This window comes from Halichoerus grypus, chromosome 7 (assembly GCF_964656455.1).
Source record: "Halichoerus grypus chromosome 7, mHalGry1.hap1.1, whole genome shotgun sequence".
NCBI lineage: Eukaryota > Metazoa > Chordata > Mammalia > Carnivora > Phocidae > Halichoerus > Halichoerus grypus.
The window spans coordinates 66,863,211-66,919,021 of NC_135718.1; the positions used below are offsets into that span (position 1 = coordinate 66,863,211).

Genomic DNA, 55,811 nt, shown 5'->3' on the forward strand with positions numbered 1-55,811 from the left:
GTTGGTAACTTTCAAATTAAAAGATGAAGGTGAGGAATTATCACATCACTAAGAAATGTATCTCCAACTCTAGTTTCCACACTGCATACTGTTCCGTGGAACATTGGCAGCATATTCTTGGATAAACAGAAGTCTGTTTGCCTTTAGAAATAAGTTCAAAGAGTTCAGTTCAGTATTGGAGAATTGGATGTTACCTTCAGGGTTATGTTCTAGCTTAGAGCTAGCTTGAGCTTATGCTTAATTTATAAGGGCGTTCGGGGAATTTTTGCTCCTGGAAACATCCGCCCACTCCCACTTCCAGACTTACTTAGCATCATAGTGCAATAAAGAACCCTGGCTTGGAGCCATCCTTGACTGTGAAAGTAGGGTGAGGAAGGCAACCTTGTCAGGTGAGAGTCCAGGGAAGTTATGGAGAGCACCCAGAACACGGCATGACCCCAAGGCACTATCGTCCATAGGTTCCCTTACATTGCACAGTTTGATGCCTTGTGAAGTCACACTTTTGTCTCGGAGGTTTTCATACTGCATTTTTTTCCTGTTACACATTATAGATGAAAAGGAGAGGTGTCTCGTTTAGTGTGGTTTTAGAGAAAAGTCCCAGCATGGATACACACTTGCCCTGAGAACTGGGACAAACTATGTAATACACCTGAACCTTTGTTTCCTCGTCTACAAAATGGGATAACACCTACCTCATGAGTCTGTGGTAAGGACTAGGTTGTACAATATTACACGTAAGCACTTACGCTATACCTAGTATTTATTAAGTACACAATAAATTACACTAGTATTAGATGATACTTTAAAATGGTTTTATTACAGCCTTTCCACAATTACATGGTAGAATTTAGAAGATCAGCTTTTAAATTTCCTATAAATCAACAAGTTTAAAATTAAGTTCATTACACTAAATTAAATCCATATTAAATCGAGACCTGCTGAGTTTTATTTCCGTCATTTGCTCATTCAACAACTATTTAATTATTGAGGATTTGGTACGCCAAATAGTATATTAGGCATGAGGATAGAGCAGAGAGTAAGACAGATACAACCCCTTCTCTTATAGACCTTATCATCTAGAGGGGGAGCAGACCCTATACTAATAAATCATGTATGTGTTAGGTGGTGGTAAATGCTCTGAGGGGGCACCCAAAGTAGGGAATGTATGAAATGCTGGGGAGGGAGGAGAGGGGTGGAGAAGGGTGACTATTTTATATCTGAAAGGTATAAAACATAAGCAGAGAACATAAACACCGTGAGGGCACAAACCACGTAGACATCTAGGACAAGAGCATTCCAGCAGAAGAAAGAGCATGCACAAAGGCCCTGAGGCCAACATCTTGATGTGTTCAAAACACAACAAGAAGGCTTATGTGATCAGAGCCAAAAGAATGGGGGGCAGGGATGGAAGGAAAGAAGTCAGAGGGGCGGCAGACCATAGAAGATCTCTCAAGCCAGGGTGAGTAAATGAGATGAAGTGTTTGGAGCAGAGTGACATGATGGAACTGATATTCCACCCCCCCCCCCCCCCCCGCCCACCTATCTGCCCCCAACCCTGGCTGCTTTAAAGGGCTATTGTTCTTTTGGGGTTTGTTTTTGTGTACTTACATTTAATAGGGTCACTCTGGCCACTGTGTTGAGAAGAGACTGTCAGGAGACAAGGACAGAAGCAGGAAGGCCAGTTAGGGGCATAATGCAGAGAGAGGTGAGGCAGGCTTGGACCAAAAGGGAGCAGCACGGGGTGAAGTGGCTATGTTCTGGATGTTTCAAAGGCAGAGAACTTGAAGATGGACCAAATGTCGGCCTGAGGGGCAGCGAGGAATCGAGGAGGACTCCAAGATTTTGTCCTGCACAAGCTGCCACTCACTGAGATAGATGACTGCAGAAGGCATGGGTTCAGTTGAGGAATTTAGATGTTTGCTTTTTATTTTTAGTATTAAGAAGCCTAATAGGTGTTCAAATGAAGGTATGAAATAAACAACTGTACATAGAAGTGTAGGCAGGAGAGAGCTTTAGGAAGCATTAACTTTAGGTGGTATTTAAAGCCTCACAACTGGATGAGATCCACTGAGGAGTAAGTGAATGTGGATAAAGAGACCCACAGACTGAGCTCTGGGGTTGGAGAAAGGAGGAGGAGGTAGAACTTCCTGAGCTGGGGAGATGGACCGGGGAGTCCTCTGGGCACAGTAAGGAGAGGAGGGAGCTGTGCACACAGAGAGCACCAGAGAGTCACGAAGGGTCCCCTTCGAGCCCTCACCTGCTCCTCAGTGTAGGAATGTGTGCAAAGAATCCCCTCTAATTTTTACATCAATCCCCAGCACACACACAAGGTCCAGAAGAATCCCTAATCCTTATCTGTTATATATACAATTAAACAAAGAAAACTTCTCAATGTCTGGCATCCAATCAAAAATTACCTTGCATGTAAAATAGGAAAATACCACTCACAACAAGGAGAAAAGCCAGTCAATGGAAACTGCCTCAGAAATTCCTCAGATGATAAAATTAGTAGAAAATGACATTAAAACCATTATTACAACATATTCTCTCTGTTCAAGAAGCTAGAGGAGAGAACGAGAATAAGTGCTGAACGTGATATATGTATATGCAAACTGAACTTCTAGAAATGAAGTTACAATGTCTGAAAGGAAAATATAATGGATGGGATTAAGAGATTAAATATTGCAGAAAAGATTAGTGAATTTAAAGATATGACAATAGAAATTATCTAAAATGACACACAGGAAGAAAAAAGATTGGCAAATATTAACAGAGCATCAGTTAGCTGTGGGGCAAATTCAAGTGGCCTGGTATATGTGTGTTGGAGTCACCAAAGAAGAGAGGGAGGGGCAGAAAATATATTTGAAGAAATAATGGCTGAAAAAACAATCCAAATCTGATAAACACTATAAATTCACAGACCAAAGAAGTTTAATGGAACATGAGGACAAGAACCATGAAGAAAACCACACCAAGGCACATCATAGCACATCATAACTGAAATCCACAAACCAGTAATAAAGATAAAATCTTTTAAAAAGGCAGATATTAAAAAAAAAAAAACACCGTGTACAAAGGAATGAAGAATGGCCATCAGAACGTATAAGCCAGAAAACATTGTTAGAAGAAGAAAAAAACTGCTCACTTAGAAATCTAAACTTAAGAAAAATACCATTTAAAAACAGAAATGAAATAAAGACTTCTTTAGATATATGAGAGCAGAAAGAATTCATCCCCAGCAGACCTGCCCTTCAAGATCTGCTAAGGGAATTATTTCTGGCAAAAAGGAAATGATACCACATGGAATTTGAATCTATGTAAGGGATGGAGGCATCCTAGACATGGTAAGTATGTGGGTAAATATAAAATACTTGTTTAAATCTATTTAAAAGAGAATTTTCTGGAAAATATGGTGTATATATATATAGAGAGAGAGGAATATGGTATATATGTAGGGGAATATTATTCATCCTTGAAAAGGAAGGAAATTCTGAGAGGCTACAACACAGATGAACCCTAAGAACATTATGCTAAGGGAAATTAGCCAGTCCCAAAAGAACAGATACTGTATGAGTCCATTCATATTGAGGTGCCTAGAGTTTCAAAATCACAGGCAAAGAAAATAGGATGGTGGTTGCAAGAGCTTGGAGGAGAGGGGAAGAGGGATTTGGTGTTTAATGGAGACAGTTGCAGGTTGCAAGATGAAAAGAGTTCTGAAGATGGGTGGTCACACAACAAAGTGAATGTATTCAATGTCACTGAAATGCACACACAAAGATGGTTGAGATGGTAAATTTCATGTTATGCATATTTTACCACAATTTTATAAAGAGAACTGGCTGTTTAAAACAAAAATAACAACAGAGTATGTGAGGTGTACCACACATGTAGAAGTAGGACTTCCACAGCACGGTTAATGGGGAGGATGGAGGTAAAATGTTGTGAGGTTCTTATACTTTACATAAAATGGCATGGCACATACAGGTGGACCACGTGACAAGTTAAAAACCTATACCGTAAACCCTAAAACAACCACTAAAATAACCTTACAAGAAGTTATTCCTAACCAGCAACAAAGAAGATAAAATGGAATCATAGAAAATATCTCTATCCACTGAAAAGGCCAAAAGTAATGAGATCCCAGTAGCAGCAAGCAGAGGTATACACCTATGCCAAAAACTATCATGTGTATACTTCAAATATGTGCAACTATGTCAATTACACTTCAATGAAGCCGTTTAAAATCAAAGCAGAATAAGCTGTCTGGACAGGTACAAAGTTCTATGGTAGTCATCCCATCTTTCCAAATACAACCTCTTCTCTTTTCCTTCTGGGACATAACAATATTGCACTCTCTGTTCTCTTTGAAATCAGGTGTGGGCACATGACTTGCTTTGGCCCATAAAACATAAACAGAAGTGATTCTACCCACCCCTGATGGGATCATTCTGAGCTAATGCACCATTAGTGTTGGTTTCTTCTCCTGCCCGAGTGATGGTGGGAGTGTGTGTTTCCATGAGATTTGGGTCAGCCTGGGTCTGTGAGTGCTCACATGGAGCCAGCATGAGTGGGGCAGGTGGTCTGAGTGAGAGATGAACTTCTTGTGTTAGTCACAGGCATGTTGGGAGATCTTTGTTATTGCAGCTAATTTAGCCCCTCCTGACCAAATATTCCCTAACAACAGATGTGTCCAATTACAGAGGTGGTAGTTTTAAATGGCCCTGGAAAGCAAATGGTCCAGTGGCCTCTGAGGTCTCTTCCAACCGAAGAGTACATGTCACAGGTGTCACCAGCTTGGGTGTTTAACTGACATCACCTTTTCCAGCCTCTACCTACCTGGGAAGAAGTTGGCTCCTTCAAAGTAACACCCAGATATTTCTGAGTCCTTGAGGACTCAGACACAGTTGGCTTAATGTTCTTCAACTCTAGCCACCTAGCAAAGTCACCATGCCTCACAGACCGTGACCAGTGCTCTCCACCAAGTCTAGTTCAGCTGAGGATGCCACGTTCTTTCATGCCCAATGCCACTGCTTTCTGGAACGTCAAGTTTGTGCTGGATTCTCATTCCGAGGACCCACTGTTCTGGGTCCAACCCTATGCCTAGGAGTCTAAAAGGCCCCTCAGTCATTGTCCATCTGTGTCCAGCTGTGTCCCACCCCATGTGGTCCTCTGCCAGTCCTGGGGAACAGGAACCCTTGTGAGGCTGGCAGCCCCCTGAGGTTCCTAATTTGTCACTAAATGTGAAGCACTGCGGGAGAGCAAGAAGGGAAGTATCAGCAACTTGCAGGACCCACCAACCTAAGGAGGCGTGGGTAGGAGGAGTGGATCTATTTTGGAAGAAATCCTTCTCCCTTCATTTCCTGTAGACAAATCTCCAATGTGCTTAGGCTTATGGAAACCTACTTTTACTCTATCACACACCTCCCCTAAAGAGAAAGGAGCCAATAACTGGAGAAAACACTAATTTTGCAATAAGTTTTCCTTTCACACAATCAACAGCACCTCAGAATCAAAGTGGTCTCTGAAGTTTTTAGGATAAATTTATTTTCTCTCAAAGATCCAAAGTAACTAGGATGCAAAGGATCTTTCACATTATTATTCAAAAAATTTAGCTCCTTCAAATCTCAGCTCAAGTATTTCCTTTTCCAATTGTGATATCTGGCTTTTTATTTGCAAACTAAATGATTTCTTTGGGTAGTTTTTCCAAAACAAAGAGTTTTCCCCAAAGGTCTAGCTAAGTCTTCATGGTCTTAAGAATAGAAAACTGTTCTCAGTTTTGAAATAGCAGCTTAATTTTTATTTCTATCACTCTGTCCAGGTTTCAGAGACCTTGAGGTCCAGTTTCTGTCAATAACCCAAGCAATCACAGTAATGCAGTGACTCCTTTCTTACCCACAGAAGCTTCTGGCAGGAAGAAAACTTAGATCCAAAGAATGGGATCCCTGTCTTTCTTCTGAAATCATTTGAATCAGATTAGCCTGCTATACTCAGTAGTGTAAATTAAAACTAACATGCAGAAAACCAAATAAGAAAGCAACAAAGTATCTCAGCCGTTGAACAAGAAGCATATACAAAATAATTCTAGGAAATTATAGTTCTCACAATATTTCAGCATGGGGCCTTCTCTCTCATTTAGAAGCAAGGATATATTTATTTGCTATTAGGATCAGAAAGAATAAAATGTAAAGCCAAATGGCCACTGGGGAAGGGGGGAAGGCCTCAGTGAAGTCTGATGTCAATTTATGCGGAGGATGGAGCCAAATGGACTAGGAAAAAAAAAATGTATTTATTAGCATTTCCCCACAGTCCAAGTTACTTAGGAGCTTAGCCAAGGCATATGTTTAGTATTCTGCTATATCTTTTGAATAAAGTTGGGTCTTACGAGATACGATGTGGCCCTGATCATGCTCAGACGGAGCAAACTCCCAACCAAAATTCTCTTCCTAATAAATGTTTATCTGCATTTCCAGCAGAAGGGGCTTCTGAATTCAGTTTTGTGCCTTAAATCAAAATACCCAGCCAACAACTCCTAACCGTAGTTGAGGATCAAGAGATGCTTCCTGCCTATAAGCTAGATTCCCCTACAGTGGGCTGCAGAGGGGCCAATGTCTACGGTCTTATGGGGATTCTCCAGCACCAGCGCACCTTAAGCTTCTGAGAGTTTTCTCCAGACACCAGCCCTAGTCCTACAGGAGAGGGCCTGGCAGGTTTGAGTGAAAGCTCAGTTGCACCGCAGGTAAGCCAGCCTCCTCGCCCACAGGGCTGATCTCTAGCTGGACACCTGGGGCTACTGCCTCCTAGTTACACATTAACCACGTTCCCAGATTGATCATAAAGCTAGTCTTTATGGAAGGAAGTCTTTTCCTGCCTGAAAGCTGTTCAGGACGACGACGAAGTCTTTACTGAGGAGGGCCAACCGGGCAGGACCACCTCTATCCAAGAGCTAGACCCCGGTGCCCCCAACGCTCGGTCACCCCCAAGCCTGCAGATAGCAGGCCCCTCCCCACCCCTGCAAGCCGACCTTAGCCAGCCGCACCCCTCCGTCCGCGCCCCGTCCTCCCCGTGCGCCGAGTCCCTCCCCCGCCTCCCCGCGCCCGGCGCCCCCCGCCCCCGGCCCGGCCTTCCCGCGCCTAGCACCCGCCGCGGGCTGCCTGCGCACGCGCGACCACGGCGGGGGCCGGGCCTCGCGCCCCCTTTCCTCCTCCTCCTCCTCCTCCTCCCCGTCCTCGTCCGGGCCCGGCAGGGGGCGGAGGCCGTGCGCCTGCGCGGAGCCGGCAGTCCGGCAGGGCCGCAGCCGCGGGGTGGCCGGCGGTTGCCGTGGGGACCGCGGGCCCCTCCCTCCTCTGGTCTGCTGCCCCACGCCGTTCCCACCGAGACGCGGAGGACGACCCCGACCCGACCCTCCCCCCGGCCCGGCCCGAACTGCAGCCGGTGACCGGGCGAGAGGCGGTGCCGCTCCCAAGATGTCGCAGACGGCCATGTCCGAAACCTACGGTACGAGGCCGGCCGGGGCGAGGCGGCCGGCGGGGCGCGGGGGCCGCGGGGGCCGGGGGGCCGGGGGGCCGGGGGCGCGGGGGCCGGGCTGTGTGCAGCATTTACGTGACCTGCTTTTTCAAGTTTCCTCCGCGCTCGCATCCTTGGGGTTTTCCCTTTCTTAGTCCAGTTTCAATAGCTCAGGGTTTGGGAAGCCAGTTTAAGACTTTCCTCTGCGATATTGTCCCCAGCGAGGGATGTGAAGGACTTAGGGCGACGCCTGCATTTCACTGTGTTCCTCGAATATTCCAGCTTGACCTTTCCTGGTTTGGAATTCCTTTCTTTGCCCTGGGATTGCAATGAGAAGTAATCGATAGACTAATCCATGCCTTCCTTCGGAGACCTCTCGCCTCATTTATTTCTCTGTTTCTCAGTCTCTCGGGCTTTTAGTCCTTTTTGGGTTGCATTACGACTATTTATCAATGTGCCTTTTTAAAACCATAAACACCCTGGAAGCAGAGCCCTATCTGTTTAATCTTTGCTTCCCCCAAAACAGCCACCCCTGGAGGGGTCTCCACAAATAATTTTTGAGTAATCGAAAGCCTTCCCAATTCATATACTGTGTTTTTGTTTTGTTTTGTTTTAGCCCTGCGTGGTAAAAATAAATAATATCCTGCACGTCTCCTTTGCATCAGGCTTGAGGAGATGTTTACCAGTCTCTAATCACTTGTTCAGATGTGTGCATTCTCAGATTAAGACTTTGGGAGTTTTACAATCCCAGGGACAGGTTCAAGTTCAAAAGTATGTACCTGAACTCAGATCACTTGTGCTGGCCTGCTTGCTGCTCGGTCAACAAATAGGCGTGGAATGGCATGATGGAGCCGGCAGGATACTAGGAGGCGCTGTCCACACTGCAGGCAACACAACAGGCGTGGTTCAGGTCTCGGAGCATGCAGTCTAGTGGGGGATACGGAGTTAATGCCGTCACGACACTAACGAATGAGTAGCTTAAAACTCCGGGCAGGAGTTCTGAAGGAGTGTGCTCTAGGAAAGGATGTTAGAAGGAAACCTGACCCAGACTGGGGAGCCGAGGAAGTAGTAACCAGCCAGCATGGAGGAACAGCAGATGCCCAGGGCCACACAGCGTCGGAGAGAAATGGAGCTCCAAAAATGGGAGCCTAAACAGTGGGACAAGGGGGAGGGGGAGGCAGAGAGGGCCTTTGGAAGGTTTCCACCTTTCTTCTAAGAGGGCTGAGGTCACAGTGCATTGGCTTCACCTTCAGCCCCTCCTCTGACTTGTGCTTGCCCTGTTCTTGGTGCCACTTGGGGCCTTACATCTATTCCTAGAAGGCTTAGGAAATCCTCCAGGAAGTCGATAGCGTTTTTTGTGTTGTCAGAGCCGCACATGGTCCTGTGCATCCATGTGATCTGGTTCTCCCTGTAGAGAACCACAGTCAGAGATTTTGGAAAGAAAATCCATTTTCTAGCAATTTTGGGCTGTACTTTATTTTCTTTATTTTCAAGCTCCTTACCCCACACTTTTTTTTCTTTAACCTGGATAAGGAGCATTAGGGAGGGGTGGAAAGTCTAAATAAGAAAACCCAAGTGGGGATTATGAATTAGTAAGAAAGGACTGGAAGAGTTTGGGAGATAAAGCTTTTTCATTTGTCTTATATGAAATAACCTTGACAAAAGACCACATATCTCTACTTCACTTTAGACACAGTTAATTCAACTTTTGAGCACCACAGATTAACTGATTAAATAATGATCAAAGGCTTTAACCAACAGTATTCTTATGTCATGATACCTCCCAAATATGTTTTTACTTTTTTACTTGCAATTTCATCTTTTCCTCTAATAGAGGTAATTAGAGGAAACTAAGGGAATAGAAAATTAGTTTTAGAAACAGCAAATATGGCAGTTGAAATTTCGAACCTAAAATAAAAATCAACCAAAAGTCCTAAGCTGTCACCTTCATTTATCATTGACCATATTTGCACAGCACTGTTCCCCCCAAAAGTAAAACAATCATTTGCGTCTTAGATAGCTGACAAAGGAATGTGTCCCTAACCTTTAAATTCCTGTGTGCTCAACAGTCATTTTCTCTTCCAGAAAAGGAGGCTCTGTAGCTCGACAGGGATAGGATGAAAAATAAAGAGCCAGTGCTTACAAAGTACCATTAATGAGCTATATCTACCTGTTTTTTAGCATATTAAGGCAATATTTCACCTCCCATAGACTGAGTAGTAGTCAACATTTTGCTGCCTTGAAACTATAACCACATACTGTATATAATATTGAATACTGTATATAATATTGTAATACAAAATTGAAATCTTAGATAGGTTTCAGATTGAAACACTGGATCTGAATATCTCTGAACTGAAACAGTGTTTCCCAAATATTGTCAGATTCACAGCATTCTTAGAGGCTTGGCCAATTAGTATGGCTTAGAACTTCCTGAGGAACTCCAGCCATCTAAGACTTGGGAGGTCAGAAATTGGCCCTAAGTAATTCCTGACACCAAGACTTGTGAGACAGAATTAACAAGTTGAGTAGGTAGCACCAAGCAATGATGGTCAGAAAGGAGCTAAAAAATATAAGTGGTGCCAAAAGTGCTAGGAAAAAATAAAAAAAGTAAGGACTAAAGCAGTCTACCACTGGGGAAAAATCTAAGATAAATCTCTGCACTTTGGAGTTTATGCTTTCTACAGTGAACACAGTTTGTGAAACAGGAACACAAATGATGGGTCTTGTGCTGATTTTTATTACAAAATAGTCTTAATGTTTTTATTTTGTGCTTTATTTTGAAAGCACAGTATTATAGTATTTACCACATAATTTGGAGAATTATCAAGAGATTTTCTTTTAAAAATATATCATTATTGACTGTTGTGGGTTGAATTGTATCCCCCAAAAGATATGTTCAGGTCCTAACCCCAGGTACCTGTGAATGTGACCTTATTTGGAAATAGGCATAAAATAATGAGGTTAAGATGAGGTCCTGTTGGATTAGGGTAGGCCCTAATCCAATGACTGGTATTCTTGTAAGATGAGAGAAATTTGGGCATAGACCTATGGAGAGAGAATGGGATACAAAGATGCAGGCTGAGATCAGAGTGATAACATCTACAAGCCAAGGATCACCAAGGATGGCTGGCCACCACCAGAAGCTAGGAAGAGGCAAGGAAGGATCCTTTCCTAGAGCCTTCTGGGAAAGCATGGCCCTCCAGACACCTGATTTCAGACTTCCAGCCTCTAGAACTGTTAGACAATAAATTTCTCTAGTTTTAAGCCATCCAGTCTGTGGTATTTTGTTATGGCAGCCCTAAGAAACTAATACATAGGCTTTGGTAGTTAGAATATGACTCATGGAGAAATTGGGGCTTAATAGGTGAGGTAGAGTAAGGAGGATATTTTAGGCAAAGGAAATAACATCGCTCAAGTGATGTGGTACCAAGAAAGTATAAAATAACTTACTATTAGAGAAATCACCAAGATAACCATTACCTTAATTTCATAAAAGACAGGGCATGTAAACAAGGTCCACAAAGGAAGCATATAACATCGGGATAAAGGACATTTCTCTAAATTGAATGCATTTATTATGTTTAATGTTTGTATTTTTCTTTTTCTCATTTGCTGAAAATGGGTGAACATTTTAAGAACCAGAGTTTGGGGAACACTACACCAGTGGGTCTCAAACTAATGGGCCCCTGAGTCCTCTGGTGTGTGAACACACAGGTTCTGATTCAGTAGGTGTGTGGTGGATGGAGGTTCCACACCTGATCAGCTCCCAGGTCAGGCAGGTGCTGTTGGTCCAGGGCATAGACCTTTGAAAATATTGTTCTTTAGAGAAGCAAAAGTCTGTGATAATTTTTCACAGTCATTCAAACTATAAAGCATATCAGTCCTTGCCTGTGAATGTCTTGCTCCTAAATCTTTATTTCCAGTCATATCATTCACTCAGGCTTAATATCTAATATTCAGCTCCCTACCTAACTATTCCATTTGGATTGCCTGCGGTGTCCTAACACAATGCGTCCCAAACCCAACTAATTACCCACACCTACTCCCCAACCTTCTATTTGTCCCATGTACCCATTTGCCTAAAAGAAAGTTAAAACCCATTTTTATTTCTTCATCATCCTATCTCCTGGATCCAGTTGGTTTCTGTCTTTTAAACTGACCCATTAACATAGTTCAAGTTACTGTTTACCCTAGAAGAGGCAAGAGAAGGTGAAGTTGGGGCCAGTGTAGTGGATTATAAGGCCAGAAGACCCAGCATCCCAAGGTTCTTCAGCACAGGGACGTGAGCAGCTGTGCTAGATTTTGCCTCTTGCGGCGGGTAGCCGTGCAGCTGCTGATGAGCTGCGTCTCTAGCTCACGTGCAGCAACAGAAGCGAACTCCCCGGGCAGGGATGAGCTCGGTGGTTTCTGGCAGGGGTACGTCAGAAGGGGTTTAGGTATAATTTATTTGGGGACTCAGACTATTGGTAACATATGCCACAGCTTCGTAGGAATATCATAATGACTTAAGTAAATGGTGTTTCCAGAGCTTTTTGTGCTCCTTGAAAAATGATTCCGTGTAAGCATAAATGTGAACTTTACTTCTAACAATAATAATGGTAATATCTCTTCGGTTAAGGATCACGTCACCCACATTTTGTGAAAAGTATCTTGCACTTTGGGCCCTTTGTATGGAATTATCCGTAACAGGATTCTTTGGCAAGGGTCAGTACTATACTGGTCACTTTTATCATATATAACCAGGCTAGTGTGTTTATGTTCTTTGCTCTGAATATTTCTTTGGAATGAGAAGAAAGCTGATGTTTCTTGAATTTCTTCTCATAAACCATCCTCTAGAGATTGATTAGACTGTTGGAATGGATTTTTTTTTTTTTTTTTTTTAAAGATTTTTTATTTATTTATTTGAGAGAGAGAGAATGAGAGAGAGCAAGCACATGAGAGGGGGGAGGGTCAGAGGGAGAAGCAGACTCCCCGCCGAGCAGGGAGCCCGATGCGGGACTCGATCCAGGGACTCCAGGATCATGACCTGAGCCGAAGGCAGTCACTTAACCAACTGAGCCACCCAGGCGCCCTGGAATGGATTTTTTTTTTTCCCATTTCTGAGAACTCCATTAGGACACATGCCAGTGGAAATAGTCTGAGGGAAAACCTTTGAATCCCCTGTGTTCTGCGATGCGTGTCTGTCACTGCTTTCTCTGTCAGTATGATCTTGATAATGGACTAAGTTCTGTATGTATGAAGAATAATTTTTTTGCTCTGTAGCTGTGAATAGAATAGCTAAAATGACATGCAAGGTACTGTTATTTAAAGGAAGGATAAAGTAAGGCAAACGTAAAGAATGGCATACTATAGCACTGTAACACATAAATCAAATAAGCACCGTATAACTACAAATTTTCTTCCTTTGCAATCCCTCTGTAAGCTTTCCAAACCAAAATAAGTTTATGTTGAGAGATTTGACAATAGCAATACATCCCTGATAATGATGGCTGTGATACCTGGAGAAAGAATGCTTCGTGGCTCGGCCATAGCCAAGGGCATTCCTACCTACTCAGAATGCTAAACGCTTGTATGACAATACTTAGTTATGTCAGTCTTTGGATTCTTTCTATTTCTCTTATGTGCTGTGTCTTTGGCATTTAAGTCTTAAAAGCAGCTAACAATATTTAGATATGGGGTAGGATGCACTATTCATAAAGTGCTAATAAATTATGAACGAGAGGATGTATTTTAGAGGGAGGTTTGTAATTTTTCATGAATTTTTAATCATGTAGAAAAAATTGGAAACTTTAAAGCGAAGCATCTCTTTCTCCTGTGTTATAATTTAAAATATTATTGTATGTTATTATTATACTGTTTCTTTTGTTCATTTGCTTATGCCTGTTATTACAGGAGTCCTCATAAAATAAATACTGCATCTTTGCACTGCCTGTGCAGACTTTGCATATTTTTTTTTTTAAGATTTATTTTTAACTAAATCTCCACACTCAATGTGGGCCTCGAACCCACAACCCCAAGATGAAGAGCTGCATGCTCTACTGACTGAGCCAGTCAGGCACCCTGGAGACTTTGCATATCTGTTTTATAATTTGGTCAAATCTCAATGGTAACAAAGAAAATTTTTCTTTCAAGATGAGACCATAAGTTCTTTAAAAGCAAGGGACTGCTGAGGTGACTTTCTGTCCCTGGTGCTGTGAATGGCTCCTAGACACAGCCTTCAGGGACTGCTGAAAGCACCTTTGATTTGATTCCATTTGAGAGGTAGTGTTTTTCTTCTCAGGTACAGAATATGAAACAAAAGGCCAGGTTAATAGAAAACCCAACTGTAAGACCTAGTTTTCTTTCCTTTATGGTAGAAGTCAAACAATGTTTACATTGTGTGTAATATAAATGCAACTCTAATTAAAACCTCTTCCACAAGGGCGCCTGGGTGGCTCAGTTAAGCGTCAGCCTTCGGCTTAGGTCATGATCTCAGGGTCCTGGGATCGAACCCGTGTCGGGCTCCCTGCCCAGTGGGGAGTCTGCTTCTTCCTCGCCCTCTGCCCTCTCCCTCTGCCCCTCCCTTGGCTCGTTCTCTTTCTCTCTCTCAAATAAATAAAATCTTAAACAAAAAACAAAAAACAACCAACCTTCTTCCACAGACCACCATTGCTTGAACTAAAGAGGTCACACAGTGCGTCTTTTAAGAAATCGATTTCCCTTCTGAGACTTGGAATCTGGAAGCAGTTCCCAGGGCATGGGAGCAGGGAGCTGTGGAGGTTATTTCCCCGGCTTTCTGGAGCTGCAGGGCTTGAATGCTGCCCCCCAGTTGAATGAACCTAAGGAGAGAACATGTTGATCAGGTGGAAGTTGGTCAACGGTGGAGGTGAACGAGCTTTGAAGGCAGGCTTTGGTGTATCCATCAAGCACTTCGGGGGGAGACTCGCACCCTGCTCAGTAGCCAGGGGACTCTTAGGGGCAGACCGAATCCTATTGTGGTGGCCGATGTATCAGCTGAGCTGAATCTGTGCTAACTGAACATTCAAATGCCTGGCATTTGGTGGTTACCAGGTAAATAGTGGTGGAATGAACTCCCCTCACTCTAAATCCCTGCTCACTTCTGATTGTAAATTGATTCTAAATGACGAAAAAAATAAAAGAATTTTTAAAATTATGCTTAACAAAATTTCTTTTTAATAGATAAGAGGTGATGAGCTCTTTTGGTCATTTTATCAGGGTAGAATGCTTCCAATTGCAAGTGGTAGAAAACCCAACTCAAAATGCTGTGGGTAATATGAAAAAAGGTTTTTTTCAAGTAACTATAGATGAGGAGGTTTCAGGGTTTGCTGATTCAGAAGCTCAGCTGTGTCAGCAAGGACCTAAATGCTTCCTACGTCTCTTCTCTAGCTGGCACTGTTAGCCTCATCCCCCTCAGTCCTAAAATGACTACTCTACAATCTGAGTGTGCTTTCTTGTTACATCCATGGACAAAAGGAATTCTTTCCTGCATTTTTGGAGTAGAAGTCCTTCCTCTCCATCTGGTTGGGCCACGTTGGGTCAAGTGCCTGCCCCCGGACGAATTATGTGGCCAGGGTAACACTACGCACTGTTTAGCTTAAGCTGGTATGTATTTCTAAAACAGTCTCTGACTCCAAGTGACCGTAATTGGCATAAAATAACCAAAGCCTGTCTCCAGTTTAGGGGTCACGTTCACCTGTTACTTTGGCTCCTTGGGGGATTAGTTGTTGGGCAGATAACATCTACTACAACAGCGTCTACCACGGTCTCCAAAAAATGTAAGAGACAATTCAGTTTCAGCTGTTTGTTCCAGGTAATGATCTTCCTGAAAATGAGGGAGGGACTTAAACGTTCCTTCACGCCCCTCCTCTTCCAGTGAGGGAGCAGTCAGAGAAAGCAGCCCCGTAGTAGAGAAAGCACAGGCCTCCATCCACCTTGGCTATACGCACACCCATTAGAGTCCCTTGTCTTCTTAGAAAAATTGAAATTTCTCTTGTCATTTTGTAAACATGATATACTTGCACTTGTTCTTAGTTCTTATTGTCTTTGTGAATGTGCCAAAAAAATACTTGGTGTTTTGAAGACTAACATTCCTCTTCAGAGTCACTGGGACCATGGTAATACTTTGGGGGCAAACAGAAGTTCGCTATTTGGTGCCCATTGCTCTTTTTCCACTTTTCATATATTAGCACCTTGAGTAATTTTGTCATAAATATGTACATAATAACGTAGGATACTATACCTTTATAAGAATGAAGTCCATATTTTGGATTATCTTTTTATATTCAATTCCGTAGAGACATTTGTAAGTCGAGACATTGACTGGTAAAACTTTATTGGTAAAATTGATATTAAAGTGTCTTGTTATTATGCAAACAATTTCCTTTAAATGTTTACAACTATAAAAGCATTGTGAGTTACAGTATTTTCTCTGGTATGTATTATATAATAATAAAGTTAATTTTCCCTATTACATTTTCCCAAGAACAGTGTTACTTCTAGCTATTGCATGACTAAACAAGCTTTCTGAGTGTGTACTAGTTGAAGGTTCTTCTGGTATTAACCCATTGTTCTGTTTCCATGGTTATACCAGGAAATTTTCCTCATTGAAAAACTGTTGGTGTACCGAGGCTGAATTCTCTTACCTCTAGATAAAGGGTGAAGTTAGAGTAGTGTACACAGAGTTCTTTGTGCCCAGTGTCTCGGATCCTCGTGACAATGTAAGGTAAACACGGGAGCCCACTTATGGGTGAGGAAACGGAGAGGTTCAGTGCTCTGCCTAAAGTCCTGGAGCTGGGAGATACAGAGCCAGAGTTTGGACTGAGATTTGCCTTGCATCACATTCTCAAGTGTGGTCAGGTTTTTACTCTGCTTCTCTGTCTTGTACAAAAATCTCCATAAAATCTCAGGTCAGTGGCGACCCAGAATAAACATTCCCACTGGATGTCATTGCTCTAGTGCATGTTGTAGACAGGCATTGGACATTTAATATGAGTCAAAATCTTTCTCTGAATGCGGCATGGAACTGCATTGGGGTGCGGAGTAGTGGGCACCAAAGCTTGTACCTCCCAAACTAATGCCGGGGACCTTCCACAGATCTATGTAATCTCTATATATGTATCTATGTAATCTCACAATCTATGGAACTGCAATCTATGGAATTGCGAATCTATGTAATCTCTCTATGTAATCCCACAATCTATGGAACTGCAATCTATGGAATTGCAAATCTATGTAATCTCTCTATGTAATCTCACAATCTATGGAATTGCAAATACTCTTATAGTATTTAAGGTTTGCTTCAAAGTCACAATTCAGAAAGACAACATTTTGTGTATGTATCCTCAAATAAAAAAATTAACTATTCAACTTCTCTCTTTTAATTACACTAGCTGGAGTGTTCTCTGAAACATTTCACAAACCACTTACCCTTATATAATTTTATCCTCACGTATCAGAATCAAATGGAACATTCTACTCTAAAGTATCCAAAACTTGTTTCCTGCTTAAGGGTCATTGTTTTTATTAGGTTTCTTTGTTTCTGTGTACTGCACTGGCTACTGACTTCCTTTTCTGGACAGTTTTCCACTTCGGGAGAATTATTTCCTTTTTTATATGTCATTATATCGTGTAGAAAACAACTAGGAACTTGCAGTTTCGACGCTGGGTGGCTGACCAGGCTCACTCACCGGCTACCTAACTTGCGTCCGCACACCTGGCCCACAGGAGGTTTGATCCCGATGAGCTGTGCAGCAAAATCGCAGATCCTGCCACAGACCTTGAGCAGTCGTGGGAGTCTGTGCTGCAAATGTGAAATCCACGATGTCACAGTTCCTCTCTGCTGGCATTTAATTCCGGCTCAGACAGACCGGCAAAGTGCCAGAGTTAGGCTCTGTCGGCTTTCCCACCGTGTTTTACCTGCCCTCTGCAGGTCACGTGTTCTGTTGCCCACACCTCCTCCCCGCCCCAAGCCAACACTTCACCAAGCTTTTGCAGCTTACCTCCTCTCTCACCAGTGTACCAGAACGTTTTTTCTTTGAAGTGCATGCCGTCTTCTGTTCCGCACTCTACTAGCTCCTTCTCATTGCTGTAACTCGATGACCTTGGGGTTATTCCGTATTCTACGAGGTCACCTGGCGTAGGGTCTCTTTCTCCACTCTGGCTCCTCACTGCTCCGGGGTGACTGCCGTATCCCTGCAGAGGGCTCAGTCAGCAGCTTAGTGTCCGGTTTCTAACTTCATCTCTAGGCACCTTCTCTTCTGCGCCCACTCGAGGGGCTCCCTTCCCTGGCTGCTCACATGCCCTATTCTGCGCACTCACACCCGGTCTTCACTGGAGCTCCGGCCTCCTGGGCGCCCCCGCCCCTTCTGTCAGGTGATGAGCTGTTCCCTCTCCAGAGAGGACACATCGACCCTTCCTTCCACCTCTTCTTCGTCCTTCAGCTGTGCATGCTTTGCAGATTCCCAGCCCTGGCTTCCCAGCCCGCCTCGCCTGCTGCCGTATAGACAGCGCTCTCTTTAGATGAAGTTCACTATGGATTTATGGTCTGCTTGCGAGGGACACTCAGTAGTGCTTAGCGATCCTCTCTCTTATCCTGGCCATCTTGCCCTTTGTCTCCACCTGCTCTTTTAAACATTCACTAATCTGTTCAAGCCCATTTTCTCACGTCCGGTGGATGACAGGGAAGGAGAACATGCCCTGCTGAGGAAACCGCATCTCCTCCCCTTCCCTGCTCCAGCCTGTGAAGTTACTTACCTCCACGCTCGTCCTTGACCCTTGTCTTGTAGTCTCAGAGGCAAGGAGGTCTCTCTTCGTGTCTGAGACTAATCCCTGCCTTCCACTTTGGCCCTCAGCCCTCGAGTTTTCAGACTTGCGCCGCCAACCATCCTTTCTTTTGCTCCTGGTAACTGCCTTACACTCTGCAAGCACCCTGAACACCCCGTCTCTTCTTCCCATCACAGCCCAGCTTCTCGTAAGGGTTGTCAGTACTTTTTATCTGCGGCATCCTGCTTCTTAAATCTAAGCCACCTGATTTTGCTGCCACCTCAGGCGAGGCTGAATTCACGTGGGGTGCTGGGGCTCAGACCCAGCGGACACTTTGCAGCCTCTGTCTTACTCAGCCTCTCCCTTAGGAGGACTGCTTCCCCAAATCTCCACCATGTTGGCTCACAGGTATTTTAAGTTTAATCTCTCTGAATCTGCACTCATTATTTTGCCATAAAATGGATTCCTCCTCAGAACCTTCCGTATTATCTCCCTTGTTGGTGTCACATACCAGCTGGCTCCCTAAGCCAGAGACCAAAGAATCCTCTCAGATGACCCCACCGTCCCAGCATATGACACATTTCTTCTGCCAGGAGATGAAACATGGACCGAATCCTGTGGTTAGGGCCACCCACCTTTGCCTCCTTTCTGACCTCTGGAAATCTTAAAAGCCAAACCATTGTTCATGGGAGAGCTAGGAAGGCAAAGGCCATCTTGTCTACTCACTATGACTTAATTTCCTGGAAGATTCAAGGTCATCATTGGTAGTCAGTTGCTGAACGAGTGTGCAGTGCTGTGAAGGGTCCCTTTCTGGCTGGTTTCCTGGTCAGTGGTTCCCTGTGCTGTCAGCACTTGGTTGTCATTGTGCCTGTAGCTCACGGTCCTACGTGGTAGAGGCTCCTTGAAATGAGTGTCGAGACACGTCAGTAAGTTCCAAATGCAGGAGGTTTCTCCCGAAGACTTACTCCTTTGGCTCTGTGTTAGCTGTGTCAGTTGGCTTGGAGACCATTTGTTCCTGATCCGTGTTTCGTCTGTGTTCCTGAATGGTTGACTGTTTTTTTCCCCTTTGGCTTTCATTTACTGTACCTTGTTTAAGAAATCCTTCCCTCTCCCTTTAGATGATGAATGAACTTCACTGTCTTTCAAAATTTTGCCTTTTTTTACATTTGCATTAATTTACCTGAAAACAGTGTTTGTGGATGTTTTCAGGCAGGGGTCCAATTTCACATGTATTCCCCATATGGATACCCAGGTGTCCAGGTATCACTTCTCAGATTGTCTGTTTTTTTCTCCCAGGCATTTGTGATACCTGCTCAGTCATAAATATGGAGGCTTATCTCTGGATCTCCACCCCATGGTCAATGTATCCATCTTTGCCCAAATGGTTGACTTTTAAATAGAAATTCATTTCTGTTTAGTTGATACCTTTCCTATTATCTCATTTAAATTTCTCGTGAAAAATTAAAAGCACATTAGTAGCATATATTCGTTTCAGATTTTCTGGTTTGGGATATGGTCTTTCCCCCCACCTTCAAGCTTAATTCATGCTGAAGAAACCCTCATCAGGTGAATGTAATTATCATAGGTTGGATGCAGAAAAACCTCTTTGTGATTTCGAGCCTTAAAATTAACACCCATTGCCATAAATCCACATCAAATCTGATTTAAGTAGACATAATTATTTAACTAGTTCACATTTAGGTTATCTTTTTACACAACCTAACTGGGCAGTTCTCCTTCCTTAATTACTCAGTAATATGGCTCTTTACCTGCTCCTGTTAAACCCTTTCGTAGCTGTGAAGCACTCTACACTTGACATATAAAATATATACTCTATATCTCATGTATATGTCATTCAACTTCAAGCAAGGAAAGAGAAAAAGAAAGTAAAACCCTGCAGATTATAAAAACAAAATAAATTAGTAAAATCAATGTAAATGCTACCGTACCCACAGAGACGCCAGCAAACCTCAAATACTCCCTCTCTGAAGAGAGAACATCAGGCTGTACTCCTGACCCCTGGGTTGAAGATGAGGGCATGGGACCCCCATCTTCTGGCGCTCAGCTACAAGGAGGTGTGTGAAGTCTAAATCTCCTCAGAAATAGGAGGGGTATCAACTGCAACTCCTCATACAGTTGGATTCTTCTCACCTACAAGGAATAATTCATTACCCATTGTGGTGCTTGGTTTTATCTCTGTTAGCCAAACACAGATCTCTCCACACAAAAAATAGCACACTGGACAGCTTGGCTTCTTACCTGCCCTCCTCCCTTCTGCCCCATTTCCTTCTTGAAGCGCATCCTTTGGTCATTCTTCCAGTTTAGGATTGTGCATAGTAAACTTACAGTCATTGTTTGACATTATCACCTTTTATTTTTCATAGAGCTCTTTATTTTGAGATAATTATAGATTCACATACAGTTTTAGGAAAAAATACAGAGCTCTCATGTACCCTTTCCCTGTTTTCCCCAATGGTAACATCATGCAAAACTCTCATAAGACACCACCTCCGGGATATTGATTTGCCACAGCTGCAGAAATAAAATATTTCTATCACCTCAAAGATCTCTCCTGTTGCCCTTTTATAGGCACACACTCTTCCTTCCTGCCCCCACCCCCTCTGTAGGCCCTGGCAACTACTAATCTGTTCTCTATTTCTATAATCTTGTCATTTCAACAATGTTCTTAAATGGAATCATGCATCACATAATCTTTTGGGATTGACTGTTTCTCTGGAGATTCCTCCAGGTTACTGCATACACCAACAGGTTCATTCCTTTTTCCTGCTCGATAGGATTCCTTGGTATGAGTGTACTAGAGTTTGTTCACCTGTTGAAGAGCATCTGGGTTGTTTCCAGTTTGGGGCTATTGTGAATAAAACTACTATAAATGTTGGTGTACAGGGTTTTGTGTGAACATAAATCTTAATTTTCTGGGATAAATGCCTAGGAGTGCAATTGCTGAGTCATATGGTAGTTGCGTGTTTAGTTTTTTAAGAAACTGAACTAATTTCCAAAAGTACATTTCTACCAGCAGTGTGTGGGTGATACGATTTCTGAGCATCCTTGCCATCATTTGGTGTTGTCACTATTTTTTATTTGAGCCATTCTGGTAGTTGTGTAGTAGTACCTCATTATGGTTTTAATTTGCATTTCCCTGATTATTGGTTAATGATGTTAAACATATTTTCACATGCTTACTTGCCATTTGCCTATCTTTTTCGGCAAATGTCTCTCCATGTCACGACCGTTTTCCAGTTGGATTGTTTGAGTTTATATTGTGGAGTTTTGAGAGGTTTTTTTTAAATGTGTATAATCTAGATGCTAGTCCTTTGTTGGATATATATTTTTCAGTCTTTCCTTCCACTCTGTAGCTCATCTTTTCATTCTCCTAACAAAATTTTCTTTTTTTTTTTAAGATTTATTTATTTATTTGAGAGAGAGAGTGTGCACGAGCGCACAAGCAGGAGGTTCAGAGGGAGAGGGAGAGAGGATCTCAGGCTGCGCCAAGCGCAGAGCCTGATGAGCTTGATCTCATGACCCCAAGATCACGACCTGAGCCAAAACCAAGAGTCAGATGCCCAACCGACTGTGCCATGCAGGTGCCCCCAAAATTTTCTACAAAGGAAAAGTTTTCAATTTTGGTAAAGTCCAGTTTATCAGTTTTTCTTTCTCTGGCTTGTTTTTTGGAGTCAAGTCTAAGAACTCTTTGCTTTTCCATAGATCCTAAAGATTTTCCCCAAAATTTTATAGTATAATGTTTTACCTTTAAGTCTGTGATCTATATTGAGTTAATTTTGCATAAGGTATGAGACTTAAGTCATAGTGTCATTTTTTCCCTTTATGGGTGTCCAAGTTGCTTCAGCACCATTTGTTGAGAAGGCTAGCTTTCTGGCATTGAATTGTTTTTGCAGTTTTTTTTTTTTTTAAGATTTTATTTATTTATTTGAGAGAGTGAGAGAGAGATCACAAACAGAGGGGAAGGGTAGAGGGAGAAGCAGACTCCCCGCTGAGCAGGGAGACGGATGCAGGGCTCCATCCCAGGACCCTTGGGATCATGACCTGAGCCGAAGGCAGATGCTTAACCAGCTGAGCCACTCAAGTGCCCCTGTTTTTGCAGTTTTCAAATCTGTTGGATGAGTTAGTATAGGTCTACCTCGGGGTTCTCTGTTCTGTTCCATTGATCTATGTATTATGTATCTCCAAGTGTCGATATCAGACAGACAGGATTACTATAGCTACATCATAAGTCTTCAAATCAGGTAAAGCGATTCTTCAGCTATTCTAGTTCTTTTGTCTTTCCATATAAACGTTAAGCTTGTCTATACCAAAAAGCCTTGCCAGAATTGTTATAGAAACTTTATAAACATGTGTCAGTTTGGGGAGAATTGACATCTTTACTATGTCCAGTCTTCTAATCCAGGAACACAGTATATCTCTCCCCTTATTTAGATTTTTTTTTCCCCCATCAACATTGTGTACTTATTAGCATAGACGTCCTTTATGTGTTTTGTTAGACTGACACCTAAGTAAATTTTTTTTGAAGATTTTATTTATTTGAGAGAGAGGGAGAGAGTGAGTGAGAGCACAAGCAGGGGGAAGGGACAAAGGGAGAAGGAGAAGCAGGCTCCCAGCTGAGCAGGGAGCCCCACACAGGGGCTTGAACCCAGGACCATGACCCAAGCCGAAGGCAGAGGCTTCACCGAGTGAACCACCTAGGTGCCCCCTAAATATATTTTTTGAGTGATTGTGAGTAGCATTATATTTTTAATTTTGGTGCCCCATGTTTGTTATTAGTGTTAGAAATACAGTTGATTTTTATATTCTGTAATCTTGACCTTGATGAATTCACTACAGGTTGTAGATTTTTTGGTTTTGTTTTGCTTTTTGAGATTCCTTGAATTTTCATTGTATACAGTCATATCACCCATCAATATGAACAGTTTTATTTCTTCCTTTTCAATCTGTGTACCTTTGTTTCCCTTTCATGTCTTATTGCACTGGCTGGAACTTCCTGTGTGGTACTGAAAAATAGTGGTGAGAGCCAACATCCTTACTGTGTTCCTGATCTTAGGGGGAAAGTAGTCTTTCATCATTAAGTATAAGGTTAGCTGTAGAATTTTTTAAATGGTCTTTATCAAGTTGAGGAAGTTCCTCTCTGTTCTTGTTTTTCTTTTTTTTTTTTTGAGAGTTTTATCACAAGCAGGTGTTGACTCTTGTGAAATGCTTTTTCTGCACCAATTGATATGATCATCTGACTTTTCTTTATTAGCCTATTAATACTGACATTGATTTTGAAATATTGAACTTGCCTTTCATCCCTGAAATAAAGCCCACTTGGTCATAGTGTATAGTTGTATTTATAAATATAAATATTAGTGAATTCTATTTGCTAGTATTTTATTAAGTACTCAGAGATATTGTTCTGTAGTTGGTTTTGTTTCAATACTGTCTTCTGGTTTTTGGTGTCAGTGTAATAATAAATATAAGTATATGTAAATAAAATTTTAAATACCTTTATGCTATGTAATATGCAATTACATACTTAACAATATATATTTAATACATACTTATATTAATATGTGTAGTATATGAAACATATCTTTAATATGCTAAATATATAACATTAAAATTTTTAAATAAACAAAAACATATAATAAGTTAGGTAATAATAAATGTCAGCTTCCTAAAATGACTTGGGAAGCGTTCCCTCTTCTATTTTCTCAAAGAGGTTGTATAGAATTGTGTTCTTTTTACAATATTTGATATAATTCAATAGTGAAATCATCTCAGCCTGAATATTTCTGTTTTGTGAGTTTTAAAATTACAAATTCAATTTCATTAATCACTATAGGGCATTTGTGTTTTCGAAGAATTAGTCCGTCTCATCTAAGTTGTTGAATTAATGTGTGTGGAGTTGTTCATGTTATTCCTTTGTTATCTTTTTGATGTCTGGAGGGTCTATAGTATTATGCCCTGTTTACTTCCTGAAACTGACTATTTGAGTCTTCTCTCCTTTTCTTTGTCAGTCTTAGTTATATAAATGGATTAAAGGTGGCCCTGTATATTGGCCCCTATATTGTTTTCTTCTTCACAGCAAGCTGGGGACATTAGTTCAAAGTCTCCCAGCACTAAACTAAAATTCTTACACATGAGTTGCTTAAAATACAGCCCAAATAAGCATATTTTTAGCCATTTAGAGACTTCCTGCTTTGCATACCCTGTGAAATTACACTCACCATCTGCTAACCTTTGGTAAACAAACTCAGGGGCTATAAAAGACCTCAAGCTGCCGGCTGCCCACCAGACTGCTGAGTGACATCATGTGGACACATAAATCCCCTCTGCAGAGCCCTTGTCCTCCAGAGGTGCCCATGCCCTGTTCCCCTCCTGGGCCCCTTGTCCAGAATCTTCTGCTGTGAGGATGTCCCCTCCAATGCAGCCTGTCAGAGTGCCACCCAAAGAAAGTGGATTTTGCCATCTCACAGTCATGTGTTTTTCCGGGTTGGCCCTTAATTCCTTGAACTCATCACACTTTTGCTAGAAGTTTATCCATTGTACTGATCTTTTCAAGGAGCCAGCTTTTATTTCATGGATTTTCTGTTTTGTTCTTCTATTTTCAGTTTCATTGATTTCTGCCCCTTATTATTTCCTTCCTTCTGCTTGCTTTAAGTTTATTATACTCTCCTTTTTCTAGGTTCTTGAGGTAGGAACGTAGATAATTGATTGAGACTTTCTTTTTTCCTAATGTGTGCATTTAGTGCTCTAAATTTTCCTCTCAGCAATGCTTTAGTTGTATCCCACAAATTTTGATAGGTTGTATTTTCTTTTCCATTCAGCCCGATATTTGTTTGATTTCCCATAAGACTTCTTTAAATCAGAGATTATTTAGGGGCGCCTGGGTGGCTCAGTCAGTTAAGCATCTGCCTTTGGCTCAGGTCGAGATCCCCATGTCCTGGGATCGAGCCCCACATCGGGCTCCCTGCTCAGTAGGAAGCCTGCTTCTCCCTCTCCCTCTGCCCTCCCCAACTCCTGCTCTCTCTCTTGCTCTGCTCTCCCTCTCTCTCAAATAAATAAAATCTTAAAAAAAAATAAATCATAGATTATTTAGAAGTGTGTTGATTAGTATCCAAGTATTTGGAGATTTTCTTGTTGTCTTCATGTTACTGATTTCTAGTTTGATTACATTGTGGTTGGAGAACACATTCTATGTGATTTCAATTCTTTTAAACTTGTTGGGGTTTGTTTTATGGCCCCGGATATAGTCTAACTTGATAATATGTCTCAGGGGTCCTTGAAAAGAATGTGTTCTGCTCTTGTTTGGTGGAGTATTCTGTAAATGTCAACTAGATCGCGTTGGTTTACTATGTTTTTGTTCTTCTGTATGCTTGCTGATTTTTTTGTCTAGTTGTTCTCTCAGTTGTAGAGAGAGGGGTGTTGAGGTCTCCAACCATAATTGTGGGTTTGTCTGTTTCTCCTTTTAGTTCTGTCAGTTTTTGCTTGACATATACTTTATAGCTCTATTATTTGGTGCATACACATTTAGGATTCCTATGTCTTTTTTTTTTTTTTTTACACAATGTTATATTAGTTTCAGGTGTGGATTCCTATGGATTACTGGTGGATTTATTCTTTTATCATTATGTAATAACTCTTTTGGTCTCAGGAGGTTTTCCTTGCTATGAAGTCTGTTTTATCTGATAATAATAATGTTTTCCTTTGACTAAATGTTTGCATGATACAGCTTTTTCCATCCTTTCACTTTCAGCCTGCCTGTATCATTATAATCAAAGTGAGGTTCTTGTTGACAGCATATAGTCATGTCATGTTTTTTCATCTAATCTGCCAATTTTTGTCTTTTAATTGGTATATTTATACAGTTTCCATTTATTATAATTATTGATATATTAGGACTTATTTTTCAGTTTTTATTCTACTCTGTTTTTCATTTCTCTCTTTTTCCAGTGTTCCAGTGTTTATGTGAACATTTTTAAGAATTCTATTCAATTTATTTGTAATATTTTTGAGTATATTTCTTTATATAGGTTTTTTAAGGGTTGCTCTGTATTACATTATATATACATATCACAGTCTTCTGGTGTCAATCATTTTCTCCATTTGAGAGAAATATAGAAACCTTACCTTCTTTTATATCCCTTTACTGTCCCCCACTTTGATATAATTATCTTAAATATTTGCTCTACTCCTATTTAGAATCACGTAAGTGTTACCGTTTTTGCTTGAACAGCCAGATACAATTTAGAAAGCTCAACAGGAGAAGAAGAAAAGCCTATTGTATTTATCCTTTTTTTTTTTTTTAGTTTTTATTTAAGTAAACTCTACACCCAACATGGGGCTCAAACTCATGACCCCGAGGTCAAGAGTTGCCTGCTCTTCTGACTGAGCCAGTCAGGCACCCCTTATTTATACATTTTTTGTTTGCCATGTTCTTTCTTCCTTCCTGATGTTCCAAGGCTCCTTTTATCATTTATTTTCTGTTTAGAAACCTTCTTTACAATTCTTTTAAGCATGATTTTAGGATTGGTCTGTTGCTGACAAATTCTGTTAGAGTCCCCCCCCCACCCCGCCCTGCCCCCAAGAATGTCTTGATTCCCCCTTCATTCTAGAAGGTCATTTTCACTAGATATAAGATTCTGGATAGAGCTCCCTGTCAGCCCTTGAAAAATGTGCCACTTCCTTCTGGCCTCTGTGGTTTTTGATGAAAGATCTGCTGTCATTTGGATTATTTTTTTCTCTGTAGGCAAGCTGTCGTTTTCTCTGGCTGCTTTCAAGGTATTTTTCTTTGTCTTTAGTTTTCAGAAGTTTAGTTATGATGTATATTGGCATGGATTTATTTGGATTCATCCTCAGCTTTTTGAATCTGGATTTATGTCTCTTGCCACATTTAGAAAGTTTTCAGCTATTGTTTCTTTGAGTATTTTTGCAGCCTTGTTCTCTTTTTCCTCTTCTTTCCTGATTCCAGTGACATAAATATTAGAGCTTTTTTTGTAGAATCAAAGGTCCATGAGGCTCTACTCATATATTTTCAGTCTGTTTTCTCTTTGTTGTTTAGATTGGCTATTTTCTGTCATTTTTTATCCGGTTCACAGATTGTTTTCCCTGTCCCTTGCATTTTGCTATTGAGCTCATCTGCTGAGCTTTATATTTCAGTTACTGTATTTTTTCAATTCTAAAATTACCATTTGGTTCTTTATATCTTTTATTTCTTTGATAAGACTTTCTCTTCACTAAAGATTTGTTTTTCATTTGTTTCAAGCATGTTTGTATTACTTGTTGAAACATTTTTATATTTAAAAATCTTTTAAAAGATTTTTTTAAGTTGCTTTAAAATTTTTGTCATGCATTTTTGACATTTCTGTCATCTTGGCATTGGAATCTATTGATTATCTTTTTTCTTTCACTTTGAGACCTTCCTGGTTCTCAGTATGATGAGTGATTTTCACTTGAAACCTGAACATTTTTATATTATGCTATGAGACTTGAGATCTTTATTTAAATCTTTTATTTAACTGGTTTCCACTCTTGGGCACAGCCTTGTTACTGCCAGGTTGGAGGTAGAAGGGTATATTCCATGCTCAGCTTCCACTGACATCCAGGTAGAGGGAGTGCTCCTTGTTACTGCTCGGTAGGGCTGAGAGCACCAGAGTTCTGCGGCTCCCACATCACCACCACCATGGTCTCCATGACACTGTGGTGAGGGCTGGGGCGGCTCGTAACCAGCTACCCGGGATGAGAGTCTCAGCTCCGTGCTTGGTCTTCTCAGACACCACCCTGCTGTAGTGAGGTTCTCCGGCCTCACTGGGGGACATCCAGCCCCCCCGCTCCCCTGCCCTGTCACTCAGCCTTTGCTAGCACGGGTGGGGGTGGGGTCACAGATTCTCCTGTGCTGTTTGGCTGCAGTAGAGCTGTTGATGTGTAAAGGTTTTCTCACTTGCTAGGCTGCCCTTACCTGGCCCTATGGCTAGATGGAGCAGCTTTCTGTGGGTGCTTTTTAAAATCTGCACCCATTGCCATTTCCAGTTGCCAGCTTGTTCAGCTCCAAGTCTGGGGTATGTGAGGTGAAAGGAAAACCCAAAGAACTCACCCGTGTCTTCTTTTCTCAGGCCCCAAGGTCCCTGGCCAGTCTGCCTTCTTCGCTACGCTTTTTAAAGTCTCCATATGTTTCCTTTATATATAATATCTAATGTCTTAGGTTGTACTGAGCAGGAAGAATAGGAAAAAGTACTTCTATTCCAACTTTCTGGAAGCAGAGGTGTACCTTGGCATTGAGTATGATTTCTTGTACGTTGCGTTCTACATTAGACAGTTTTTGTTTTTACGCTCCTTCCTTCAACACCGTGAAGATATTGTCTCACTGCCTTCTGACCTTGGGGTGAGGAACCTAGTTTCTTTATAGGGAATTTTTCCATTCTTCCTGCCTTTATAGTCTTTGTTCTTCCGTTTCACTGTGATGATGATGTGTTTAAGTGTGGACTTACTCTTATTTCTCCTTCTCATGGTTCACAGTTATTTTTGATCTGACAGTCCTTTTAGTTTTAATTCTGTTGAAATTTTTAGTCATGATTTCTTTTAATATTGGCTCTATACTGCATTCTCTATTTTTCCATTCCCAGACACCTGTGAGACCTGTACTGGATCTTTTCCTTCAATCCTCCATGTTTCTTAAATCCACATGGTTTCCTCTCCTCGCAACTCTTTGTTCTGCCTTCTGGTAATTTTCTTCAGTCTCTAGTCCAGTTCATAAATTTTCTCCTCATTTTTATTGATTCCTCATTTTAACCCATCCATTCATTAATTTTAAAGACTACAATTTTTATTTCTGGACACATTCTAGAAATCTAGCTATTCTTTCATATTATTGCATTCTTATAAATTAAGTTCCTTTTTTATGGTATTTGTCATCTTGAGTAGACAGTTGACCCATGAATAACACAGGCTTGAACTGCGCAGGTCCACTTCCACATGAATTTTTTTACAGTGTGGTAATGTAAATGTATTTTCTCTTCCTTATGATTTTCTTAGTAACATTTTCTTTTTTTCTAGCTTGCTTTATTGTGAGAATATAGTGTATAATACATGTAACATGGAAAATATGTGTAAATCTACTATTTATGTTGTCAGTAAGGCTTTCAGTCACCAGTAGACTATTAGTAGTGAAGTGTTTGGGGAGTCGAAAGTTATATGTGGGTTTTTCAACTGCACAACATGGGATGGGGGAGGGGAATAGTGTCAGTGCCCCTAACCCCTGTGTTGTTCAAGGATCAGCTGTACTTTATTAAGTTCTTCTTTTTTTTTTTAATCAAATTCTTGGAAGCATAATCTGTCTGCAGATGGCTGACTCACTTGTGATGGATTGTTTCCTTGAGTGTTCTGTAATTTTAGATTGTGAGCTCATCTTCAAGGAGCTGTAAATGTGAGAATCCTGTGTGTCCTGCCAAAGTAATTCTTCCAGGCATCCTAGTCATGTCACTTTCATTTTTATTGTTGCTCATTTCTTGATTTAGAGGTTCATTGTCCACGTGGTTATTTAAATTTGAATTTCAAACCCACCTATCATACAAGCCCATGATTAAACTTCAAAGGGAAATGTTTTTCCTGTTCATTAAGAGGCCAGGCAGAGTGAAAGAAGGCTCCTCATTTCCCTGAGCTAGTGAATAGATTTTTTCCTCCAGCCTACCCTTTCACTTCAGGCTGAGCTTTGAAAAGAACTCAGATTTAGCTCTCTACTCATACCTTCTTCACATGGGCGCAAACTCTTATGCTCTGTCCCACACACGTTTTAAACTCAATACTGATGCATCTGGGCCCCTACTGCTTTTTTCTGTTTCTTCTCTTTCCCAGGCATATAGAATTTTCCTTTCTTTCCTAAAAGCTCAGTATGCATATTTTTTTTGAAAATGTGGTATATTTTATCCAGCATTTCTAGATGTTTCACCCAAAAGGATTTTCAAACAAAAAGGTTTTCTACTATATTATGAATACTTACCTGTTTGAGCTACAAGAGGTAGAGTATGAAGAGTTTGTTGGAGGGTTGTCTGAGTGGCTCAGTTGGCTAAGCATCTGACCCTTGGTTTCAGCTCAGATCACTATCTCAGGGTCATGAGATCAAGCCCCTCATCAGGCTCTGCACTCAGCGAGGAGTCTGCTTGAGATTCTCTCCCTCTCTGTCTCCCCCCGCCCCCCCCACTCTGTCTCTCAAATAAATAAATAAATCTTAAAAAAAAAAGTTTGATGGAGGAATTTTTACATGTGGAAATTACATGTCTTACTTGTCTTTTGTCCAGCAAGCTGCAGTTCAGTGGATATGTTACTCTTTTGCCTGTTGGGAGCTATGGTACAATCTAGATAACAATTACCATAATAAAGTACATTTAAGCAAAACTTCCAAAGCAGAAAATAACAGTGGAACAAGAATCAAGCCAAAGTCTATGTCTAGATATATGAGTTTTTGTTCCAGGATCACACAGATTTGTGATACTCATTTTTCTGTGTATATATGAAACATAAGAAACGTTTCAGTTTGCAAATACAAATTCTTTTCTTTGCCAGTATTTATTGTTTCCTATATATTGGCAGCATCTTTATTTGGCTCTCACCTTTTTCTGTTTGCAACTTATATGGTTGACTCTCGAACAGCAAAGGGGTTAAGGGCGCCAGTGCTCAGCACAGTTGAAAACCCACATATAAATTCTGACTCCCCGAAAACTTAACTCCTAATATCCTACTGTTGACTGGAGCCTTACTGATAACATAAACAATCAGTTAACACGTGTTTTCTATATTATATGTATTATATACCATATTCTTAAAACAAGCTAGAGAAAAGAAAATGCTATTAAGAAAATCACAAGGAGGGGGGCACCTGGGTGGCTCAGTCGGTTAAGCATCCGACTCTTGGTTTCAGCTCAAGTCATGATCTTGTGGTTGTGGGATCGAGCCCTGAGTAGGGCTCTACACTCAGTGCAGAGTCTGCTTCAGATTCTTTCTCCCTCCCCCTCTATTCCTCCCTGCTCATGCTCTCTCTTTCTCAAATAAATAAAATCTTTAAAGAAAATCACAAAGAGGGGGGAGCACATGGGTGGCTCAGTTGGTTAAGCATCCAACTCTTGGTTTTGACTCCGGTCATGATCTCAGGGTTGTGAGATTGAGCCCTGCATCAGGCTCCACACTCAGCACGGAATCTGCTTGAGATTCTGTCTCTACCTCTCCCTCTGCCCCTTCTCGTGAGTGCGTGCTCTCTCTGTCTTAAATAAATAAATCTTTTTTAAAAAGAAGGAAAATCACAAGGAAGAGAAAATACATTTATAGTACTGTACTGTAAAAAATCCACAATAAGTGAAACCACATAGTCGTTCAAGGGTCAACTTTACAGTGTATTGGGCTTTATATTTTAAATAGAAGAAGATATTGAACAAAACTGAGAAATTCCAGTGTTTTCATTTTAACCTGGCAGTCTTAACCTTTGATTTCTTAGGTTATAAAAGCTGTTCAATGAACATGACTAGATTTGGCATGTTTTATTTTGTGTGTCTACGCAGAAAAATTACATAAGATTTGGCATTTTCCCCATTCTTAAGTCTGCAGTTCGTTTGCATTAAGTACATTCACGTTGTCGACAGCCATTGCCACAATCTGTCTCCAGAACTTTTCCGTCTTTCCACACTGATACTCATGTCCATTAAACAGTACCTCCTCATCCCCCCTTCCCTAGCCACTGGCAGCCACGATTCTACTTTCTGTCTCTGAATCTGACTACTCTAGGTACATTATATAAATGGAATCTACAGTGTTTCTCCTTTTGTGACTGGATCGTTTCCCTTAGCATAATGTCTTTGAGGGTTATCCATGTTGTAACATGTGTCAGAATTTCCTCATTTTCAAGCCTGAGTAATATTCCAGGGTATGTTTATACCATATTTTGTTTATCCATTTATCTATAAATGGATACTTGGGTTGCTTCTTTTTGGCTACTGTGAATAATGCTGCTGTGAACATGAATGTGGCATGCTTTAAAAACATGCGGTGAGAAACATAAAACTTGTTATTTTTAAATGCTTACAATTCTAATAGCATTATCCTATAAGTTTATTGCCTGTAACCATGTAAAAATCATGAGAGGTTAAATAGGCTTCATCTTTGAGTGATGATTAATATAGTTCTGAAGAAACAGGGCCAGGCTAAGTGTCAGCAAATAAATAGGCTGTTTGGACTTACGTGGGGGAGAGAAGGAGCCAGGGCTAGGAGAGTTTGGTCTGGGTTTGGAAAAGGTATGTGGAGGTAACACTTTCAGAGGTGCAAACCAGGGAACCAGGGACACAGAGCAGGGTCTTCAGGGCCTCAGAATGAGTCCAGCAGCGGGGGGGTTGCGGTGGTGGGTTCTGATCAAGGTGTGAGGGGTGGGGGAGGGAGTGGGTCCTCTGCAGCTCCTGTCTCAGCAGAACTAATGTTCTGTGCTAACAGAAAAAGCAAAATTAATCAGTAAGGCAGCGTGGGGCTACTGATGCTACATCATGCTAATTCAATTAACAAATTCTGGAGAGTCTTCATTTCCATTTTATGGAAAATAATATTCCAAATTAAATATATTACTCTGTGTAAAGAAGAAATGAAGAGTTCTTTTTACACTGAATGAGACAAATTTCCTACTTTGAATACTGACCCAAACTTGGCTTAAGCCGTCCTTCCCTCAAGGTGCAGATAAGGGAATAGAAGCAAGACCACAAAAATCTGCAAGGGTGGGGGAAACATACCTATTTTTAAAAAAGAAGAAGGGCGTGGACTTCTCAAAGCCTAGAAGTTTCCCAGGGTTTTTCTTTTGTACAGAAAACACTTGAAACTTCTAGACTATTTTTGTCCCTGCTTATTCATATTTCTTTGAATAGTGACTAGCAAAGGAATGAATTTTACAAGAATAGTCTTCAAACTTCCAACATCAAAGGAAGTTTTCCCATGAGCAGTGTTTGGAAAACCACTGAATTGGCATGTAAAGCCAAATATCAAAAAGGTGAAAATGTAAGTTGACATGTTTTTTGTTGTTTTCACAGAATAGTTGCCTCTTTTTTCTGTTACATTAACAAGTAAGATTTTATTAACTTTTTTTGATCATAGTCTAAGAATAAATTTGTAGCACATGTTTTAAAGTTATTTTTCATGGTCTCTTTTTGTTTTTCAGATTTTTTGTTTAAGTTCTTGGTTATTGGAAATGCAGGAACTGGCAAGTCTTGCTTGCTTCATCAGTTTATAGAAAAAAAATGTAAGTGACATCAGAAAAAAAATGTCAGTGTTTGATGCATGTCTTCCCGTGAGTGCTCTCTTGCTCAGATTTGTTTATAGCAAAACTTCTGAATATTATTTCAGGAAAAAAGTTACAGCTTAAAAGTATGTTAAAGTAACATTAAAAGTTTATGTTATATTAAACTTCCAGCAGTATGACTGAGTTTTTATTATCTCAGTTTTATGGTGGTTCATTGTTCAATATATTATCATACTGTGTATTTTCCAGATACTCCAGTACATTGCAGATACTGAAATACAACAGGGTGAGGTGGAAGGCTGCAGAGGACTTTGCTTCCCTGACAGGGAGCCGCCCAAGAAGCCCGAGTAGTACATTGTAGATAAAACAGTCCTGTTGGGTCCTCGGTGGCTTGTACTGTAGTGAAGGCAGTTATTGTCATCAGTTCTGGTTTGCAGGTTCAAGAAGCAGCTTTAGAGCAGTTAGGGGGTGTGTGCCCTTGGGATGGTCCCCTAGAGTTGGTTAGACTCAAGTCCAGGTCTTTTGACCACAGACCCATCTTGTTGCCTTTGGCTTGCACTGTTTTGGTAAGGGAAATTGAATGTTTAATTCCAAAGTATGGTAAAAGCCTTGTAAGTTTGAAAGCCCCTTAAAATAAACAGTGCTTTTACAATCATGGAAAGAATTGTGGAGGATGACCTGTTTCACAGCAGTCAGGTGAAAGCACAAAAACAGATTTACTTTCACCGAACTGCAGTGCATCTTAAGCATGTGCGCCTGAGTGGTGGTGGGTAAAATGGGGAAACAGACAGCAGAGGGAGTCCTTGGCAAGGAGCTTTGAAGAATAAAACTGTAGAAATATATTCTGCTACTTCCGTTTTCATTATCCAAGAGCTTGTTGGGACCTCTGTCTAGTGACACGGAGCCAGCGTGGGTTAGTCACGGAGCCAGTCCTCACTGAATGTAACAAGTATTCACTCACTGGGGGAGTCCAGGTCTCTTCACAAGTTGCCAAGACTGCATTGTAGCATCTCAGAAAAAAATGCCCTGAGGATATTGGGTCCAGAACCCGCCTCCTTATCTTTGCATCCTCCCCCTGTGGCAAGCTCTCCCTTGACAGTCCTCCCCTAACTCCTCACCAAGGAGACGGGTATGTGTGTTGGGTTAGTCTGCATGGTCTACAGCATGATGGGAAAGGCTTCACTTTATTCGTCTTGTGGCCATGCTGTAACCAGGACGCCCTTGGACTTTAGCCATCACCCTTTGAGGCTTTTACTCTGAGGTTTCTTGGTAGCTTGAATTCTAGAATGTCCACACTAGTTCCACATCATCTGAGACAGGCTGGTGTGGTCAGTATTAACCTGTCATCCCCCCACCCCTGGCCCCAGGAAACACTTACAGTTCATTCTAGGTGGGTTTAGCAAGCTACTTATTTTGCCTGCCTCCCAATACAGATAGTATTGACTTCTCCAACAAATTCATTCCAAATTACTGCCACACAGTCCTCAAATTCATGCAAACTCAACAGCTATCATATGCTCAGAATTTTTGTTGTTTGGTTTTGTTTTGTTTTGTTTATCTTTTCCTCTTTTTCCCTTAATCTTTGGTATCCATCAAGTTTCTTTTGGGGGCTACAGGAAGTACTTTTCCTTCCCTTTTATTTCTTTGGACTATTTATCCATTCAACTAGTGGAAACGGTCACCACCTCGTTCCTGACTGAGTTGCAGTCTGTCACTGGGCTCTAAGCCCTTTAGGCCGGCACCCAGGTATTTTATGCAGTCCCTGTGTGTGGGTGCCCTCCCAGTGGACGGGTAGATATGATTCTCATGTGGCATAGCCACTTCCAAGCCTAGGCTTTAAAATGAATGGTTTGCGGGCGCCTGGGTGGCTCAGTTGGTTAAGCGACTGCCTTCGGCTCAGGTCATGATCCTGGAGTCCCTGGATCGAGTCCCACATCGGGCTCCCTGCTCGGCAGGGAGCCTGCTTCTCCCTGACCCTTCCCCCTCTCATGTGCTCTCTCTCTCTCTCTCATTCTCTCTGTCTCAAATAAATAAATAAAATCTTTAAAAAATAAATAAATAAATAAATAAATAAATAAATAAATAAATAAATAAAATGAATGGTTTGCTTTAGGGGTTTTGTGAAAGAGCCTTATCGTCTCTTTCAGAATAGGAACTGTATGTGTATTCTGTTTAAAACAGTGAGTGCTTCTTATCCACTGACTATTGGAGAAATGAAAGGCTACAGTAAATTACATTTCCATTGACTTTAACCCTTGATTTTGCTTGTTTAAATCTGTAAGTCTGTTTCTTTAATGTTCTAAAATAAATATCTTGTTCTTTTTCTTTTTCAGTCAAAGATGACTCAAATCATACAATAGGAGTGGAATTTGGTTCAAAGATAATAAATGTTGGTGGTAAATATGTAAAGTTACAGATATGGGATACAGCAGGCCAAGAACGATTCAGGTAGCTTTCTCTCTGATTTAATAAAAATATTTAAAAATTGGATTTGAAATAACCAATTATAGTCTCTTCATATATATAGTTTCCTCCTCCCCGCACAGATTTCAGAAACTTCACCTCTGGAAGCTTTAAGACAAGCTAAAAGTCAAGTTTTCTCCATGCAGCATTGATTTACTAAAGAATGCATTCGAATCTCTCGAGTGAGCGCACTCTAATGTAGAGGCTAATTTATTCTTTGGGACCAGTGACTACATTGGGAGGACGTGGCATTGCGTATCCTGCAGTAATACTTTTAGATTAAAATTAAGGCAAAGTAATAGCACAGCAGTTTTTCTCTTTCACTTTTAAGGGAGAATTTTTAAAAACCTCTTTTGGCATTTTTTTTGTTTGTTTTAGACTAACTAGAGCATGTTCTGATGGTTGATACACATTCCACCAAATATTCACTCCTGCACATTTTTATTACACTACAGTCATAATTGATGTTTGGGATGATGACCCCAGACCACTGTAGATGAGGTTACATGTTTAATATTCTGTAACTACTAAAGCAAGAAAGTGGATTAATATTGTAGTAGTGGTATTTGAACAGATACACGAAGTCAAAATAGAACAGATATGCACAGTCTTAAAATTCAGTTAGGTAAAACTCACTCTCACTTATAGCATTAAAGTCAGGTGTATATTATATTTGAAATGTTCGATAATTGTTTGCTTCAAAATCTTTAATCACAATCATTCTTCTGGAACCACTGATTAAACATTGTGGATTCAATCCAGACTTATGTTTTCTCCCCCCAAACCCTTGCTGAAATGACTCTAAAACAACTGAAATGGCATGAACTCACAAAGACCCAGAAAGGGGGAGTACATAGTTATGATGAAGAGATTTCAAAAAAAAAAAAAGGGTAGCGATAAGGAGTGGATGGCGACTGACTGAAAGCCGAGGGAGCTGCGCCTTAAGTGCCTGTACAACGGGGGAAGGCCAGCGAGCTGGAGGCCCGTTCTTCCTGCTGAATCCGGGAAAAGGTCAGGCTGAGGAAGCACCGGGTTCTGCAGGAGGGACGGTTAGTGCTTCCATATGCGTGTGCATGCACCCACCTGAGCAGAAGTTCAGTCTCTGAGTTGAAGCAGGGTCAGCATGCATCATAAGGCCCAGCAGAGGCAAGGATGAGGGAGGGACTGAAAAGAGGGAAATTAGTGCAAGTCTGCACCCCCTAGCCCCCCTCCCCCACCTCTTCCCAGTTGCTGGCAGCCAGGTGTATATGTACTCCCAAGCAGGAGAGACAGAAAAATGAATAGCTCCAAAGGAAAGGCCTAAATATACTAACATGTTGGCTTCCCCAATAAAACAGCCTAATCTCTGTAATTTTCTACCAAAGAAATGAGATCCCAGATGTATTGGGCCCACCTCACACCAAATACAAATGAATGGGGGGAACAGTTCCAACTAGTGTATATCAGGTGACATTTCAGAGGACAAGGATGAAGTGAAGATACAAAAAGATCCCAAGAAGAAAAACAGTCACCTTGAAGGACTAGCAAAAGGAATTGCATTATACTGTTCAACAGGAACTTTCGGAAGCTAGAAGATACTGAAGGCTTGCCCTCCTAACTCAGCATGAAAAATTCCTTTCCAACCTAAATACTAAACTTAGCCAAACTGTCAATCAAGTGTGAGAATAAAGTCAGAAGGCCTTTAGATACTCAAGTATAGGGGAAACATAGGTTATCTTTTCACGTATTCTTTCTTAGAAACTTCAGGAGGATATACTTCATCAGCACAAGGAAGTAAACCCTGAAAGAGGAAGGTGAAGTCCAGCCAACAGGGGACCCAGCCGGGGAGACGAGCCAGGACATAGGTGTCACAGGGCGGCCGTCAGGAGAGGGTGCTGCCTGACGGGGGAGGGGGAGGAGGAGATGCAGGGAAGGGGCTGGGAGCGGATGAGTGAGATAGAGTCTTACCAAAGCAGGAAGGCAGTAAGCCCTGAAACTCGTAAGTCAAATAGTTTCATAAGCATTTTATAGAAATATGGAAGCAAATGCCAGAAAAACAAAACTAAGATCCATGAAAGTAGGGGCATTTGTATTTTGTTGTTACTGCTTCTCCAAAGCCCAGGGTAGAATCTAGCACATAGATGTTTAACGTGTATTCCGTTAATGACTTAGTTTAGGAAAAAAATCAAATCCGGAGGCCTTGGGAGTGGGGCTCCCGGGGAAGAGTGAGGCAGGAGACTGCAGACTTTCACGTCGGGCCTGTTAGCAATATTTGCTTTTCAAACTAGGTGCCTGTATTACTCTGGTTTAAATTACTTTTGAGAAAATTAAATACCTCAAAAAAGTACTTTTCTTAAGCACGTAACTTGTATACTTGAGTAATTTGTTAGACCCCATGTGTCAGGGTACAGTGAAATAAATGACTTAGTAGCAGATGTAATTTAGTTTCTCTTGAGAACTCTTACATACCTCTTTCTCTAGAAACCTGCTGGTTTCTAGAAACTAAAACAGAAAAAGAGTTGTCTCTTCACATACGTGGAAAAGAGCCCTCCCCCCCCTTGGAGAGGTGACCCCGGGAAGAACTAATGATCTGATCCTGCTCACGCGGCGCCTGTCTGCCATTTCTTAAAGCATATGCCCCTCTGTAGAGCAATCTAAAGGTAGAAAGGGGAAGCTTCAGGCTACCTATCTGCCTTTGGAGTTTAGGAGCTAAAAATACATTTAAAAATAGCTGCCCTTTTCAAAGTATCAAAGTCATAATGAGTCCTTTTGTTTATTGTTGATAAGGTCCCCAGTTCTCTTTTTGCCCTAAAGGGAGGCAGTGTTCTGTGGTGCCTATTTTCTGACACCAAATTGGCGGGGGGGGGGGGGGGGGAGGCGGGCAGGGTTTTCCATACCAGCTCTCCAGTTCTCCAACACCAACTTTGTGGCCAGTAGTTCACCTCAATTCTGATTCTCTGGAGTTAGCATCAGGCCCCAGAGACTAAGGGTCCTGTCCCACAGACCTGCTTCCACTTCATACACCAGTCACAGGTTCTCATGACCCATCCCCCAGGTTCAATAATCTGTTAGAGTGACTCACAGAACTTAGAAAAAGCACAGTATTTATTGTCGCCAGTTTATTATAAAGGATACAACCCAGGAACAGCCAAATGGAAGAGATGCATTGGGCGTTGGATATAGGAATTGAGTGCTGAGCTCCCATGCCCTCTTTGGATGCGCTACCCTTCCAGCACCTCCAAGTGTTCATGAACTCAGAAGGTCTCTAAACTCCATCATTTAGGGTTTCTTTTTGAGGTTTCAGTAGGTAAACAGGACTGATTAAATCATTGCCCCTTGGAGATTGAACTCAATCTCCAGCCGCTGAGCACAGGGAGCCTTGTAGGTCTTGATGAGGAGTTTGGTTGCTCAGGAGAATAGACTGAGGGACACAAATGGCGGTGGGGACATGCGTGGTAGTGGGGACACCAGCCATAGGTGACTGCAGGGGTCCAGGCAGAGACTTGGTGATTTGGATTATGGTGGTACCAGTGAAGATGGCAGGACATGCACAATGTAGGATACGTTCAGTTAGTGCGACGGAACCTGACTGATGGGTCCAATACAGAGGTGGGCAAAAAGAGGAGGCGAGGATAAACACAGAGCTTTCTGGCTGTGTGAACAGAGGGATGGTGGTGCCCAACCTCACCCCAAACCAGGATGGACCTGCAGGCTGGGAAGCAGAGTGTTCTGTCTTATAAATGTGAAGTGCAACACGTTCAGTAGGCAGTCATATGGAGATGTTGGGGCAACAGCTGGATCTTACAGAAGGAGGCTGAGCTGAAGATGACATTGGAGTCCAGGTGTGAATAGAAAAGAAAACCCAGAACTGAGCCCCAGCACTGAGGAACTCTGGTATAGACAGGGTAGGCTCAGAAGAAGGACCCAGAGCTGGAGGAGGAACGCTGGCTGGTGGGAGAGGAGGAGGTTGTGGCTGCAGAGGTGGAGCGGGGGAGGCGTCCGGGGAGGGGCGAGGCAAGGTGGAGGGATGAGGACCAAGAAATGCCACTGGGCTCAGCACTGCGGAGTAGGGGACACACACGGGAGACGAGGTGAGGAGAAGGAAACAGCAAAGACAACCCTTCGGAGGAATTTAGATGCAGAGAAGAGCTCTGAAAGGATCGCGCTGCATATCTTCGTGTATTTTAAGGTGGGAGGTACCAGAGCACATTTTATGTTGCTAATGGGGGAAAAAAATCTAACAAAGAGGGAGAGACTGATAATACAGGGGAGAAAGTGTTACTGAAAGTAACCCGCAGGACCGTGAGAACGGCTAAGACGTTCAGAGGCACTCGGTGGAGACAGGTAAGATAGGTAAAGCCATGTTTCCTTGTTAGTAAGTGGGGCGAGGCAAAAGGTAAGTGCGGGGGGGGGCGGGTAGTTGGCTGTGGGTTCCTGGTTGAAAGATGAGCCAATTCCCCTCCGCGGACTTTCCTTTTCCCTGGGAAAGAGTAGGGAGCAGCTCTGCAGGGACGTGGGGAGGACCTGGGACCCCCAGAGGAAGCAGAGTAGGATTGCTGAGCACTTAGTGTCCATCTAGCTCTCTCAAGTGCTTCGCCTCTCCCTGTAAGTTCAAAGATAATCTTAACTTCTGTGGGAGAGTTTCATCTACCTGTTAGAAAATGACCTATTTGTCTCAGCCTAACGTCCCCCCACTTCCCAGCATTTCTGTGACATGACTTCAGACAGGAGCCCCTCATACATATATTCAGATGTCTGAATCATTTCTGTTTTAAGCAACGTCTGTCCCCATGTCAAGGTTTACAAAGAAAAATGGGTGACAGTGCTCAGTAGTAAAGGATCTCGATTGGCTGGAAGTAAAAGCAGTATAATTCTTTCAGGTCTGTGACGAGAAGTTATTACAGAGGTGCTGCGGGAGCGCTCCTCGTCTATGACATCACCAGGTAATGTGAACTCCCCCACGGGGAGGCACCTTGGGGCTCTCTGCTCCCCAAAGTCTGGTCTTCCCAAGACGCACCTGCGTGTAGTGTGTGTTTTGCGTGTCAGGGCAGGCAGTGTGGCTGGGAATCTGGAATCCCCTCAGTCCTTTCATTTGGGGTCTTAGAGGTGTTTGAGCCAACCCCTACCACTACTTAACCGGTAAGGAAATCTTTGGGTGAGGTTTTAGATACATAAAGCATCCCTAGTGTTTCATTGTGTTTTTTAGCATGATGCTTTGATGCTTTGATATATTCCTCAAGGTTCACAAAGTGAAAGTTTACGTATGGTAAATTATTAGAAGTAATTGACATTGATGAAAGTTGAGGGCACAGGCTCTGCGCCCAGATTGCCTGGGTTCAGACCTCAGGTGCAGGTTACTAGCCGTGTGATGTCCTCGGGCAAGGTGCTCTAGCTGTCTGGACTTCAGTTTCCCTGTCTGTTATATGGAGTAATGATGATTGTGTTATACTCATGGGATTTTCAGGTGGTTAAATTGGTTAATGTAGAGCTCTTGGCACATCATAAGAATGTGAGTGCACTGTCCTGCGTGTAGCTATCACCCACATATCACAAATTAAATTAAAAACTTAGCTCCTTGGTCTCACCTGCCACATCTCAAGTGCCCAGCAGCCACATGTGGCCGGTGGTTGCTGTATGAGACGGTGTGGGTTATAGAACATTCTTGTCCTTGGAAGTCCCATCAGACAGTGCCGATCTCAGTGTTTGCTGGCACCACCTTAAAAATGTCATCTCCACCCTATCAGCTGGTGGCCGTCCGGGTAGGAACTTGCGCAGCTGAGAGGGTGTCACTGTTGCTGTGACGCACACCCAGTCTGCGTGTTCGGGATGAGGCACACCGGCGAGGAAGCGGGCAGCTCCTGGCCCAGCCCGCCCACACTTGCTCAGGTGGTGGAAGGCGCAGCTTGCTAACGTGCGAAGTCATGCGGCTGTCTGGGTGTGCGGCAGAGCACACGTATCCCCGGATGTATCCGAGCCGAAAACAGTAGATCTCAGACTTGGTCCTGGGGTTAGACAGACCTGGTCAAGCCCTGCCTCTGCCGCTGGCTGCTTGTGTGACTTGGGGCAACTTAATCAAACTCTCTGGGTTCGGGTTTCTCATGGAAAAGGGGGATAGAGTCTATGTCACAGAGTCCTTATAAAGAACGTGGTAAATTCCTCCAGAACAAAGTACCGCCATACTGCACAGAGCTGGTAAATGCAGCAGATGTTAGATCTTGCTCACCGATGCCGCACATAATTGAGCTAAGAGTTAAGAGCTTAGTAAATATTTGTAAAATGAATAAAGGAACATCTGTTTCCTTTTGCACCTTGATCGGGCAAAATCAAACAGCAAAATATCTGACTTGCGGTTTCATTTTTCTGGAAACAAAACAATCACACCCTGTGGTATGGTGTGTAATGGGGCATTCAGGCTACCTGTGTTACCTTAAAGGTTGTCGACATTACCCTGACGTGTGCAAAAGCAGTGTGTGAGTAGTGTGAATGACTGGAAAGAGTTGCTAGCTTTATAAAATACATGTACTATTTTCACAATCTTATATTACGCAGCCGAGAAACCTACAATGCGCTTACTAATTGGTTAACAGATGCCAGAATGCTAGCGAGTCAGAACATTGTGATCATCCTCTGTGGGAACAAGAAGGACCTGGATGCAGATCGTGAAGTTACTTTCTTAGAAGCTTCCAGATTTGCTCAAGAAAATGGCAAGTGACCTTTTACCTACTACTGCTTTTCAAATGGGCAGATTTGGGGGTAATAACATTGCTTTGAATTTACACCTATTGGAATTTTAAGATTAAACGTTACTTAAGAAATGTGAAATTTTCTAGTGTTTTTAGTAAAGTTAGACTTACTTAGCATATTTTCACTATATTGCATTCTGCCTACAAAGGTTATGATGATGATAAAAGCAAATGTACTAATATTCTGTTATGACTTTTTGGTCTAAGCACAGGCCTTGGTCTAAAGTTAAGTTTGTAATAATTTTTAAAGGCCCTAATCGCATGATGGCCTGTCCTCTTTTCTAATGTAATTTGGAGCTAAGTTGGTAAAACGTTAGTTCTAAATAGAAGGGGAAAATGGTGGAAGAAATACTGGGTTTATTGGTTTTATTTTACTTACATTAAATTGAAGTCATTTGGTTATATCCCTTTGAAAATTCTCTGAATTTCCATATAGAAAACCAGAGAATGACACATAAAATTAATGGTTGCTTATAGATAACGGAATGATCAGAATTGAGACATTTTAAAGAACTTTAATTTTTAGAACCAGTCAAGAACTAAAGTATCCTAGTCTCGATTTTCAGTTGGACTCTAGGACTACCAAATTATATTCTTACAAATCGACTGGTTTTATGCTAAGAAAATAAGCATGTGAGAAGAACAGAAGCTATCGTGAGCTTGTAAATACAGAAGCAAGGGTTAGTAACTGCTCTGGTGGGTAAGAAAAGTATGAGTCCAGGGAGGACCTCGTCACCGGCAGGATGACAAGCTGCAGTGTAGCCCCCCCCCCCCCACGTGGTATCTGTGGTGACGTGAAGAGTATTGGGAGAATATTCGTCTCGTGTCGACCGCTGGGCGGCTTCAGGCAGCCTGCTTCCTCACCGTGCATCTTCAGTAGATGAGGGCCAGCACAAGATACCCGACACTGGTGAGGAAGGCTGAGAGTTCTTCTAGCATTTAACAAAATATATTGACATTTATTGATTCTGTATTCGCAGAAATATGTGGTTTTTAAGTAACAGATTCCATTTTGCCTGCTCTTCGGAGAGAATCCTCAGCAGGCTGTCGGTATCTCAGTTGTGATCGCCTTCTAAACGTAGCTTCACATTTTGTTTGCTGTCACTTTTAGAGCTGATGTTTTTGGAAACAAGTGCACTAACGGGGGAGAATGTGGAAGAGGCCTTTGTACAATGTGCGAGAAAAATACTTAACAAAATTGAATCAGGTAAAAGGCTTTCCATTAATAAACTTGTCTTCAGCATATTTTACTCTCTAGCTCAGGAGTACCACTTTTTAATTTTCCAGGAGTGATTTGGTCAAAGTGCATTCTCTCTACCCCTGCCAACCTCAAATTGCCACTTACGGTCTCGAAGGCCTTGCCCCCGTGGCTGAGGCAAAGGCCCCACTTTTCCGGAATGGCTTTGTTGCACCACTGGTGAAAGAGGATGGGCAGTCAGGGTTTCAGCGACAGTTTGCTTTTAGAACCACGGCCTTTTGTGGTCCACAGCTTAGAGGAGGAAGATTGGATCTGTGTCCAGTCTCTGCCAACACCTCGCTAGCCCTGCTGGGCCAGTGGTGCCGTGGCATGATGGGGGACCGCCTGTGTGAGATTAAGAGAGTTATAGATACATGCGTGATGTTGATACTTGCAGCTTGGGCATCATGGAGAATTTATTCCTGAAGCTAACTGAGTGTGCCTCAGTAGTAACCGGTCTCATTAGTGTTGTATTTGTTGCTTCAGGAAAAATGAATTTAAAATAATCCTAATTTAGGCAGCTGACAAAATACTCTGTAATTGTCATTTATTAAAGTTGAGTTTTGGGGCGCCTGGGTGGCTCAGTCAGTTAAGTGGCTGCCTTCAGCTCAGGTCATGATCCCAGGGTCCTGGGATCAAGCCCCGCAATCAGGCTCCTTGCTCAGCGGGGAGCCTGCTTCTCCCTCTCCCTGCTGCTCCCCCCCTCTTGTGCTCTCTCTCTGTCAAGTAAATAAATAAATAAATAAAATCTTTAAAAAAAAATAAAGTTGAGTTAAAGATTACCAAAATTATATGTGGACATTCACTTTTTAATTGATCCACTCAAATATCTGAATGTCTGTTCTTTGTCAGGTGCTGGGATACAAAAATGATTTAAACATAACCCCTGCCCTCAAGAACCTCTTTCATGGGAGACAGCAAAAAATAATTACAATACGGTGTGGTGGTACAATAACTGAAGGGTGCATAGGATCCTGGGATCACACAGAGAAGGGGAACCTGCCTAGCTAGGTCATGGAGGTAGTGTCCGAGAGAGTTCCAAGAGGAGGTGACAGCCGAGCTCAGTCTTTCACAAAGTGAGGAAGAGTGAACTGGCTAAGGGAGTGGGGAGGAGGGTAGTCCAACAGAGGGGGACAGCATGATTTGAAAGTAACCGGAAAGAAAAAATCACTAGAACAGAGAGACTACGGTGGGATGGCAGGTGAGAAGGTTGGAGAGAGGCGGCAGCCAGGCTAGTGATTCTCATCAGGGATCTGGAACTTTATCTTGTGGGTTACTGAGTCTCAACCCTGGCTGTACACTAGAGTCACCTGGGATGCAGGAAAATTCAGATCCCAGGCCCCACCTCTTGAGATGCTGATTAGTTGGGCTTAAGTATGGTTTAGGCCTCAGCATTTCTAAAAGCGCTCTTATGTGATTGATTGTAGAGGACTGGAAGCTATTCAAGGATGGTAAGCAGTGAGCAATATGGTCAGGTTGGGACTTGAGATAAATCATGTATGTAGGTGCCATGTTGAGGACAGATTGAAAGGACAGGAGACCAGGATGCCAATTAAGGCATTTTTGAGTAATCCAAGTAAACGATGACTGATTAAAGCTCTAAGGAGGATGTGGAAGTAGAGACGAAGAGATATAGATGAATCCAAGAAATATTTTGGTAGTAGCACCATATGACTCATGTGCTAAGTAGGGCAGGGCAACTGATTTGGGGGTGGGGAGTGGTGGTGAGGAGGTGGGGTCAGGAAGGCATGAGGAGCCAAGGATAACTAGATGTCACACTTGGGTAACTTGGGAAAGAGATGTCATTAAACCAGAGGATAAGCAGGTTCCAGGGAGTGTAGATGATTCTGTTCTGGATGTGTTCCCTTTGCAGTAGCACTGGCACCGCCCATGGGATTATCTCACGAGCTCTGGGGAGGAGTCTGGGCTGGCTGTAGACATTTGGAAGCCATCGGTACCTAGGAGTGGTTGAAACTATGAAAGGATGTGGTCATCCGAGAGCAGTTGAGAATGAGAAAAGCAGTGATCAAAAGCAGAACCTTGGAGACAGAGATGGAGAAGAGGACCTAGAAAAGAGAAAGAGAAGGAAATGGTCAGAGATGTATGGAAAGAACCAGGGGGAAGTGGGTATCATTTCAGCCAAAATGATAAGAGAGTCAAAGACTTGTTCACTATCAAATGCAATAGAGAACAGTCTCCTAAGCTAAGAACTAAGCTAAAAAATATCCACTGGGATGGGTAATAGGAAGTCACTGGGCATCTTTATCAAGAACAGCTCCGGTAGAATTATGAAAACAGAAGACAGCAATTGAGGAACAAAGAGGAGGTGAGAAAGTAGAGTAAGTGTTGACTCCTCTCTTGAAAAGAAAAGGTATAGTAGGGTCCAAAGGGTTAACTTAAAGAGGTTTTGGTGATGGAAGAAATGTTAGCATGTGTGAATGCTGAGAGAAAACAAGGGAAGGGAAAGGAGAGGAGGGTGGAGAGATGACAGACAGTAGGGTGCTGGGTGAGGTGCAGGGAGAGAGGCTCAAGGGCCCAGATGGAAGAGAGGGACACTTCATCCTTGTGGATTTTCTTGATCTGAAAACAAAAAAAAATTTTTTACTAAATTTGTCACAAAAACAACTGTTAACTTTTAAAGACTCTGTAACATTGTTATTAAAATTGGCTTGGTGTTGAGTATTATTAAGCTTAGCACGAGGTTTTATTTAATTACCTTGCTACCTTAATACTGCATCCATGGATATAGTACATATAAGTTGACTCCGAAAATTTTCAAGATATATTTCTTCTGAGATCATCAAAATCATAATTACATCTAGGTGAAAAAATATAAAGATGTAAGTTAAAATTTTTCAGCAGTACTTTAAATTTTCGGAACAGGCAGTACATTCATATGATTCAGAAACTGCTGTTTCCTCCTTTTTTTTTTTAAGATTTATTTATTTATTAGAGAGAGAGCATGCACACATGTGAGCCTCTGGAGGGGCACAGGGAGGAGGAGAGAAGCAGACTCCCTGCTGAGGGTGGAGTCTGATGCGGGGCTCCATCTCACCACCCTGAAATCATGACCTGAGCTGAAATCAAGAGTGGGTCACTTAACTAGATGAGACACCCAGGCCCCCCTCCTCCTCTTTTTTTACACAAAACTTAACATACTATAAATTCTGTACCTTGCTTTATGTACTTACTAGACCTGTGGATCATTACAAATGAACATATAGAGACTTCCATATACATTATGTATGCTAATGCACATACAAACATGTTGTGTGTGTGTGTGTAATATTCAGTTGTCTGTATTGCTATAATTTAACCAGTCTACTTTGGACATTTGGAGTATTGCCAGCATTTTGCTGTCACAAATAATATTGCAGTAAATAACCTTTTATATATCATTTCCCATGTGTGGAGTGTATGTATAGGATAAGTTCCCGGAAGTAGAATTGCTAGGTGAAAGAACATAAGCATTTGGAATTTAGGTAGAAGCTGTCGAATTCCTCCTAGCATGGTTGTAGCAATTTTTAATCCCACTATAGTGAATGAAAGTGCTTATTTCACTGAAGCCATGCCCACAGGGTGTATTATCATACTTGGGTTCTTACCAGTCTGGTAAGTAGGAAATGGTCTCTTTGTAGCTTAATTTTAAATTAATTTATCTTTGTATACACAATATATTCATATAATTCCAAATTCAAAAAATAAAAAGTGGATACAGTGAAAGTCTCCCTCCATTACAACCCCTCTTCTGTCCCCAAGCCATCTAAAACTCCTTCTTGAAGTCAGCTATTATTCTCACTTTTTTTTTTAAGATTTTATTTATTTATTTACTTGAGAGAGAGAGAGAGCAGAGCAGGAGGGAGGGGCAGAGAGATAAGCAGGCTCCCCGCTGAGCAAGGAGCCCGATGTGGGGCTCGATCCCAGGACCCTGCGATCACGACCTGAGCCGAAGGCAGATGCTTAACCGACTGAGCCACCCAGGCGCCCCTATTCTCACTTCTTCTTGTCTCCTTCCAAAGATATTTTTATGCCCATACAAGAAAACATGTATATATTTTTTCCTTATTATTCAAACCAACTGTTTATACACAGTGCTCTGCACTTTGCTTTTTTCACTTAGTATATTTTTGGGATCACAGAAACATAGAAGCTTTTTTTAAAGAAGACTTGCTTGGTCCTCAGGTGAGCTGGACCCAGAAAGAATGGGCTCTGGTATTCAGTATGGGGATGCCGCCTTGAGACAGCTGCGGTCACCACGTCGCGCACAGGCCCCAGGCGCTCAGGAATGTGGTTGTTAGGAGCAGCGCCAGAGTGTACAGGTAGGTGCTCTCATCACAGCGCCCTCTTACCTTAAACTCTGTTCGCTGCTCGGGAGTTCTACACCGGCTTAACTATACAGCTTGTCATTGCTTTTGCAGCTACATTATGAAACCCAGAGGTGATTGTATAATTAAAATTAGATATTTCAACAACAGTGGAATACACATTCTGAGCTATAAAACACAGTTTAACAAATTTAAAAGAACAGAAATCATACAGACTACAGTGGAATTAAACTAGAAGTCAATAACAGATAACTGGAAAATCCAAAATATGTGGAGGTTAAACAACAGAGTTTTAAGTAACTCATGGGTCAAAGAAGAAATCTCAAGAGGAATTTAAAAACATTTGAACTAAATGAAATTCAAAACACAACTTATCAAAATGTGGGGGGATGCCATGTAAGCAGTGCTTAGGGGGAAATTTATAGCATTGAATGCATACTTAGAAAAGAAAAAAGATCTAAAATCAGTCATCTAAGTGTCCACCATAGGAAACTAGAAAAAGAAGAGCAAACTAAATCCAAAGTAGGCAGAAGAAATAATAAGAATTACAGCAGAAATTAATGAAATTAAAACCAGAAAGTCAGTAGAGAAAAATCAATAAAATCAAAGCTGATTCTTTGAAAAGATCAATAAAATCAACAAGCCTGTAACCAGGCTAATTAAGAAAAAGGGGGGGGACATAAATTACTAATATCTGAAATGAAAAAGGGGACATCACTGCAGATCCTATGGACATTAAAAGGATAATGAAGGAACACTATGAATAATTCTCTGCCCACAAACTTGATAACATAGATGAAACAGACCAGTTCCTTAAAAGACATGATTTGCCAAAATTCAAGAAAAAATAGACAATTTGAATAGGTCTACATCTATTAAAGAAATCGAACCAATAATTAATAATCTTCCAAAACAGAAAGTACCGGGCCCAGATGGGTTCTCTGGTGAATTCTACCAAACATTTAAGGAAGAAATTATACCATTTCTCTACAATCTCTTTCACAGGAGAGAAGCAGATGGAGTACTTCCTGCCTCATTCTATGAGGCCAGCATTACCCTAATTCCAAAACCAAAAACATTACAAGAAAACTACAGCCCAGTATCTCTCATGAATATAGATGCAAAAATCCTTAATAAAATATTAGCAAATCAAATCCAGCAATGTACAAAAAGAATTATAAACCACATCCAACTGGGATTTATCCCAGGTATGCAAAGCTGGTTCAACATTCCAAACTCAGTTCATGTAATCCATCACATCAATGAGCTAAAGAAGAAAAATTATATGATCCTATCAAGAGAAAAATCATTTTGACAAAATCTAACACCCATTCATGATGAAAATTCTCAGTGAACTAGGAATAGAGGGGAATTTCCTCAGCTTGGTAAAGAATATCTACAGAAAACTACCACTAACATCATAAAACTTGAAGTTTTCCCACTATTAAAAGGAACAAGGTGAGGATGTCCCCTCCCACCACTCCTTTTCAACATCATCCTGGAAGTTCTAGCTAAGATAAGAAAAGGAAATAAAAGGTATACAGATGGGAAGGAAGAAATTAACTGTCTTTGTTCACAGATGACATGCTCATCTATAATGTAGAAAATCTAAAAGAATCCGCAGACTCCTGCCTAAGCGCTTATACAGCACGGTTCTATAGCAGGATACAAGGTTAGTAGACAAAGTCAATCACTTTTCTCTATATCACGGATGAACAAGTGCAGTTTGAAAATAAAAACAATACTCTTTACATTAGCATTCAAAAAAAGAAAATACTTAGGTATAATTCTGACAAAATATGTACAAGATCTATATGAGGAAGACCAAACTGATTCTCATGTTTCTGTGGAGTGGCAAAAGATGCCGAATAGCCAACACAGGATTGAAGGAGAAGAACAAAGTCGGAGGACTGGCTGCTGGAGTTCAAGACACTATCCAGCTACGGTAGTCAAGACAGTTTGGTGTTGATGAAAGAAGAAACAAATAGGTCAGTGGAGCAGAATAGAGAGCCCAGAAATACACCCACATAAGTATAGTCAACCGATCTTCGATGAAGGAGCAAAGACAAGGCAATGGAGCAAAGACAGTCTCTTCCACAAAAGGTGCTGGAACAACTGGACATCTGCATGCAAAAAACAATCTAGACACGACCTTCCACGCTTCACAAAAATTAACTCGAAATGAATCATAGACTCAAATGGAAAACATGAAACTATAAAACTCCTACAAGATAACGTAGGAAAAAAACCTAGACTTTTTAGATACAACACCAAAGGTCCATGAAAGACCTAATTGATAAGCTGGACTCCATTACAAAACTTCTGCTCGAGGAAAGACAACAAGAGATGCCGCAGACTGCGAGAAAATATTTCTAAAAGACATGTAATAAAGGATTGTTACCAGATAGACAAAGACCCCTTCAAACTTAACAGTACGAAAACAACCCAATTTAAAAATGGGCCAAAGACTATACCAGACACTTCACCAAAGAAGACAGTAAGTATATGAAAAGATACTGCACAGCATACATATGTTGTCAGGGAAATGCAAATTAAAACAACAGTGAGATACCACTACAACATACTTGTTAGAATGGCCAAAATACAAGCCGCTGACAACACCAAATGCTAGCAAGAATGTGGAGCAGTCGGAACTGTTACTCGTTGCTGGTGGGAATGCAAAATGGTACGGCCACTTTGGAAGACAGTGTGGCAGCTTCTTACAAAGTAAACATATCTGTAAATATGGTCCAGCAGTCTCACTCCCTTGGTATTTACCCAAAGGAGGTGAAAACACAAAAATCTGGGGCCCCTGGCTGGCTCAGCCGATAGAGCATGTGACTCTGACTCTCAAGGTCATGAGTTCAAGCCCCACGTTGGGCGTGGAGCCTACTTAAAAAGAAAAAAAGAAAAGAAAACACAAAAATCTGCACATGGATGTTTATAGCAGCTTTATTCGTAATTACCAAAACTTGTAAACAAGTAAAATGGCCTTCAGCAAGTGGATAACTAAGCTGCGTACATCCAAACAATGGACTATTCTTCGGTGCTAAAAAGAAATGAGCTATCAAGCCATGAAAAAGTGGAGAGGAACTTTCCTTGCATATTACTAAGTGAATGACACCAATCTGAAGAAAAGGCTACATACTGTATGATTCCAACACTATGACATTCTGGAAAAGGCAAAACTATGACAATAAAAAAAGATCAGTGGTTGTCAGGGGTTGGGGATGGGAGGGATGAATAGACAGAGCATGGACAATATTTGGGGCAGCGAAAATACTCTGTATAATACCGTAATGATGGATACGTGTCATTATATATTTGTCCAAACCCATACAATGTACAGCATCAGGGCTGAACCACAATGTAAATACTGGACTTTGGGTGATGATGATGTGTCAGTGTAGCTTCATCAGCCGTAACAGATGTACCTCTCTGGTTCGGGATGTCGCTAATGGGGGAGGCTCTGCATCTGTGAGGTCAGGGGGCATATGGGAAATCTATAGACTTTTCCCTCACTTGTGCTGTGAACCTAAAACTGCTCAAAGAAAGCCAAAATCTTATTAAGAAAAAAGTCCTAAAGCAACCACTAAAATAATATGACAAAGAGTTTTGGCTAATAAGCCAAATTTAAATTTGGAATTTAAATGGGATAAACACATAATTAATCTAAATAATCGAAAAGAAGGCAGAAGGAGGAAAGGAGGAGGAAAGAACAGAGCGGACAAATAGGAAATGGTAGATTGAACTCTACCAATTAAAAAAGATGTTCTGCTTGAAAGAATTTAAACTATAGGAAATCCTTAGGCTCATGGTCAGAAAGAAAGGAAGAGTGGTAGGTGGTGGGAATAATTGAGATAGAGATTTTTCTGCCTTTGTATCCATAAGGAGACTTTTTTGGGTAAATTGAAGTCTAAATGTGTGGCTAAAATAGAAGGCTTATATATAAAATTCGCAAATGGAGATTTTTACCTTTCTAAAGCTTCCTTTTTCCCATTTACCACAGTGGACTTTTTTATGTTCCTACCATATTATCTAACAGGTGTAGGTAAGTTTAAGTACAGTTGGAAGTTACGTTCACTAAGTCCCTCTGGGACTTTAAGCTATATTTGTCTGTACTTTTATAGTTATGCATATTTCTAAATCACTCTTTATATTTTTTAGGTGTTCATACAGCGGTATTTGGGACACAGTTGTCGGACCTTGAAGAAGAAGTTTTTTACCACCATCTTTTTCTACTTTATACAGAAGTAGATATTTGTGCGAAGAAAAATAATTTGGGGTGTTATGTAAGCTCGTAGATGTGGCAGAGCAAATCATATAATAATCTCATTAAATGGACAGTACCATTAGGTGTGTACATGTATGTAAAAAGTTTCTGTTTCCTATTTCCCTTCCGCTCTTGGTTTCAGTCCTGACTGTGTGCTGTGTATATATTCTTGCGCAGTCTGTCTCCACAGCATGGTAGCTGATGTAGGATATGATAGAATGCTGCTCTAAATGCAGTCTAAAATTTTGTGTTTTTTTAATCATACGAACTGCAATCTGTTGCTGGTGAGGTGTACTTTGATCATCGTGTCAGGTAGCTTGCACAGTGTGTACTCTTTAGGACCAGATAGTCAAAGACTCTGGCGTTGATGGCCAGTGCGGCGCTCACTTCGTTCCGTTTGCCACAGTCCACCAAGTGTTTACGTAATCCACCCTTGAAACACTAGATCAGTAGTTACTCACATACGGAAATAAAATGAAAAATGGAGTTTTTCCGTGAACTTCACACTGTCCAGCACTCCAGTGATTTGAAAGTATCTTCATCCAGATCAGTTCAGGAAGCATAGCCTGAGTACCTGCTGTGTTTTAGGCACCGTGATCGGCACTAAGGATTCTGTTACCTTCTCCCACACTTACCAGGAAGTCGATTCTGCTTTCAGCTCTTTGTAAATGTGACGGACGGTGTCATTTGAGGCTGCTCACCTGTTTCTGGTTGCTCTCTCTGGTCTCCCTGCTGGAAACGTTGTTTGTTACTGTGCTTTTCCCGGGATTCAGTGTATGATGTCACCGCCTCTTTTTTAAGTCTTTTATTGTTTTGTGTTCATTTTAAGGAAACCCACTAAATCAAGTTAGTATTAAAGGAATACCACTCATTAAGAAATTTCTGTATAGCTTTCGCTGAATACTTAAATGCCTTACTACAGTTATCAAGTTGACATGTTTTTAATTCACCTAAGGTATATTGAAGTATAATATATATTGTATTACAAAGACTTGTTCTAATATTTTAAAATCTCAATGCAAAAAACATATAATAGAACTTTTCTTTAAAGTTGAAATGCAGTATTATTTAAGGTTAAAGGTTAAAAAGCATTCTTCACCTTCTATATGTTCTTTCACTGTGACTTTTAGCTGCAGACTGATTGGTAGATCTCATTGCCTTTCAGTTAGAAGCTGCCCACTGCTTTTGTTTGATTTAATCAACAGAGCACAGTGGCCCCACAGACTCTGGAAAGTGACTGGGATAAAAATATCAGTATGTATCTGTTTGGGGTATTTTAATTTTGCTTTTTTTAATGCCATGGATATTTCATTTTGACAAGTCAGAATGTGAAGCAAATTCTCAGACTGAACTACTTCTGGGACCTGGCTGGAAGAACATTCGATTCAATGTCTCATTTATGGTAGTTTTTCAGGCTGCTCACTTTTGAACAGCTTTTTGCATGGCATAGGAGCATGTCTGTTCTACCACATCGGCTTATTCAAAAGCAAGAATTTTTAAAATAAGATGTTAAGTTGGTTTATAAATGAGCCTATTCATTAAACCACAGGTACTGCATATAATTCCACATCCTTTGACCAATAAAAGTTGCTGGAGAACCAAACCATGGTGGTTCTTAATAAAAGCCTTCAGGAGAAATGAAGAAGGAAGATAATTTAGTGTTGCTCAGTGGAGTGTTTTCCAGCACCCTCAACCAATTCTCTGAGTCTGCAGAGATCCTAGCAGGGTGGCCAATTCCGTTCCCATTATTATCCACCTGGAGATAACGCAGATCCCACAGGTTCCGGACGTGGTCTGCCCTGCCCCTCAACGCACACGCACACTTCAGCACCAGGAGCAAGCAGGTAACCTGCTTGTGCTTCTGACCGACCAGCTACAAATCTGAGATTCCCGCGACCCCTTGCTTGGGTTTGATTCATTTGCTAGAATGGCTCACAGAACTGAGAAAAACCATTTACTTGCTAGAATGCTGATTTATTGCAAAGGATACAAACAACCAGATGAAAAGATACATAGGGCCCAGGCTGGAAGGGTCCCGAGCCCAGGAGCCCCTGTCCCCCTGGAGTTTGGGGTGCACCATCCTCCTAGCCAAGGATGTGTTCTTGTTCACCAACCTGGAGACTCATCAAATCGTGTTCCAGCCTTCCCCCCACCCTTCCCAAGTGGAGGCAGTGGAGCTAAAATTTCCAGCCCCTCTAATGATTTGGTCTTTCTGGTGACCAGTCCCATCCTGAGGCTCAAGGGGCCCCACCCTAAGGCACCTCATGAGCATAAACCCCAGCGTGCCCAGAGGGGATATTTTGTGACTAACAGAACACACCCCATCACAGGAAATTTCAAGGGTTTTAGGAGCTCCTTGCCAGGAATCGGCAAAACCGAAATATATGTTATATCATAGTCTAGTAAATGTTATGTATACATTTTCCACAACTTTCTAGGTTTTCAGGATACTCTTAATTCACATCTCTAGTAAAATATTTTTTCGGTCTTCCTAGAAAAATATTCTAAGCTCCATTTAAACTTGAAATTGTTCTTTTACAAGTCCAGCATTTAGTGAAAATAAGAACGTTGCAGTTTAGGAATCTAATGGTTTTGTTAAAAACCTATTTTTTGTGACTTATGAAATCTTAAGGAACATGGATTCCTAGCAGATCAGTATTATTCAGAGTGATGAAGAATCTGGTGTTAAAATTAGAAACTTGGGGCACCTGGGTGGCTCAGTCGGTTAAGCATCTGCCTTTGGCTCAGGTCATGATCTCCAGGTCCTGGGATTGAGCCATGAGTCGGACTCCCTGCTCGGGATCCTGATTCTCCCTCTCCCTCTGCTGCTCCCTCTGCTTGTGTGAGCAAGCTCTCTCTCTCTCTCTCTCTGTCTGTCAAATAAATAAATAAAATCTTTAAAAAAAAATAAAAAATAAGGGAGCCTCGGTGGCTCAGGTGGTTAAGTGTCTGCCTTCGGCTCAGGTCATGATCCCAGGGTCCTGGGATTGAGCTCCCACATCGGGCTCCCTGCTCAGTGGGGAGCCTGCTTCTCCCTCTCCCCGCCCCTCATGCTCTCTCTCTGCCAAATAAATCTTTTTTAAAAAAATTTAAAAAATTAAAAATAAAATTAGAAATTTAAATCATTAGCAATTCAAACTGCAACGCAGTAGGTGGTTTTTCATTTTCTGTCAAATTTATCCCTTTTTTTTCTCTTTTTGGAGGGGAGATTTAGAGGGACCTTAAAACACCTGTGAATTATTAATCATTT

General features: G+C 41.6%; 1 protein-coding gene across 2 annotated transcripts; it reads left to right on the top strand.

The window, feature by feature from the left end:
• The first annotated feature begins 7,193 nt into the window (after positions 1-7,193).
• Positions 7,194-54,164, top strand: RAB4A (RAB4A, member RAS oncogene family). Of its 2 annotated transcripts, XM_036123372.2 has the most exons (8): positions 7,194-7,494; positions 33,461-33,541; positions 35,875-35,989; positions 40,864-40,926; positions 42,533-42,687; positions 43,838-43,933; positions 48,146-48,282; positions 52,456-54,164. In XM_036123372.2, the coding sequence occupies exons 1-7, from the start codon at positions 7,464-7,466 to the stop codon at positions 48,259-48,261; spliced, it is 657 nt and encodes a 218-aa protein (XP_035979265.2). In that variant the 5' UTR covers positions 7,194-7,463; the 3' UTR covers positions 48,262-48,282; positions 52,456-54,164. The 2 variants fall into 2 exon arrangements, with proteins under 2 accessions (XP_035979265.2, XP_035979267.2); XM_036123374.2 differs by lacking the exons at positions 7,194-7,494; positions 33,461-33,541 and having other exon boundaries at positions 42,571-42,687.
• The last annotated feature ends 1,647 nt before the right edge of the window (positions 54,165-55,811 follow it).

Coding starts and splice junctions, on each gene's coding strand:
- RAB4A (XM_036123372.2), top strand. CDS start 7,464: ATGTCGCAGACGGCCATGTCCGAAACCTACG. Junction 35,990..40,863: donor GCAGGCCAAGAACGATTCAG/GTAGCTTTCTCT, acceptor TAATTCTTTCAG/GTCTGTGACGAGAAGTTATT. Junction 42,688..43,837: donor CAGATTTGCTCAAGAAAATG/GCAAGTGACCTT, acceptor TGTCACTTTTAG/AGCTGATGTTTTTGGAAACA.